At 45.3% G+C, this 72,089-nt stretch overlaps 3 protein-coding genes across 5 annotated transcripts; 1 reads left to right on the top strand and 2 right to left on the bottom strand.

Moving 5' to 3' along the window:
- Positions 1-874: 874 nt before the first annotated feature.
- Positions 875-3,218, bottom strand: LOC127301778 (uncharacterized). 2 transcript variants are annotated; one of them, XM_051332052.2, is made up of 5 exons: positions 2,815-3,218; positions 2,596-2,705; positions 2,333-2,456; positions 1,535-1,792; positions 875-1,412 (listed from the first exon to the last, which is right to left on the bottom strand). In XM_051332052.2, the coding sequence occupies exons 1-5, from the start codon at positions 3,029-3,031 to the stop codon at positions 1,087-1,089; spliced, it is 1,035 nt and encodes a 344-aa protein (XP_051188012.1). In that variant the 5' UTR covers positions 3,032-3,218; the 3' UTR covers positions 875-1,086. The 2 variants fall into 2 exon arrangements, with proteins under 2 accessions (XP_051188012.1, XP_051188011.1); XM_051332051.2 differs by having other exon boundaries at positions 2,333-2,459; positions 2,815-3,212.
- A 19,746-nt stretch (positions 3,219-22,964) lies between these two features.
- On the bottom strand, positions 22,965-29,782 carry LOC127301777 (probable potassium transporter 17). 2 transcript variants are annotated; one of them, XM_051332048.2, is made up of 8 exons: positions 29,576-29,782; positions 26,131-26,353; positions 25,502-25,744; positions 25,370-25,420; positions 25,013-25,273; positions 24,870-24,922; positions 24,414-24,783; positions 22,965-24,324 (listed from the first exon to the last, which is right to left on the bottom strand). In XM_051332048.2, exons 1-8 carry the CDS (start codon positions 29,678-29,680, stop codon positions 23,474-23,476), a joined length of 2,157 nt encoding a protein of 718 aa, XP_051188008.1. In that variant the 5' UTR covers positions 29,681-29,782; the 3' UTR covers positions 22,965-23,473. The 2 variants fall into 2 exon arrangements, with proteins under 2 accessions (XP_051188008.1, XP_051188010.1); XM_051332050.2 differs by lacking the exon at positions 29,576-29,782 and adding an exon at positions 26,429-26,452.
- A 7,952-nt stretch (positions 29,783-37,734) lies between these two features.
- Positions 37,735-38,606, top strand: LOC127304058 (uncharacterized). The gene is made up of 2 exons (XM_051334772.1): positions 37,735-38,070; positions 38,151-38,606. The coding sequence occupies exons 1-2, from the start codon at positions 37,735-37,737 to the stop codon at positions 38,604-38,606; spliced, it is 792 nt and encodes a 263-aa protein (XP_051190732.1).
- The last annotated feature ends 33,483 nt before the right edge of the window (positions 38,607-72,089 follow it).

The following is a 72,089-nucleotide window of genomic DNA, read 5'->3' as shown; positions in this document are numbered from 1 at the left end:
GCTTTTGCGTGACCACAATGATGGAAGCCATTTTGCGCTTTGCTTTAGGTGCCTCCTCTGCTTTCATTTCCTCAAATCAAATCTTCTCGTCTTTAAATTTTTAATTCTTTGACCTTCCTCGTCTCCTTTGGGCTTTGGTGATTTTTATCTTGTCCTGCTCCGCCGTCTTTGCCCTTTCATATATTCTTTTTGCCGGACAGTATTTTAAGCGAAAGGAAAGCATTGAAGAGGAAGGATTTGCATTGCAATTTGCAACATGCTACAAACGCCTGATCTGCATGCACTTTCAACGTTCCATAATTTTTCTTATGATTTTAGATTAAATTTAAATTAAAACTATGGCAAGAAAAGGGAGTGATGTTTTGGCTATTGGGTATGCTCCCTTTATTCTGAAATACATCATTGATACATTTTGAAAGTTAAAAAATTCCAAACTAAACTTTCACGAATGTTAAGTGAATTTTATTTTGTTGAAATCTTTTGACAATTTAAAATATATTTTTGGGGTTGTGGGAGCATATACACCCAAGAGCCTAATTGAATTTTCGAAAAGAAATTATGAAACGAAGAAAGTAACATTGTACGTTCAGAATTTTTCAGATATACGGTGAACATGCAACTACTACTTGTTAAACTTTCTCTGCAGGAGCCATGTAGGCAGGTCGAATTATGCAGGAGGCTCTCACGGCCTCGCGATGCGCAGACAAAAGGAAAGCTAGTTGCTTTCAGCTTTTGGAGACCTGTTTTATTTCTAGGAGCACAGAAACAGGGGCACCACCGGCTTTGTCCGCTGCTACGGCAGACCGACGATCCAAGGAGATCTTTTCTCATCACCGCCTCTGAGCAAGAAATTATCTGGTGATCGCAGCTAAAAGAAAGAAAAAGGAAGAATTTTATTCATTCCTTACTTATGCTAATGGAGCATATAATTACATGGCGTTGGAACTTGATGATGCGTACTAGATAGAGAGCATCTAGCTAATTTACCGCATCGCGCGCCGGGCTAATCTACATCCTCCTCATCATCATCCATGGGCACAGTTACAACAGAGCTATTCAGCAATGATGCATGCATGCGTTAGCGAGCTATCCCCGCGTCCTCATGATGGTAATGGTGCCTCGTCCTGGTGTGTGCAGCCTGGCGAACCCCGAGACGGCCCTGCCGGAGATGCCCGGCACGTCGACGGCGAGCGCGCGCGGCGCGCATGCGAACTCGCCAACGGGGTGGCGCACGGGCCGCGCCGGCCGCATGAGGATGCGCGCGTTGATGTCCGCGAGCGTGGCGCCGCCGTCGAGCCCGTCGGGCTTCAGCACCGCGAACGGGCACAGGACTCGCGTCGTCGGCGTCGCCTTATGCCGCTTGCCGCCGCCGCCGCCGCTCTGGCTGCACTCCGCCTCCGTCGACTCCGACGCTGGAATGCAAGAGGTTGATCAAGGTTAATTAGTTGTGTGATTAATTGGGTAGAAGCTGTGTTGGTCGAGTGGGTGGACGCGACTGTGAAGAATGTCACGTCGGAGACGGACGGCAAAGCACCTTCCGGTGTCGCGCGTTTCAACGAGGAGGAGCAGGGAGGCGGGGCCGGCGCGCCACTTGGCCCGGAGTTGGTGGAGACGTCCTGCGTCGGGGCCCCGCCGACGTCGCTGGCGTGTGGGCCCGTGTCGCCGTGGCTGCTGGAGGACGAGGAACTGAGCTGCGGCTCCTCCGCCGGGGCCTGTTGCACGGGCACCGTTGGCAAGGTGGGCCTCTTGGGGAAGAAGATCGAGCCCAGAGGATCGTCGTCGTCATCATCGTCTGCAGCCAGCAATGATCAATTGATGATCGATTAATTACTTAATTATGCACTTGATGAGCAATAAAATAATCATCTAATCACCTAGTAGTAAAAGGTGCGACTTTGACAGGAATAGTAGTACTGCACAAGATTAGTAGAATCTCCAATCTAGTAGCGCTACCATCTAAGCATGTAACACCTAGATCTGTCTTTACTAGAAAAGAAGCGCGCGCCTGTCTGTGCACATTGCAGTATATTATACCACTGCAATCCTTATACTATGATCATGTTGAAATCATAGGGTCATGACAATTAGGCGCCGCTAATCTTCGGGTGGCCCCACCCACTTCCCACATGGCAATTTCGAAAGGACGGTAACACATGGCATTGACAAGCTTCTTTGTTTAAATGCGAGGTCTACGACTTTGTGTTTTGTCCTTGCCTCCTTGGGCGAGTTGGTGACTGAACGAAGGAGAAGGACGCCTACAATCACAGACCTAGCAAGCAAAAAAAGCTCAACTAGATTCAAAGAATCGAATCGATTCGGAGAGGCTTCTTACATAGGAATGGGTTGTTGTTAGTGGTGGCCGTGGCACCCTTCTCGTGCTCCAGCTGCAGGTCGACGCAGCTGGAGCTGATGGCGACCGGCTGTTCGTCGTAGGCGCCGGTGGCGTCCCAGAAATTCTGCTGCGAGAAATAATAAGAGAGAAAGCGACGGTTTTTAACGCGATCGATGGAGCAAATTTAATTTCGGAAGAAACTGACGACCGTGGTTAATACGATCGGGAGCGGGGGATAAGGATAGGTTTGCTTGCTTGCGTACCAGGAAGAAGTCGCCGAGCTCCCCGGTGGGCGTCGCCGCCGCGCCATGCGACGCCTCCGTCGGGTGGGCCGTCGACGTCGCGGCCGGCGTCACCGGCAGCGACTCCATGCCTGCAGTAAGTGCCAAAGAAACGTCAAATGGATGACCTTGATTACGTCATGGCCGGCCGGCGGGCATCAGCTGAGGAAAAAAGAACAGAGCACGAGAATTGGGACGTACAGAGGGGGAAGAGGTCGTGGAGCTGCGCGTCGGCGGCGACGAAGCACCCGAACGGAGGCTCCCATCCGAGCAGGAACCCGTCGCCGCCGACGCTGCTGTTGCTGCTGCCGCTGTAGGTGTAGCCGCTGCCGGCGTCGAAGCTGGCCGGCATGGCGTGGAAAGAAGGCCAGCCCTGCAGCTGCAGCTGCAGCAGCTCTCTTTCCTGGACTGTCTCCATGGCGATGATGAGCCCGTGCCACTCCCCTGTATGCCTATGAGAGTGTGCTGAGTGTGAGACACCGGCTGTGCGAGCGAGGCGTGCTTAATATAGGACGGCTTTTTCGAAAGCGCAAAGCGTGCAGCTCATGCCAAGTGAAGTCCACCTCTACCCCGTAATAACACACTTGTACACTGCTACTCTCCAGTCTTCAGTGGCGTCACCTGCGTTGTACGTATTTCTCTTGGGTGCGACCTTGAGCGAGTGCAGTGGTCGCGGCCAAAGTCAGTTTAAGATGACATGAGAGTGAGTAGTACCAAAGTCCAAACGAAGCAACGAAAGCAAAAGATAGGGGTGGTTGGGGCTTTTCCTCGTGATTCGTTGTGTTCGTCTACCGATACACTACCTTCATCGATTTGCTTTCTTTAACCTCCATCCTTCGTCCTGCTCCGATTGTAATCTTCTCTTTCGCTTTCTTTCCACGATCCTCACGCGCCAGCTTTTGTTTTTCGCGCTGATACCATCGGTTTGTTCCCAGGAATATCGACCCTGCTGCCCGCAGGTTGCGGCAATTCGAAATCTCTCTGTCGGCCGGCACGGCGAGCTTCAGAATCGACTACGCCCTTTTGCTTACTCAGCTTTAACACATTTCTTTAGGGGTATTTTAGTTTCATTTTCTTCGGCTCAAACTACACAAAATGTTACATTACTTTGTTTCGAATGGTGTCAAACTGCAGGTTTGCGTTTTGTAGTTGATATTCCGCATCTCTCCGAGTATATATACCCAGTTGCATCTCTCAAATTGTTTCATAAAATAATTTGGGGCATGCCAGATAATTCACCGCGCCCACCCACACGTCCCAAAGGCTATCTCTCTCGGTCCAACACGGTCTAATAGAGTGTCTGACGTCCTAAGCCAGTCCCCGCTACAAATAGGTCGTTGCAAGCGCAACGGACACAAGTAAAACTAACGCTGGTACCAACCTGAAAAGTTTTTGCCTCCCTTGCCGCCGCAGATTTCTAACGATTTCTTTTGCCTCGTAGGTAGGCCATGAATAGCGACGACGCGATGATCCAAAAAATTATGGAGGACGAAGACGCCTTCATGTCCGACGTCTTGGAGCGCCTATCGATCACCAGTTGCCTTAAAAAAATGCTTGTTGACGCCGAGTAGAAGAAGGGGCCACACCGTGGAGGTTCAAAGCCTGGAAGACGGAACTCGATGCCCCGACAGACGTTGGAGGGTCATACCATGCTCTACACTGACTACTTCACCGATGGGGCAATACAAGACGATAATTCCTCATGGCATGAGATATTACAACGACTATTTCAAGCCAAAGCACGACACCGGTGGCACGATTGGTTTCTCGTCGATCCAGAATTGCACCGCTGCTATGAGGAAGCTTCAAATGGATCCCATACCGATTCACATGATGACTAACTTTGCATGAGTGAGTCCACTACTATCGAATGCATGTATAGATTCTGCAGAGCTGTGGTGGAAAAGTTTGCCAAACAATATTTGAGAGAGCCAGATGACACAAAATGCAGCGAGAAGATTTCCTGCGATGCTTGAAGTATCGATTGCATGCACTATTGATGAAAGAATTGTCTGCTTGCTTGAAAGGTTTGTACAAAGGGCATCGCGGATCATGACCTATTGATTTCTCATTCTTTATTTGGCATGGTTAAATCACACAATGACATCAATTGTTGCGGCGTTGTCCAGTGTTTACGAAACTTGTAGAAGGTCATGCTTCACCATGCAACTATGAGATCAATGTCATCTCATGTACCAAGGGTACGATTGAGCCGATGTTATCTTTCTAAAATGAGCGATATTTGTCAATACAATACCCGCGCCTCTAGTTCAGAAGAGTTTCCACTTACTGAGTGCTAGGAGAGTTGCAGGAAGAATGTCGAACGGACATTTGGTGTGCTCTAATATCGATTTGTTATTGTTTGGTATCCTACTCTTGCCTGGTATCAAGACCAAATAAGATCGGTGATGCATGCTTGCGTGATCATGCACAACATGATCATTGAGAGTGACCGGAAGACTCGACCCTGACATGTTGGTCCCTATGAGTGTGAGGGACCTTTTGCGGATGTTGATCATCAGGTGCATGCAGATTTTGTTGAGTTCGTTGCCATGTATGCTGAAATCTATGACTCAATTTTTTATGCTAACAAAATTATCTCGTAGAGAACCTATGTAGGCTCAAATAAGGATCATTATTGTAGATATACTTCATGGGTATGCCAATGACGTAGATTTATTTCGGCAAGCTCAAGTGGTAAAAATGATCGCGAAGCTTTATTACCGTTTACGAATCTAAAGCCTAATTTGGCCGACCGGGTATTTCTCCCCAAATTCCGGGTAGGTTCACGACATGGCATATTCAAGATTACGAAACAACCGTGGAGGAATCCTTGGAAATAATATATTCTAAAGGATTCTGCCGTTGGACATCACCTAGAAGAAGATGGAGAATTTTTTATAAGATCAGTTTGGCGGAAATGGCTTTGCAATTTGAGTCCTCCAAGATTCAGGAATTTTCCGTGTTGAAGATGCAACCCGGAGGATTGATGCGGTTCAGGCTAGGCGGGAGAATGTCTGAATCTTGAAAAACTCTAGGGCTACTGTTGTGGATATACTTTATGGGTATGCCAACGACGTAGACTTGTTCCGGCAAGTCCGGGTGATCCAAAGATGATGGATGGGCCTATGGCATAACCAGGTGCCCCAGGTTGCTGATTAACCAAGATGGATGGTCCAAGATCAGAAGCTCTAGCCGGATCCAGAACCGCACTAGTTAGCCGGATCCGTACCGACATAGGTTAGCCGGATCTATGAATATACGACAAGTTATACTAATTAGGTTAATGCTAGTAGAGTCCAACCTGAACTACTCCTTCTAAACCCTAGATTCTGGTGCCTTTATAAGCCGAATCCTGGGAGCCCTTATGGTAGAACAACACAAATCATTGTAATCATGCAGTTGTTGCCTTATAGTGAATTATACCAGCACGTAGGATCTCGTCGTTGTTGCGAGGTCTGAAGATGGGTCACTTGTGTGGCCCTGTCCTGGAGACTCGTCGCTCTATGTCTCCCCCTCTCTCTCTCCTCTGTGAGGCTCCCCTCACCGGAGACTCGTCGAATACGCAACGACAATCATCAACTGTGTAGACGGCTTGATCAAGATAAACTTTAATTTATCTTATTTGTTGTTTGTACCATTTTCTTTTACAAACAATGTTACTAAACATATTTATTTGTGCGTTTAAATTAATTATGTGTTCAATTAGTTGAAATATTTAGAGGTCGCGTTTTAGAGACGCGACGGGGACACAGACAAGTCCTGAAAACGGCACCACCAAAACAACGTCCTTTATTCAGCCGATCTAATATTTTTGCTGAACGTTCGTTTGGGGACATGGCTTCTCTTATGCTAGCAAGGAGGTCAAAGCTACGAGGGTAGCTGCTGGCTGCCTTAGGGATGTACGTCACTGGTCAGAGGGTAACAACTAACAACAACGTGCATGAGTGCATCACCTAGCCCTGGTCGCTTGGACGCAGAAGACACGAGACAGGAATACTTTCACCCGAAAACGATACTGCTCGGTAGCTATCATGAGATCTGTTCGGAGTGGAGATTTCTGACAAGCTCTAGTAATCCTGTCATTTTATACAACTCAAAAATATTTATGAGTACCAAGAAAATCTGAAAACAAATCTGGTTATAGCCCATGTTGTTTCCCACAAACATACTAAATATCTATATGAAATACTTTGTATTTTTTACCTACACAAAAATAACAAAAGTCTATCCGAGTATACTACCTCCGTTTCAATGAATAAGACGCACGTGTATTCGAAGATAAACCTTGACTGAAAAAATGGAGCAACAAATTTTTAATTATATTATATGTAATTAGTATTGATTCGTATTGAAAAACACTTTCTAACGATGCTAATTGTATAGAAACAATCTTTATAAATTTGGAGCAATTTTAGATCAAAGAAAACACGAAAAATAAGGACGCCTTATTCATTGAAAATTCCAAAAATTATCAGATTTTGTCATTTTCATGTTACCCATATCACAAAGTTAATTTCAAATTTGTATTCACCAAGTTAGTGGGATAAATCATTGGCTATAACTAGATTTTCTTGGACATAGCATCCTAATGAGCGAACCATTTTAACCTTGTTCCTACACGGCCTATTCAAATCAATCAAGCACTTGCCATCTATCTTAATTGTTCAAGTCTTTGATGAAAAGATGAAAAAACCAACAAAAATGCTCCCTTTCCATCTCGTTGATAGATAGAGAGGAAGGGAAGTGACCTTTGGTGTTCCGTTCAATATTATTTTTGATCTTTTTTTTATAATTACGGGATATCCGGTGCAAAAGAGAATTTCCCATCTACTTGCAAGTATATCTATAAATTCACTCCTTCATCATAAATTTTAAGAAAAATCTTTACTAGAAGATGGTGTCAAGTTTTACATCTTGGTTGTGACTATGTGACTCCTTTTACATTATTATAATATGTTTCGTAAACTGACAATCATATTCCCTAGCAAGTGTGATCAAATATGTTATGTGTGCCATGCCTACATTTGCAAGTGTGCTATGAAAGTTCATCCCAGCATTATGGATCATATTTAAAAAAATACTAGAAGTTTTGTATTGAGAAGGGGAAAAACTTTGCCCTAACCTATTAATTATGAAGCAGAGAATTGTCTGATTAACTTACTGAAATCGAGCAAAAATCGGTACAATTAGGCCAAAGGGAAGTACTCAGAAAGCAAGAAAGCCCCATGCCGAGCAGCCCGGTAAACTCCCTACACACGACAACTACAGTCCTAGACATGTTTAACAAAACAACAAATCCCTCGATGAAAATACCTCAACAAAGTGTATATAATTGGTTTATTGAACATGTAAAGAGTAAAGACATTGAAATGACAATTATTTTTTTCCAATTTTATGGATTGACAACAAAGTAGGTTATCTAGATTTGCATCTAGATGGATTCTATATGACAATCAAACACAAATCATGTAAACAAGATACACGAAGTGAAGGATAGAAATAACTGCAATGGAGACATAAAGGCACACATACTTCCTTCCTTTTAACCACAAGTGTGTCTACGTTGGAAAGGTGTGGCAACAAGAAACCCACCAACGCCACAAAGGCACACCTTATTCTCTCTAGTGGTCAAGCCACAAAGGCTAGCCCACACTCCACTAAGCAGTGACCTTAAAGGCGTCGACCGAAACCTTTACACCAATATTAGTGCAAAGCTACACAACCGAATTGGAGGCTCCCAACTTGACCACGAAACGTTACAACACAAAGCACGAGCTCAGGGATGACCTCCTCCGTCTAGGGTTCCATGCAAAAAAAAAAACCCGAGTGTAACTAGTTCCACAAAGGAGAGTAGGGAGAAATCAAATTATTTGGTGAGATGGTTGATCTAGGTCTCCTCCGCCAAATCCTTGAAGGGCATGGAGTAATCATGGCTAGAGAGGGAGATCTAGGTTAAATAGAGCTTGCTATAATGATGGAGAGGGAGTCGTTGGTAGTGAACTCCTCTTGGGGAAGAAGGGCGTATTTTATAGGTCCCCTCAAAATATGACTATTGCAATGATTGCATCCCGCAATACCCGATGAAATCTTTGGGAAAATCTCTAGCACTTGTAATGTGAGTCGTACCAGTTGGACTCAACTAATTCCAGAAAACACTGCAGAATCTCATCCAAATATTGGGGGGGGGGGGGGGTGCACACCGGAAATTCATGTGTGGCCACCCCGTAATATTTTGCACTAAAATCATAGCAGCGACAAATTTCAAGGGCTTCCTTATTTAAAATTTTGGAAGATGTTTGTGTACGTGATTGATTATACCGATTCCCTCCATGGTGAAATGCAACCCCTCCTGATTAGTACGGTTTCTTCGAATCAAAGAACTAGAAAAACTAAAGATTTTTAGTTTTGAGGTATCCATAGCCGTCTTGTGGTTTTCAATGAATTAACCTAAAACACTTGGCATCCAGTTAAAATATGATTATGTTGTCATTAAACATTCAAAACCACTTAGGAAAGTACATCTCTTTCAACATCAAAAAAGAGTAGTAAGTTCCAAGACAACCTATCTGAATAGGCACAAAACGTATCTGCAAAAGAAAAAAAAAAACATGAGAACCAGCCGCTGCCTTCTAAACCCTAGCCACCACACTTCTTGCAAAATGGAGTCTCCTCAGGCTTAAGACGACAATCGGCGGATCTCTGCCTCATCTACTTGTTGTTTCAGCAGCCGAATGGGTTAGGGACCTTGGGCATGCACTCAACACTGTAGTTAGGTCCCTAAGCTTAGGGTTTGGTCAACCAGTAGGGGCTAGCAATTAAGGGTCTTCCATGGATGTGGAGTTAAAAATCTGATCTGCATTATGCCTGTGCTAATGGTCAACAAAGGAAACGGGCGAATTCCATCACCGCTATGCCCTTTAATCCCATTTCACGAAGCAATATTAGTATTCAAGTCCACGAGGAAAATATTATGTTGTCAACGTTCTTATAATATCATGGAGAAACACACTCTATAGTACTCCCTCCATTCCTAGATATAAGCCATACAATTTTCGGCAAAAAAAAAATTAAGGAATGCACATTGAGAAAAATTGCACCATGTTTGGGCGGGGATTAACCCTAAACAATTGGCATGACCTAATAGAGGACTAAATACATCCTCTCATACAATTCATGTAAATAATATAGTTCATGCATACCCCGAATAAACTACTCGATCATGCGGGCACAAGACATCATGGGAGTAGTTATATAAATATGGAGGAATGATTAAAGTGATACACATACAAATCTACAATAGAGTTTGACATTACAAGGAGTCAATGATAAGGGTGCAGATGATGACGTCGTTGATGTAGATGATGTGGTGGCCTCCTTTCCCCAAGACTTCTCTTTCTCTTCATTGGATGGTGTGGTGGTGTTGAAGCTATGAATATGGAGGTGGTATGGCGGAAGAGCTTCGACATGATGGATATGGAGGGGATGCTCTCCCGCCTGCCTCTCCTTTATATAGGATCACATGCGTCTCTTTAGGGTTTACGGTGCCTTGTGCACCGAATAGGTCGGTGGTATATTCATGAAATATGTTATGTTTGATGTCAGAGAGCTCGGAACGGTGGTTTGGCCATCCAGTACAGCCGTAGGCAGCCGTACCAGTGCTCGTTAAGTTTTCATGTAGCTTATATTGGACATCATCTCCTCATACGAACTCTGATTGCGGCGTTCTCGGGCTCGTTGGTTCCATATGGACGAGGACCACAATCTGTTGGCGTCCGAAACCCACCGGCGAGCTACGGCTGGCAACACGAAGAGCCGGGAACAACCTTAGGGCTGCGGCTGGCCCTGGTCCCTCCGAGCGACGGCCCGCAAAGCTCCTGGTACGCACGTCCCGATGCTGGTGCAAGGGCGTGCCACCTGACCTATACCTGGTCAGGAAGGTGATGGATTTGCTTCGCTTAGGTTTCCTGCATGGCATACACGTAAACATTAAATACGAGCCTCGATCGGCTCTCAGGTTTTCCCGTGAATCGGCTCAAGGAGCCGATCCACCCATGACTCGTAAAGGGTTTACGATAGCATGGTGGTCCTGCTTGATCAACATGTAGCTAAAACGATCTACAACGATTTAGGGTTTTCACCGCATAATCGGAACATCCTACTCGTGATTGAGCCTAGCAGCCACGCACGGTGACAGTAAACCAACCCTAGATAAGGCCTAAAAACCAACATGAAGTTGATCCCCGGAACATCTTATCTAGGGCTAGCAAACTACACCCTACGTGCCACCGGATCCTTCAACCCGTTTGCAAGGCCTAACTATGCAGATATTAAACTAATCCTTGAAGAACAAGGAGCAATCATAACGGATCGGATCTACTAAATAATGATCAAGCAAGGTGCCGCCCTTACACCTAAGAAAGGTGTAAGGACGGCTAGACGTCTAAGGGTTGCATGGACGAAAGCATGTAGCAAGGTAAAACAATGCTAACCCTAACACATCTATGATAACTACGTTGCTCGCCATCAACAAGGCTTCAGCACGAGCAACGCTTGGATAACGAATAAACGTACGCTGCCTAGATCGCAAGATGCGATCTAGGCAGCATGATGCTTACCCGGAAGAAACCCTCGAAACAAGGGGTCGGCGATGCGCCAAGATTGGTTTGTGATGAACGTGATTGTTGTTTTTCTTGATAACCCTAGATACATATTTATAGTCCGTAGACTTTCTAACGTGGGAATAATCCCAACCGTGCACGAGCCAAACTCCAACTAACCGACACGTATCCTACTATATTTACAGATACAAGGGCAAACTAGCCCAAACTTCGTGTACAAGGCCGGTTCACGTATTCTTCCATGTGTATTTCTTCAAGCCCAATCTTGATCGCGGCCCACCTCTGACTTGGTCAAATTCTGGTGATAACACATGCCCCCCTGGTTTTGGAATTGATAATTCCAAAATCACTCTGCTTTTTTTTCGTCGGGTCATGTCGTGGCAGGGCAAAAACCGTCGCAGTATCCTTCATCATGATGCCTTGCCTTCTCAACTTCTCCGCGTGATTTGACCATTGTTTTTTTTTTCTTTGGGCACCACCTCCTCGGAAACTGCTGTGGCATTGAATCTCCACTATATCGCCTCTATTTTAACCGCAACCTGTAGTTCACTTCTTCATCCCCTTCGCATTAGCACTCCAAAAGCCCTCCTCTGCCACCATGTCTTCCTCCTCCTCTGCCTCGTCGGGTCTTTCCACCCAGTCCTCCCCCTCCCGCGAGCCGACGCCGGAGCGGGACCCAAAGGAGGCCCACGAGGCCCACATTCGCCGCGCCATAGAAGACGGGGACGAGTCCGATCCACGACTTCTGCATGCAGTCCGAGGACGACAAGTCCTCGACCGACGGGGAAAGTGACCTCCGCTTCCTTGCCGACGGGGAAACGGAGGAGGAGAGCGATGACGATCGCTTCTCCTGGGACGACTTCACCTCCTTCGAGGAGGAGGAGGAGGAGGAGGACGACACCTCCTCCGATGAACCGCCGGCCAAGCGCTTCTGCCCCTGGCCGGGGAACCTCAGCGACTTCGACAGCGACGACGACGCTGACGAGGAGGACGAGGACAACGAGGGCCCTGCCGGCGGCCGCGGCAGCAGCGACGACAAGTCAGCCGGGAGTAGCGCCGACAGCTGGCGGCAGACGACGGCAACGAGGGCAGCGACGGCCCATAGATAGGACCCTTAGTATAGGATCAGCAGTAGTAGATGGGGCAATGTATCCCCTGGTACTTCCTTTTGAGAGCAATCAGCTTTTTATGTAAGGAATCCCGTTATCAATGAAGAATTTCCTTTTTAATTTGATTTTGCCGATTGTCAACCTAACCAACGCTCAATGAACCGATGGTAACGCATCGGTCCCTCACAATCTATCCTTCATCTCTTCGACTGACGACTTTGAGATCTGGTGTATAATGTGGAAGACCCATGCCTTCAGGAGAGCCCTAGGACTGTTGCTGAAACAACTTGACGCTGAAACTGATATTTCTGCAGAACAGGTGCCACTTGCTCGCAAATCTCCCCGCGATAGTTTCCAGTGATGCTTTATAACCCTGCTCTGTTTCTTTGCAGCAACAAGATGGCCCAGAGCCTGTCAATGATGATGGATCCCCTTTCAGATTCTTTTCAACAGCTCTGGTGGTCTTCTCCTGCAACAATTCACCGCTTCTGAAGAAGGTTATGATGCAGGGCCAGCCGACGACACTCCAATCGGCTCCAAAAACAGAGTGTCTACCAGATCAGCTGCCCCCGAGCCTCAGTTAAGGCGAGAACAGCGGCGAGGACACACAGTTCAGTCGAAGGGCCTCGAACTCAGGCAATTCTGAGACAGTCACCACGCAGAGCCAGCCAGACTTGCCACCGTCGGCTTCCAAGAAAAGGTCAGCCCCTAAACCCGCCGTTTCCCAAACTCCCACCAAAAAAGGGCAGGGCAGCTCCATCCTCTCCTCGGCTCATGTTGCATGCTGACCCCTTGTCGTTCTTATCGGCTAACCTCTTCCTCTGCAAACTGATGACACCTCTAGTGGGGATGTCGAGGAGGCACCCACGCCATCCGCCACTCTGGCCTTAGCAACTTCTATGAATGCAGTTGAGAAGGTGGCCAACTTGGCCAAACCGACAGCAGAAACACCAGAGCCGATCACCTCTTCTTCCGTTGAAAGCCGATATTGCAGACGAAATGCCAATGGCTTGATGAGCACAAGGCTGCCTTGTACGCCCCAACTGACACCTCTAACAGCACTGCTGACCTGGCGACCTTGCACAAAGGGTTGGAGGTCCTCGAAGAGAAGGTTCGGGCAACAAAACAGCTCATTGAAGCTGAGGAAGCTCTCATCGTTCACTCCCTCGAGGAAGCCGAAGGCCCCGGGGCTGAACTGAAGACCGACTTGGTCGACAATCCGCGTCTTGAACACGCGGCTGGTAGATCCTGTGTAATTTGTACTAGAGTCGATGGCTATGCATCGGCTTTGTTTCTTAGTTCTAAAGTCGATGTCGGTGCATCGGCTGTTCATCATGAAATTTTTTTTTTACTGGCCGATTTTTCTATCGGCCCCTCACATTTCACTGCCCATGTATCTCACATGTTCCTCTGATTATGTGCCCCCCGAGCCGAATACGTCGAGTTATCGCAGATATCGGCTCTGCAGTTATCCAAAGAACTAGCCCTGAACATCGGCTCTGCAGACATAACCAATGCCGATTTCTTTGAGCTCACAAGCCGATGTAAACCCATACCCTAGCTTTCCGTCACCTGTTAGATCGACGCTGAACACAGGCAAAACGTATGGCATGGATAATATGGGCCGATTGCTGGAATCGGCCCCCATCTTGATTGCATTGCTCAAAAGAGGTTTACATCTTGTTCGTGCTTCACTATGACTACGTGACATGCTTGAGACAAGATCATTACTTTTCATTTTTTGGGGCCGATCACAAGGATCGGCCTTCCCATGTACGTTCATAGACTTTGTTCTTGTTACACGGTCAGGCCAGTGGATAAGACCAGCCTCACCCCGTTTTTTGACACGTCGATGTACTCGCAGTCGTCCAAAGTGATGCCTGAGAGTGGCTCTTGGCCTTCCGTCTCCCAAACGTTCATGCCAGCCATTGAAATCTCGGCTGTATTGTCTGCATGGACGACTTCTACTTCATCTCCATCCCACTGTATTAAGCATTGGTGCATCGTAGATGGAATGCAACAGTTGGCGTGGATCCAATCTCTCCCTAGCAGGACAGCGTAAGTGCTCTTGCTGTCGACAATGAAGAACGTCGTAGGGATGGTTTTCCTCCCTACGGTCAGATCCACGTTCAGAACACCTTGTGCATCAGATGCTTGGCCGTTGAAATCGCTCAGTGTCACGTTGGTCTTGATCAGATCCGAGCTAGAGCGTCCCAACCGACGTAACATGGAGTATGGCATGATGTTGACTGCCGCTCCGGTGTCCACCAGCATCCTATTGACAGGCTGCCCATTGATATAACCTCGTAAGTACAGGGCCTTCAGGTGTCTGTAACTTCTTTCACGTGGCTTCTCAAAGATAACCGGCCGTGGGCCGCGATCAAGTTGTGCCACGGGTGCTTCGTCTAATCTGGAGCACAAAACTCCGCTGGAAGGATGAACACCATGTTTGTACTAGCCGTTGTCTCATCATCGGCTTTCCTTTGCTTGGGGCGCCACTCCATCTTTTGTGGTCGACCCTCTTCGTCTAGGGTTCGTTGAATTTTCGCGGCCAGATCGGGCCGCGCCTTCCTTAGCGTGTGCAGGTATAACCTTTCGGCTTCCTCCAAGCCACGCAGTCGCTGAACCCTACGCTTTTGGGAACGACTGAGTCCATCAGGGCACCACCTTGGCCGGTGGTACTTGTCCTCTTCTTCTTCATAGTCATCTTCCAACTCCTCGAGGTCTTCTTCCCGAGAGGACTCAGTTCGCTTGTTCCTAGATGGGAGAGGCCCAAGACGTTTGAACACTGACACGTCTGTTGCACCCTTCTTCTTCTGTCTACATTCTGGGCAGTTGCCGATTGTAGGCAATCGGCTCATTCCTGAATCCCAGCAGTGTTTGAAGAAAGGACAGTCCCAGTGCTTGTCCACGTTGTCTTGTTCTCTTGACCTTTCCTTGGCACGGCGCTCGTATCTCTCCTCATCGCGATCATGCCGACGATGTCTCCTGGCGTCCCTGCTAGCTAGACGATCCCTTTCATCGTCGCTGTTGTACCGCCGGCGTTGGTCGTACTGACTCACGTATTTGTTGAGGAGATGATCAGAGAGAGGTCATTGATATCGCACATTCTTCACTTCTCCCTCTGTGATGTAGCGTATGCCATCGTGCCGGAGCCGATCGCGTGGAGCGGCTTCCTCTTTGTCCTTGCTACGAGAGCGGCTGCCCTCGCCTTTGTCCTTACCAGAGTGGTGCCCAGGCTCGACCATGTTGATGCTCAACGAGAAACCTGGCTGGCACCCTTCGGGGTAAGCGTACTCCACCGTGTTAACGGCGGGGAAGGGGTGTGTGTCGACTTTCATGGCGTACTGGTTGAAAATTATGCGTCCTTGTTCTATCGCCATTTGGATCTGCTGACGCCACACCCTGCAGTCGTTGGTGGTATGGTATGGGAGAACGAGTTATGCCATTTGCAGTATGGCTTTCCGTTCAGCTCCTGTACCGTGGGGATTTTGAGGCCGTCAGGTAACTTCAGCTGCTTCTCCTTAAGTAAGAGGTCAAAAATTTGCTCAGTTTTAGTTACGTCAAAATCAAACCCTCTGGGCGGACCTGGTGGCTTAACCCATTTGCAGGATACGGGGGTTGCCCCCCGAGTCCATTCAGCCACTGCTACCTCTTGATCTCCCGCAGACCCTTCATCTTCTTCTGTCTCAACCAGGACTACTGCACGCTTGAATTTGTCCTGGTACAGCTCTGGGTGGCGCTGCTCATATAATGACAGTTTCTGAACCATGTGCGCCAATGAAGGGTAGTATGCTTGGGAAGCCATATCCTTGATCGGTGATGCGAGACCCACCACCGCCAACTCGACTGCTTCCTTTTCGGTCAAACGAGCCGAATAACATCGGTTCCTCACGGTCCTGAAGCGCTGGATGTACTCTGACACTGTTTCTCCGCGCTTCTGACGTACTTGTGCTAGATCGGCAATGCCAGCCTCGGAAGCTTCTGAGTGATACTGCATGTGGAATTGCTCTTCCAACTGCTTCCAAGTCCGGATCGAATCTGGTGGCAGCGATGTGTACCACCCAAAAGCCGATCCTGTGAGGGACTGTGCAAAGAACCTCACGCGTAGTGCATCTGCAGCTGAGATCGTGCCCAGCTGTGCCAAATATCGGCTTATATGCTCGATAGAGCTGGAGCCATCTGACCCACTAAACTTGGAGAATTCAGGGAGCCGATACTTGGGTGGTAGTGGGATCAAATCGTAGTCGTTGGGATACGGCTTGGAATAGCCGATTGCCCTCCTTTTCGGCACCATGCCGAATTGGTCTCTCAAGATCGTGCTGATCTGATCCGCGGTGCTAGCTGCAGGAGTGGAGCTCTGAAGATTCGCTGGCGTGGCATATTTAGCTAGCCACGCTTGCTTCTCAAGATCTGAGCTAGCTATAGGAGTTGGGCTCTGGACGTTCGTCGGAGTGGCATACTTAGCTAGCCACGTCTGCTTCTCAAGATCTGATCCAGAAGCTCCTCCTGCTGTTCCGGAAGTCCCTGCTGCTGCAGTCTGGTTCGTGAGTGCCCAGTTACTGCTGTCCGGCACGTATGTGCACGTGTATCCGTGAGGGATCTCCTTAGGCGCCTCATACAAGAACTGGTAGTCGCTAGGATCGCCACCGATCTTGTAGACGACGAATGCCGGTGTACTCGGCACCTCCGTGTGCCGGCGCGAGAAGCAGCGGCGGTGGTCGGCTCTGGAGTGGTAGCTCTCCTTGGTGAGTCCCTAGAGCAGGTCCTGACGGAGAGTACTGATGCCTCAAGATTTCATGGAGCACCCGAAGGGCGACACGCTCCAAAGTGTTCACCAGGCTCTCAGAATGGCGGTGTAGCGAATGAGCTACCATGAAATTGATCTCCTGACGCAAGGACCTGGTGCGTTCTTCTGAAGGGGTGGACAGGTCAATTCCGTCGAGCGCGCCTTCAGGTGTGAACCCTCTCCACCTGATGCCATGCGAGCGAGTCCTGTGGAAAGAGCCGATGAGGTCGGCCTCGAGGATAGCTTTGACGTCGTCATACTTCTTCTTGAGCTCCTCGGGCAGATCCTCGTACGTGACTGGAGTACCTTCCGCCATCTCAGATGTAGATGGCGATGCAGTTGATGTCGAAGACGGTCCCACCGGGCGTGCCAGAATGTGTTGGCGTCCGAAACCCACCGGCGAGCTACGGCTGGCAACACGAAGAGCCGGGAACAACCTTAGGGCTGCGGCTGGCCCTGGTCCCTCCGAGCGATGGCCCGCAAAGCTCCTCGTACGCACGTCCCGATGCTGGTGCAAGGGCGTGCCACCTGACCTATACCTGGTCAGGAAGGTGATGGATTTGCTTCGCTTAGGTTTCCTGCATGGCATACACGTAAACATTAAATACGAGCCTCGATCGGCTCTCAGGTTTTCCCGTGAATCGGCTCAAGGAGCCGATCCACCCATGACTCGTAAAGGGTTTACGATAGCATGGTGGTCCTGCTTGATCAACATGTAGCTAAAACGATCTACAACGATTTAGGGTTTTCACCGCATAATCGGAACATCCTACTCGTGATTGAGCCTAGCAGCCACGCACGGTGACAGTAAACCAACCCTAGATAAGGCCTAAAAACCAACATGAAGTTGATCCCCGGAACATCTTATCTAGGGCTAGCAAACTACACCCTACGTGCCACCGGATCCTTCAACCCGTTTGCAAGGCCTAACTATGCAGATATTAAACTAATCCTTGAAGAACAAGGAGCAATCATAACGGATCGGATCTACTAAATAATGATCAAGCAAGGTGCCGCCCTTACACCTAAGAAAGGTGTAAGGACGGCTAGACGTCTAAGGGTTGCATGGACGAAAGCATGTAGCAAGGTAAAACAATGCTAACCCTAACACATCTATGATAACTACGTTGCTCGCCATCAACAAGGCTTCAGCACGAGCAACGCTTGGATAATGAATAAACGTACGCTGCCTAGATCGCAAGATGCGATCTAGGCAGCATGATGCTTACCCGGAAGAAACCCTCGAAACAAGGGGTCGGCGATGCGCCAAGATTGGTTTGTGATGAACGTGATTGTTGTTTTTCTTGATAACCCTAGATACATATTTATAGTCCGTAGACTTTCTAACGTGGGAATAATCCCAACCGTGCACGAGCCAAACTCCAACTAACCGACACGTATCCTACTATATTTACAGATACAAGGGCAAACTAGCCCAAACTTCGTGTACAAGGCCGGTTCACGTATTCTTCCATGTGTATTTCTTCAAGCCCAATCTTGATCGCGGCCCACCTCTGACTTGGTCAAATTCTGGTGATAACACAATCTCATGGTCTTGGATCTTAAATTTGGCCTTATGGAAAATATCATTTGTTGATCACTCCATATGCCTTGCATCTAATGCATGCGACTCCTCCAGGGTGAATCCACTTGCTCCTTTCATCGTGCAAGGTTCATAGAAATTCCACTTCACCTACACACACAAAACCATCGAAAATTAATAAAATCTTAACAAAATTTTAAGTTATTAAATGCTCAATTTAAAATGAGTGCAAACTATTAAACATGGATAACGGATTTAAAAGTGGCTAGATGGAGTATGAGATGAGGGAGTTTATATTAAGAAGTCGGTTTAAAACAATATATAAGTTCCGCTATTCAAGAAGCTATCACATGGTATATGTAAGATCTACACTATACACCTTTTAGCATCCTATGATTATCGAAGATACATTAACATGAATTTAACATAACTTGAAGTACCATCCGTAACAATACAATTTATAAATGAACTGAAATAACACACCGAGGTCTATATGCATGTGTTGGTATGCAAGAAGTTCGTAGGGATGTCGGGGAAACAAAAATCATTCTACATACCAAAACGAGCCCCCTAAGTTTTAAAAAAAAGTAATTTAGAACCTCCCATTTGTCCAGGGTGCCTTCGAACAAAACTACAGCACTTATAAACATGACATGAAACCATTTTCTGAGAATGCACACATTTTTTTTCTCTAGAAAAATGCAAGCCTTATAGAATGCGCATGTTACTAAGATATTTTTATTAAGAATAAACAATGAATAAAATTGGATTAACTTATGTACAAACGACAAATATTTTCCGAGAACGAGCACCCGGTACAGGGCATCTCTTTATTAAGAAGAGACACCAACAAACTAAGTTTACTACATTTATGTACAAGATGAGAAACTTTCTAGCGAGAGCATACGTTCAAGGTCCGACTGCACATAACCGAACTGAAACCGAAAACCAAACTGAAGAAAACCTAACCGAAACCGAATTTCAGTTTTTATGGTTTTATGGTTAGGTTACAGTTAGCAAAAGTGATAACCATACACAACTCAGTTAATTCGGTTTAAAACCGGAAATACCGCGGTTAACCGAAGAAAACCGAACAGCTAGCCCAACAACGAATTTTACTTTGCAGGCCATCCATAATTCATGTAAAACGTTTATATTTGTTTACAAGTGCATTTTACACAATAGAGGTGCCACAGCTTGGTGGTTTGTATGTGGTACTTTACGTGAAATGCTTGGAAGGTGTTATTTAAAAATTCGCGTCAACTTTGGTTAATTTGGTTATTACCGAAACCGAACCGAATTAATATGGTTATTACCGAAACCGAACTGTATTTTTGTACGAAACCGTATTTACCGAAGTATAAAAATTGTATTTACCGTAAAACCGTATTTACCGAACCGAATTAACCATATTAACCGAACGCGCAGCCGGAGTTCAAGGTGCCTCTTTATTATGAACAAACAACAACAACAACCAAATTTTACGATATTTATGTACAAGACGGTCAAACTTTTCTGAGAACACGCACAAGTTCAATGCTCCTCTTTATATGAGGAAGAAGCGGAGGACGCCACTTATATGTGTACAAGATTGGTTGCACTTGTCATCCACCCAAACAAATGTGGGCTTTGGTGTGGAACGAAAATTTATTGCATATATATTTGGTTCATATCCAACTATGGCAAAAAAACTGAAATAAGGGGATCCGTAAAATCATGGTGAAAATATTTATGGGAATAACTGTAGCAATATTTGGCAAAAGAATGAGCATATTACAAGCAGATCAGACCGCTGAAAAATATAGGGCACAATGTAACCGTGATGGTGGAACAACAACATCCATATATAGGTAGGTTTCCAAACTTGTCGCAAGGTTTGGTAGTAACAAAACATACACTAACTTTTTTGTTCAACAAATATTGTTCATAAAATGTGCAAGCTACATAATTTTTTCAAATGAAAAGCAAGTAGCTTAAAATTTGCAATTTGTGACTTCATTGATGCCAATGCTGATGTACATACTCCTTTTTCAGTTCACTCCCATCTGGTTATGCTAAAAGAAAGTGAACCCATTAAATTTTCATATAACCCAAAATCAACAGTCATGCACTCACACTCAAACAGGACCACAAGTTTGATTCCGGTACATCTATTTCTCTCTTCACACCACAGAAGCTCTTCCTTTTCCTAAAGCACCCAAAGTTACCCTGAGTATGAAAAGCTATGAAAACAGGTTAATTGTCTAGTTGGTCACTGTTGCTTTTTTAGGGGGTGGGCAAAATTATTGCAGCTGGTCATGTGACTAGGCGAGACAAATCCAAGGAAAAGGGCTCCACATAATAAAACCAAGGACGTGCCACTCCAAATTTTGGATGCCTAACCCAACCAACCAAAAGCAAGTTACCTACCGGGCCCAACCAAAGTCATTGGGTCAACGAAGAAGCAAAGATTCTCCGTGATAATTCGGCTAGGTGGATTGCTATACCATGCACGCATGCTATCATGCCTTGTTTTGCTTGTGCATATCTATGTTTCTATTTCTCGAAATCAAGCTTAATTCGCATATTCAAGCAAGAGACAGTTTTGAAAGCTAAAACACGTGACGTGTCTCCAAGACTAATAGAAAATTTCAAGCCTATTTTCTTTTGCCAAAAGTCCACTGATCTATTCATAATGTTCAACATCAGTATAAGGAATGATAATCCAAATCCTTGGACCACCTAACGACGACTACAAGCACTTGAGCGAGCCGAAGTTGCTGCCGTCATCGCCTCCCTCACTAGAGCCTGGCAAAATTTATCGTGATAGAGCTTGTTGTAGTAGACAAAAAAAAAACTCGTCGTGCTAAGACCCTAAGGACCAAAGCATGAAATCAGCAACCATTGCCGATGATGAGAAGCGCAGATCACAAAGAACACTGAACAGATCCAACAAGATTCGCATGAGACAAATCTCCACACGCTCTTCGACAACACTAGACATGTTGTCGGGACGAGGGCATGACCGGAAGACATTATTCCATCTTCAGGAGCCACCGCCGCCATGCCTTCCTAAATACGAGATAAATCCAAACTACGAAAAAAGTCTGAAAAGGAAAACCTCTTACTAACAAGAGCCAAGATCACCGCGCCTCCATGGACAGGAGGCGATGCCCTATCGCCTACTCGCCTAGTGAGTGAAGTGTATGTCTGTTACTGATAAGGTTTCCAGCGTAATTTCAACTAGTGTGTTTTGCCAAATCAGCTAGAAACATGGTAATTTCTCCTAAAATTGTTACACGAGCTATTAATTGACCCTTTGAAACAGAAAACAGATGTCACAGGAAAAAAGGATTAGCATGGTGGGCCCATTTCTGGAACTGCAGTTGTCTTGACCTGGGAGGTTCTGGAACTACACACTGCGCTAACGTCCCCGGTTAGGAACGATGGACCACGGTACCCGTCTGATCAGCCTGCTAACACCTGCATCGACCATCTACCGGCAGCTAATCAGTGAACTACTACTACAGTGCTTCTTTTATTATTATTGTTGTTTCTTCTTCTGAAAAAGCGCTACAGTAAGTTGAGTGTCGCAACATTCAAAAGGATGAGTAAATTGGAGACAGTATCTCCTACTTTTCTCGCTTTTACCGTCACTTTTGGAGCCTTGTTTTTTTCCACCAATCACGCCACCTACTATAACTATTGATAGTCTTCTCCATCAGTCTACCAAGACGGCTTCTTTTTCACTATCTATCATCTTCAGAAGAGACGGTCGTCTGATTAATTCCACTGCATTATGCAATGTTCTTGCGCTTGTTTAAACTTCATGATCAGGATTTAGCTACTACCAATCTCACGTACTTCCATGTCCACAAAAGCCTAGAGCCGCATAGCTACTCGCTGTTACAACCTTTTGAGTTTTATATTTTGAAATTATGTTACTGCGATTAGACGGCTGTCTAGGACCTATGGTAACTTACAGTGAGCCCTTCAGGAGGGCTGAATATGTGATGGGACGTGAATTGTCCCAGCATGGAAATACCTTTTGCACTCGACTGTTTTCAGTTTGAATCCAGAAAGAACTGCTACAAAATAGGGAAAGAAGGAACATGGATCCATACCATTAAAAAGAGCCTGATGCATCTCTCGAAATGCAGGAACATGTCAATTCAGACTACAGGGTAAAGTCCCAGCAATTTTCATCCTTCTTTTTCGTTCTGTCATCTCAGTTACAACCTACAAGGTCCCTGTATATCCTGGTGGTTCTACTGATCACGATACCACAACACTTTTTTGGAGAAAAAATATAATGCAAAGCTTGTGTCTCAATCAGTTATCCAGGGGACACGAACACGAAGGTTACAAGCTAAGAATGACCATACTACCAGTACCGCACTCACGCACCATGCGTCCCTGACCTTGTATTTCTCACCTTCGAGGCCCAAATTCAACAATGAACAACAGCAGGGAATAAGACATACAACAACAATAACCTAATCTCTCAATAGTGCGTCAAACCTTGCACATCATTCCAATCTCAGCTCTCTGCTGCAGACGCATCCAGAGAGCAGGCAGTGCCGACCTACAGATGCCATGCAAGAACTCGTAGAGTAGAAGACCTTGTCGAAACAACCTGTTCATCCCCCACATAAACCAGGGGACATGGACGCTACAAGCTAAGAATGACCATACTACCGCACTCACGCACCATGTGTCCATGACCTTGTATTTCTCACCTTTGAGCCCCAGTCTTAACAATGAACAACAACAGGTAATCAGACATACAACAACAATAACCTACTCGACCAATAGTGCGTCAAACCTTGTACAGCATGCCGATCTCAACTCGCTGCTGCACAGGCATCCCGAGAGCCGGCAGTGCCGACCTGCAGATGCCATGCAAGAACTCGTAGAGTAGGAGCATGACCTTGTCAAAGCAGCCCGCGTCGTCCCCCACATAGAACCTCATCTTGCCGCGGACATGAACGACACCTGCCAACCTCGCCGCCTTCAGGTTTGCAACCTCTTCCTCAGTGGAAATAGTAGACTGTCGGTCGGTGTTTGTCTCAATGTGCCGTTGTAGGCATCGCGTGACCTGTGCCACAAGGTCATCACCACCTTTGAGACTCAGGTTGTCGGCGTAGCCATACTGGATGGTGCACTGGTACACCCCGTCTGGGCCGAGCCTCTTGACCAGGATCCTTTCCCGTTCATCAACTTTGGAAACCAGCAGGTACCTAAGGGTCACAAAAATTGTGACTGTATGCAGTGAGCTCATGTTCTTGATGTAATGCCCAAGTATCGGAGTTAGCCCGTCCTGTATGTTGCTGTAGAAGAAGCACAAACCGGGGACCCTCTGTACCTCGGGAATTGCCAAGAGCTCACCAAGGCGCTCCAGGGTTACCTTGTTCACCATCTCGTACTCTATTTTCCTTTGCCTACCATAGTACCAGACGAACATGATCAATGCAAGGATCATGGAAACTGCAAAAGGAAGCCAGCCTCCTTCAAGGATCTTGGTGAAAACGGCACTGATATAGGACACTTCAATGATGACGAACGGAACGGCATACATGCCAACAAGATAAAGTGGCGTTCTCCATATGATGATCATCACAAGAGTGAGCATGATTGTAGTTATGAGCATGACCATGATGACAACAACACCTGAGGTAAACAATTATGCATTTGAGTCTTCAGGTATAAAGTAGCTGCATATTAACAACTCGAGCATTTATTCACAGAATTTTGCTTACCGAAAGCATTCCCTATCTCTTTTCCACCACCAAAGCCTAGGATAACACCAACACACAGTACCATCAGAATGTAATTAACTTCTGGGGAGTAAACCTCCCCTTCCTTTTGTTGCGATGTGTGCACCACCTTAACACGCGGAAAGTAGTCCAGAACAACTGACTGTTTGATGACAGAAAATGTTGCGGATATTAAGGATTGACTTGCAACAATTGCCGCTAGTGTTGCGATGACAAACATGGGCCAGTAAACCGGGTTAGGGACAAATTTGTAGAATCCATCACCGAAGTCATTGGCATTGTTAATGAGGTATGCTGTTTGCCCAGCATAAGTGAGGACCAGAGAAGGATATATGCTGGATAGAAATGCTATCTGAAAACAAATGAAGGGTAACTAACTATAAAATGGAAAACAATGTACAAGAATAATTCATGCTGGTACATCTGAATGATAATAACCTGAATAGCCTTTTTGCTGAAGTGGCCAAGATCCGCAAACATAGCTTCCGCACCTGTAGGCAGGAAATAGAACTTTAGGCTGCACGATAGTGATCAGAAAAAAATGCGCATCCTGATAACCCTGGCATGTAAATGTGATCTACCTGTGATACATAGAACAGTCCCACCAAGCAGCTGCCACCCTTGCCTTTTGTTTCTAAGGAAGAAAAGAGCGATATAATGTGGCGAAATGGCTTTGAAGATGCCAGGGTAGTAACGAACAATGCTGTATATTCCGATGATTGGAGTGGTGAAAGTCCATGCTGCCATGATTGGAGAAAACAGAAAGCTCACTTTTGAAGTCCCATACTTTTGCAGCAAGAATAAGCCAATAAGAATTGCTGCAGACAGGGCTTCCACAACAGCTGGAAGATTCAAAGAAGGATTCATGTCATCGAAATTATTTCCAGAGAGGTTGTTTCATTGGTCGTTAGATTAGATACATCTATTGAGCTACTTACGTCTACTAACAGAAGGGAATGGTCCTCGTAGTCCATCGATAGCTGACAGAACTGAAAAGAGATAAAGAACCTTAGTTATCTATATGATCACCACCAAGATTAAGATAGAAATATCATCTACAAATAACAAACCTGAAATAGCAGGAGTTAATATGCCATCACCAATGAGCATGCACATCCCAAGAATTGCCATGAATAACAATACCCTTCTTGCAGTTATGCTTCGCTCAAAGAACTTCCCAAGCTTACTAGGCCTTCTAGCTATTGTTGACTGATCGTGAAGCAGTGGTTCTTCTACAGAATATACTCTCTTGGAAGGAAGGATGCCTATATCAGCATGTCTACACAACAAAGAATACATGGCAAATGTACCACCTGCAAAAAGTAGACTAAGAAACACTTCAGGCCAATAACAATATAAAGTAAAACATTTGATCTGCTAGGAAAATAAAGCTTGTATTTAACAATATACTGATAAGTTCCACCACCTCTATCAGGCTTACACGTATTAATAGATCATAGCATGTACACTACGTAACTCTACTAAATAGTATTGCAAATAAAACTATACAGAGATAAAAAAAATCGACCTAAACTGATATGGAACGCACAGGTATATTTTTGTAATGAATTTGTGCTAGTTTTTAACATCAAATAATCAACTAATTTTATAAAAAGCTATTATAAATTCCCACAATCATAGATAGGAGCAATAACCGCTGAAAGAAAAGGAAAGACTGAAATTCAAAGGGGTTAGTTACCTTCACCATGATCATCAGCATTGAGAGCTATGCCTACATACTTCACCACACCAATTAAAGTAAGAGTCCAGAACATTATACTGTATATTCCCAGGTAGTCTCCTTCTGTGGGAGACGACAAGTTCATTGATGGATAAACATAGAGGGGAGAAGTAACAAGGCCACCAAAAACAACACCAAGAGTCTTGTATGCGAGGAATAGATTTGTGCGGACATTGCCAACCTGCTCACAGTTGAGAGAAAGCATTTGTAAGAACTACACAGATGAAATTCAGTATTCTAAAGAAGAGAGATGCACCAGACTAATCATATGAAGCAGTTGGTCACTTATATGCATAGTGAGTCAATGGAGTCAACCAAACGCAGAGTAGCACCATTTCTTTTTTCGAAATTAGAGAAGTGCCATCATTAATGCTTGAAATCAATTATTGTGAGAATCTCATTGGTCCCCAATCCCGAAAATTTAACCATGTGGAATTCTACGGGGCTAACGACAAATGTGAACATCAAGGACTTGCTCCCTTGAGTCCACTTTTCTCGTGGCAATTTCAGAGACCACATCACTTTGGAATTTAGGGGCCATGTGATGTAATCCATCATGACATCATCAAGGATTCTCTTGCCCTCAAATGGACGTATAGCTTAAGAAACTAAACAATTCAGTGAACAAAATGATGGAAAATGTCCAACCTCAAATGATGAAAAGAAATGACAGAAAATGGCCAGCTACATTGCAAATGAAATAAAGAGGGAATCTGGTCAAGTTGTTGCGTCTACTTCAATGCAAACTGATATCCTTATCAGTTCCTTCTGAGCATCTAGGCATCCACCTCAGCCACCATGTTTCATACCGAAGTCATCTAACTGAAAGATAGAAACTCCTAACTAAGAGATAGGATGCAGATGAATGAAAAATGTACTCCCTCCGTTTTTATTTACTTAGCGTTCTAGGTTTAGTCGAAGTCAAAATTTATCAAATTTGACTAAGAATATAGGGAAAAAATCAACATTCATAATACCAAATGCATATAGTATGAAAACATATATTTTATGATGATTTCAATAATATATGTTTTATATTATACATGTTGTTTTTTCCTACATATTTGATCAAACTTGGGAAAGTTTGACTTTGACTAAACCTAGAACGCAAACTAATTGTGAACGAAGGGAGTAATGATGCTCGCTAATACAATCAACATTTACTTATGTTAAACATCATCCACAAGTAGCAAAAGCAAGAATGAAAAATATTTCCATGGTTCTATGTTGGCCCAGACCAAGACAAACAACCTTCCGCAAGAAAGAAAGAAAAAAAAATAAGTTGTGCTGCCTAAGATGGCTCAGACTAATGCGTGATCACGAATCCCACTGACCAACGGCACCAGGAAGTAGAAGAAACAAAACAGAAATAAAAGCTGCTCGCTGCAAGGCGACAAAATTGATTCTACCTGAGCTGTCACCGGCAAAGTTTGGTGGGGAGGAGCAATAGAGAGTTTGCAAACTAAGGCATGCGCATTTGTGCAGGGCTATCAGCTGATAAAAGTTTGGCCCGCGGTGCCGCCGTTGTGGCAAGAATCAAACACGATCCGGGACTACGACAGCAGGTACCCATCTTTTTTTTTCCTCTTCCTTTTTGATATTAACTGAGACAAGCCTCCGATTTTCATTCAGAGAAAAGTTCGGAAGACAGAAGGGTCGCCGCCGCCACTTGGGGCACTAAACTATACTCGAACGTGCTTCATTACTGTACGCATGCAGATAACAATACAATAAAAGATTTATGTTGCCTCGTGGAATCGCCAACCACAAGGAACAGAGCAAAAATGCACCAACTGAAGTACAGGTGGAAAAATAAAGCTCTTGAAGCGCATACAAGTTATGAGACAAGCACTCGAGCGAACTACCATGATCGTCGCAAGGGGTTAGTTAGCTTCACCATGATCATCAGCATTGAGAGCTATGCCTACATATTTGATCACACCAATTAAAGTAAGAGTCCAGAACATTATGCTGTATATTCCCAGGTAGTCTGCTTCTATGCGAGATGACAAGTTCATTGAGGGATAAACATAGATAGGAAAAGTAACTAGGCCACCGAAAACAACACCAAGTCTTTTATGCAAGGAATAATTTTTTTGCAGACATTGCCTACCTGCTCACAGTTGAGGGAAGACATTTGTAAGAATCACCGATACGAAATTCAGTATTCTGAAGAAGATAGATGCATAGTGAATCAGTGCAGTCAAGCAAAAATAATGCCATTATTAATGCTTGAAATCAATTCTTGTGGGGATCTCATTGGTCCCCATTCCCGATAAGTTAACAATGTGGAATTTTCTGTTGTGGCTTAGACAAATGTGAACATCAAGAACTTGTTTCTTTCAGTCTACTTTTCTTGTGGCGCTTTCAGAGACTACACGAATATGGATTTTGGGGCCATGTGATGTAACCCATCATGACATCATCAAGAAAATCAGCCCCAATCAATACACCGACTTTTATGTTGCTCTTAAATGGACGTCTACTTCAAACTGATACCATTGCCATGTTTCAGTAACACTTGTCAGTCGGAGTATCAGATCATCTAACTGAAAGATATAAGCTGGTAACTACGAGATAGGATGCACATGGATGAAAAATGTACACTAACAATCATAGCTGCTCACTGCAAGGCGACGATCATGGTCTGGGCCAATATTGATTCTCTTGGTCTGGGCCAATATTAGTCAGTGAGCAGTGAGCTGAACATCATCCACAAGTATCAAAAGCAAGAAAGGAAAAAAATATTTCCCTGAATCAATATTGGCCCAGACCAAGAGAAACAAACTTGCCCCAAGAAAGAGACAAAAAACAGATAAGTTGCGCTGACTAAGATGGCGTAGACTAATGCGTGATCACGAATCTCACTGACCAACGGCAGCGGGAAGCAGAAGAAACAAAAGAGAAATCAAAGCTGCCCACTGCAAGGAGACAAAAATGATACTACCTGAGCTGTCGCCGGGCTAGAACAGTTTGGTGGGGAATAGCAATACAGAAGTTTGCAAACTGAAGCAGCAGCGCTATCAGCTGATGATAATCTAGCCCGCGAGAATCAAACACAATCTCCAGGACTACGACTGTAAGTAGCAAGTACCCATCGATTATTTTTTCTCGTTTCTGATAGTAACTGAGACAAGCACCCAGATTTTCATGGAGAGAAAAGTTGAGTAGACGAACGAGTCGGCGCCACTAAATTAATCTCGAACGTGCTCCAGTACTGTGCGCACGCATGCAGATATAATAATACAGTACTGTAAAAGATTCGTGTTCCCTCGTGCAATCGCCAACCAAAAGGAGGAACACAGCAGCAACAACTGAAGTAGAAGCGGAGAAATAAAGCTCTCGAGCGAAAGGAAGGGAAAACGCAAGAAACGGGACAGAAGTGTAGAACAAGGGCACTCACGTCGGTCTCTCTGCCAACCGGTGGCGGGGTGGCCGCCGCGCCGCCGCCACGGGGCCGGGGAGGCCCCGCCGCCTCGAGATCCAGGTGGGCCGCCGTCGATGGCATGGGTATGGGTAAAGGGGGGACGGGCACGGGCGGACGGGGAAGCTGTGGAGGCGGCGGGCGAGACGGCCGGGGTTTATAATCGCGAGCCGAACCTTCCGGCGCGACCCGATGGTGGTGGGGAAGAAAGGGAGTTTGGTCGGGTGACCGCCCGCACGTGCCCTGCCTGCGCCCGCTCCGGTGACGAGGTGCCGAGGCGCACTCAAGGGCTCTACTGGGCCGGCCCACCTGGAACACAACTAATCGGTCACTGATCATATGGATTTTTGCCCGGGTTGTAAACTTTGTGGGGAATTTGAAAACTCTTCGCTTCATTGGGCCGCGTTAGACCACCAACTTCCATGGCTGACTTTTTTTTATCTTGCTCTCAAAAATTCGGTTGTATGCATTGATTGTACGCATTGGTCATGGGAAAACTGCCATTTTCTCGGCAATGTTTGTACAAAGGGTGTCATGGATATTGCAGTGAGGTGCTTGAAGCTGTGGTGGACTATGATCTCTGGATTTGGTATTTTTTCTTTGGCATGGCGGGATTGCAAAATGACATCAACGTGCTGCAGCACTTTCCAGTGTTTTTAAAACTTGTGGAAGGTCATGCTCCACCATGCGAATATAAGATCAATGGCAACCAATATACCAAAGGCACTATCTAGCCGATGATATTCATCCAACATGGACGACATTTGTCAAGACAATCTCCGGGCCAATGGATCAAAAGAATTTCCACTTTGCTAGGTGTCGAGCAGGCATTTGGTGTGCTACAAGCTCAATTTTCTATTGTTCGGTATCCTGCTCTTTCCTGGTCTCACGACCAACTGTGAGAGGTGATGCAAGATTGTGTGATCATGCACAACACGAACATCAAGAATGACCGCAAGACTCAAGCCAGGCATGTTGGTCTCTAGGAGTATCGGGGACCTCTTACGGATGTTGGTCATGAGGTGCCTGCAGAGTTTGCTAATTTCCCCGCCATGCATACAGAAATCTGTGATAACACTGTTCATGCGCAGCTGCAATATGATCTCGTAGAGCATGTATGGAGGCTCAAAGGAGAGGCATCAACCGCGTGAATGCCTTGATCTAGCCCAACTTCTATTTGTTTGCTTCGTTGTTTGTTAACATTTAATTTTAAAAAAATCTGTAAAAATAATTTGGGAAACGACTTTGGAGGACACGGCTGGAAATAGATCCGACCAAAAACAGCAACTAGCGGCGGCATCCTCCAAACGCCTAATCCGGCGCTCAATCTAGACACGGCAACTAGCGGTGGCGTCCAATCCAACGCTTAATTCAAACATGGTTTGGGGACACGGCTAGAGACGCTTAATTCAAACATGGTTTGGGGACACGGCTAGAGATGCTCTTATATGAATAGTGAGTCATTGGAGTCAAACAAACATAAGAGTACCATTATTAATGCTTGAAATCAATTATTTTGGGAATCGGTAAGTTAAGAGTCATTGGAGTCAAACAAACATAAGAGTACCATTATAATGCTTGAAATCAATTGTTTTGGGAATTGGTAAGTTAAGAGTCATTGGAGTCAAACAAACATAAGAGTACCATTATTAATGCTTGAAATCAATTATTTTGGGAATCGGTAAGTTAACAATTTAGATTTTTCGCCATGTGATGTAACCCATCATGACATCACCAAGAAAATCAGCCCCAATTGAAGTCTGCTTCACACTCATATCGTTGCCAAGTTGCTTATGGGCACGCGGGCATCCACCTCAGTTACCATGTTTCAGTAACACTTGTCAGTCAAGAGACTCGGAGATGCTAAAGTCATATATTATTACCTATATCAAAGCCGGATGGCTTTGCTAAAACCATGTTTTTTTGGATATTTTTTTGGATAGTAATTTCCTTACCGATTTGTCACTGTAGATAACATCTTGATGCTGAAGATCTGGGCAGTTAATTAATTTTCCTTTTTTCTTGCATGCAAAACGCTTCTTAACCGGAAGTTTGCGGTTGCCTCTTCCAGTTATTCCTCCTCCTTCTCTACGTCTGTCTTTTTTTTTTCCAGCTTTTGGCTTCCTTTACCGGCTACCTCCCATCGGCTTCCTTAATTTCTTGGGCTTAGTTGGTCTTCCACTTTCTCTAGATAATTCAGTCAAAGCGGCGCCTGACAAGCGGTGCCTACTAGGCCAAACCGTCCGTTTCGCCCCCCACCTCTTTCTCTTCTTCCCTCTCATCAGCTCCCTCTTCCTCTTCCTCTCCCGTGCATGTCGCCCTTCTCCCTCGCCGCCAACAGGGAGGAGGTGGCTTTTGTTTCCTTTTTTTCTTCTTCTTTAAGACTCTTGAATTATATAATTTTACATGCAACAAATTTTTATCTTTAATTTTCAGGATGTACGTCTACCTCTCAAAAAAAATTACCTACATCTACAACAATATTTTTATGTCCCTTCTTTTAAAACTACTTGCCGGTATTTTTCCTTGGCCTTTATAACCATATTTTTTAGCTCCTTTAAAAAAAACTTGATGATAATCTTATGGCACAACTTTCCGACCTTGATATTTGATGCAACTCAATTTGATACATATTTTTAGCCATCACATTTTGACGTAGTTAGCCTACCTCTACGGTTATATTTTCCCAACTCCTTTTATTTACTTGATGCCTATTTTCCGACACAACTTTCCGTTTCAATCAGCATGCTCCATGTAGCATATGCTACAATATGTTTTTTTATTTTTATTTTTTCTCTTTTGGGAATTTTGATATTTCATTATTTCAGAGTGCATATTCCAGCGACGATAATTTCTCAACATAGTAATTTCAACCTCAAGTTTAGTTTCGGCAGTAATTTTTCGCGAGACGACATCTACCTATATTTTTATAGAAAGCAATTTCTCAGTAGACATCTTGAACATTGCCTATGTCAACTATGAAATATGTCGTTAACTACCTACTATTAATTATTTAATGTCGCGTATTTCTCTAGTTTATTTTGCAACGACGCACATGGGTAGTAATTTTTACACGAACCTTCAAGCTCAACCGTGGTTCTGGACAATAATTACCTGCCAATATTTTTTAGTATTGCATAATTCTTCAACGGTGATTCAAAAAGAAAAATCCAACATCCGTCCCATCTTTTACACGGGGAAAATAATATTGTGTTCTTCTACGGTAACTTCGAAAAATATACTTACTCCACCATCCGTCACATTTTCACCTAGGATGACCTTCTTCTACGATAACTTTAGAAGATAGATTTACTCCATCACCCGTTACCTCTTTCGGCCGGAGAAATACTACCATTTCCTTTTGTAGCAACACCGAAAATAAAAGCACTCCACCATCTGTCGCCTATTTCATCGGCACTTCCGCGGTACTTCAGCAACCCAGATATTGTTTTATTTATACAATATTTTAACCAACGATTTAGAAACAAAAGCACTCCACCATCCGCCACCTATTTTACAGGCACTTCCGCGGTACTTCAACAACCTAGATATTTTTATTATTTCTACAAAATTGTAACAAACGATCTTGATACCAAGGGCGCGGTCGAGTTTTAGATGTTTCTTCAGCTATTTTTGAAAAGGAATCTCGCATTCTTAAACCTAAAAAATGTTTTTTTTAAAGAATGCCGCACTGTAAACAACACGGGCGAGGCGTGCGCCGCGCCGCAAACTTCCTAGTCTAACTGAAAGATATAAATTGCTAACTAAGAGATAGGGTACGGTGCACATGGATGAAAAATCATACGACCTGAGCTGCCTAAGATTGCGTAGGCTATTGCGTGATCAAGAATCTCACTGACCAACGGCACCGGGAAGCAGGAAAAAAACAAAAGAGAAATCAAAACTGCCCACTGCAAGGCGTCAAAAATGATACAGAGCTTTCACCGGCCTAGAACAGTTTGCTGAGGAAGAGCAATACAGACTTTGCAAACTGACGCATGCGCACCTGCGCAGCGCTATCAGCTGATGATAGTTTGTCCCGGAGCGCCGCCGTCGCAGCCAGAATCAAGCGCAATTTCCACGACCACGACCCATCGTGGTTTCCCCTTTCGACAGTACTAGTAATTGAGAGAAGCCCCCGACTTTCATCGAGATAAAAAAGTTCAGTAGACGAACGTGCTTGACTAATGAATACAGTACGCATGCAGATATAATACAGTATTATGCCCCGTTTGGTTGCACAGAATTGGCCTTGGAATTAAGGAATCTAGAATTGGGCCTCAAATTCCCCTGTTTGGATGTGCCCAGAATCAGGGTCTGGAAACGGAGCTCCAATTCCACGCGACCCACCCGCGCGAGCGAACCGAGCGTCCCCAGTTTCCGAGCTCGTGACCTCGGAAACTCGCTGAATTCGCGAAGCGGTAGCAGAGCCCTTCTTCCCGACCGCAGTCATCGAGCGACGGAGAGGCTCCCCTCCCGGCGGCGACAGGTACCTCCTCCCGCCCTCCCTCTTCCCTGCGTCTCCCTCCGCCCGCCGTCTTCTTTTCCGGGGCCTCCCTCTTTCCCGTCCTCCCCTTCCCTCCTTCACCCCTTCCCCCTGGCCGCCCCTCCCTGCCATGACCCAACCCTAACCCTAGAACCGCGGCTCGGGAGATGGTTTAACGGCGGCGGGAGGTGGTTCAACAGCGGCGGAAGGTGGGCGAACGACGGGACTAGGGGAGCCCGGTGCCCTCCCCTCTCCTCTGGTTCCGCCACAACTTGTCATATTCATCTGGTTTGTAATTTTGGATTGGAAAAAGCTCCACTTCCCCCGGGGGATTCGCGTCGAGCCATCCTCCCCCTCGAGCGTCTGCCACGTGCCCCTCTGTAGTAGCCAAAAAAAAAGGTCACGGCAGATGGTAGGCCCACCACTCCCTCCGCTTCTTCTTTTCTTCCTTGTCAAGATAAATCGTCACGGTAGCCTGGTTGGGGATATCCGCTCCGCTCGTCTTCCTCCTGCTCGAGTGAATCTGCCCGAGCTGTACCCACGCCGCTATGTCGTTGCCCCCATCCCAGAACGCACCACCGCCCAAATCTCCTCCCACCGGAGGGGCGTTGCTTTCCTCTCTCTCCCTCCCTCTTTTTTCGGCGACACTCATGAGCTCGTCCACCCGGGCGAAATCAAGTACCGCGCCGCCGCATGCAGCACCGCCGCAAGCAGCGACCGCCGTCGCATGACGCGGATGCTGAGGCCAGCGGAGGTGTAGCCATGCGCGATGCAGCGACGGTGTTTGTTATAGCTGTTGGCCGGGAGCCGATGCTGCGAGCCGCGGCGGCGTCTGCTACCAAGGTCGGCGGATATTGCTACTTTCGGCGTCAACGGTTGCTGCAAACGGCGGCGGCGTCTGCTACTATGGTCGGCGACTTCTGCTACAAGCGGCGGCAGATATTGCTACTTTCGCCGTCGGCGGTTGCTGCAAACGGCGGCGGCGTCTGCTACCAAGGTTGGTGACGTTTGCCACAAGTGGCCGCAGATATTGCTACTTCCGCCGTCGGCGGTTGCTGCAAACGGCGGCGGCGACGTCTGCTACCAAAGTCGTCGACCTCTGCTACACGCGGTGGCGGATATTGCTACTTTCGCCGTTGGTGGTTGCTGCAAATGGCGGCAGGGTTGCTACAAACTAGGCACTGTTGTGATGATACAAGGAGGCCGACGGCGAAGCTACGTGCATCGCTGGTTGCTGTAAACGGCGGAGGCGGTGTTGCCACAGGCCGACGGCGAGCTTTGTGCGGCGTCAAGGTGTTGTTGCAAACAGCGCCGACGTGCAGCAAGAAGGCCGGCAAGGAAGACGGAGGGGGTACCACATGCCGGCGGAGATGCTACGTGCACGGGACGGGCGGCGCTACGGGCGGCGCTGCTGCAATCCGTACTTGACAACGTCCGCGTCAATGGATGCCTGGATGGTTGTGGGTGGGGACAGCGAGAAGCCGAGGAGATAACTTAACGGGTGTGCTTTTCCTTTTTTTTTCACGCTGGGTAGCGTTGACCGGATCTGACGGTAAATACTACTCTGATCCAAGGGCTGACGACCCGGGGGATCGGGCGTTTAATCCCCCGGGGGACGCTCAGTGCTCCCCTTTTGGATTTGCAGATTCTGTGGAGAATAAGAAGTTGTGAGTCCAATTGAAGGTTTGAAATTCGTTTTATATACTGTATATACTCAGATATGTACTTGGGCAATATGCAAATGTGTTGTTCATCATGTAAATGCTTACATGTTAATATGATATGCAATTATGATGAATGTTTGATTTAAAGTAGTGTATGCTATGCATAATTAGATTTCGAATTTTGTGTGCAATGAAGCATCATCATGTCTCACCAAGAGTTGGTTGACTACATTACCGAAGAGAATAAAAGAAGAAAAAGAAAAAGGATAGTATTTACGAAGATGTATTTCGAGGTTTCTATGGTTGCTTTAGCTTATGCTAGTACTCTAAGGGCACCGAGGGACCTCGGAGCCTTCAATGACTATGAGCAGAAGGTTGCATATAAGAAAAGCTGATGATCAGCGATGGAGCCGCGTCGAGCTCAAGTGAAGAGGTGATCTGTCCATTTTTTCCGTGGTCGCTGCTACGGTGGTGCCAAAGAAGATGGATAGGCGTTGGTTTGTCACATAGGTTTATCCTATCTTTCCAGATCTGTAAGATCGGTGTATACGTACTTTGTATCTCGTCTTTTATTTATCAATGAGAATCGTATTACCATGCAAAAAAAAAAAATATATAGGAAGTATGTATTGGGAAGAACATACAATGGGTCGGAGACAAGATGCTATGATGAGCTACGGTTAACCAAAAGAAATTTTCATAATATTTGTGCTATGTTGCGTGAGAAGTGTGGTCTCAAAGATACCACATTTGTCACAGTAGAAGAAAATGTTGCTATGTTCTTACAAGTTGTTGGCCATGGAACTAAAATGAGAATGATTGGTTATGAGCGGTCTTTAGAGACCACCAGTAGGCACTTCGAATCTGTGTTAGCTGCCATCTTATCTCTAACCGGGGAGTTCATCAAGCTCCCTGAGCCTTCCGTGACCCCTCCGGATGATTACAAATGGAAGTGGTTTCCCGATGCACTTGGCGCTCTAGATGGGTGTCATATTGATGTGTTTGTTAGGGCGGCTGACAAAGGGAGGTATAGGGACCGGAAAAAAGACATCAGTACTAACATGTTAGGTGTGGTTGATTGGAACATGAAATTTCTCTATGTTCTACCCGGTTGGGAGGGTTCGGCATCAGACTCGCGAGTGTTGAAGGATGCTATGAGAGTTGATCGCCAATATGCATTTGTTGTACCACAGGGTACCACTCTTTCTCTTGGCTTTCTTTTTCTCATGTTTAATTGATAGCTAAATTTTTTTACTTACATATAGGAAAGTATTACCTAGTTGATGCTGGCTATACAAATGGACCTGGATTTCTATCTCCATTTCGATCCACTAGGTACCACTTGAAAGAGTGGGCTGCAAGTCAACTACGGCCCCAAACTGAAAAAGAGTTGTACAACTTGCGGCATTCTCGTGCTAGAAACGTAGTGGAGAGATGTTTTGGGTTGTTGAAGAAAAAATGGGCCATCCTACGTTCTTGTTCTTTCTTTGGCATAGATGACCAGGTAATACAAAGTGGGTGTTCAAATAAGTAATGTAAGGTATGAAACATCAAATGCTAACTATGAACTAAATGCTTGTTGTGTGTTATAGATTCGAATTATTAATGCTTGTTGTGTGTTACACAACTATGCAAGGGATAGACAACATATGAGGGATAATCTATTGTTGCGGGAGGTCGATGCTGAACTAGCAGCTATGGCCCCTGAACCTACAGATGATGCAACTTTAATTAGAAGTGTCCAACCAAGCGATGCATGGACCGCTTTTAGGCAGGACTTTGCTGATGAGATGTTTGCTGACTACCTTGTGACGCATGCAGAACTAGCAATGGAGTAGCTAATTAGTGTTCTTTTGTAGAAAGCTGATGGTGCCCCTTTTGTGTGATATTATGTACATCCGTCATATCCAAAGTAATATATATATGTTTTAACTATCTACAACTCGCTCTCTGTCCTTACTTGTATTATGCATGTAACTTGTAGAACCATGGCTGAAACTAAATCTAAGAAAGTCAATAGGGCTTACCTTCAATGGACTCCTGAGATGGACTCTGCATTATTGGCCATGCTTGTTGAGCATCACAACAGGGGTGACCATGCACAAAATGGTTGGAAGCCACATGTGTACAATGCTTGCATAAGGCATGTGAAGGAGACATGTGACGTTGTCATCAACAAGGATAAAATAGTAGCAAGAATTAAAACATTTGACAAGCATTATGATATCATAAGCAAGATGCTTGCTCAGAGTGGCTTTGGATGGGATTGGGACAATAACATGGTGAGTGTTGAAAGTGATGAAGTGTGGGCTCGATATGTGGAGGTATGTAACACTTAAATTTTATGATACTGGTTTCCTTTGTATTTTTTGCATCGTCTCTAATATATGTATGTCTTATGTAGGCAAACAAGGATGCAGCTCCCTACAGGAACAAGGAAGTGAAGAATTGGCAAGCTATCTCTACTATATATTCAAAAGACCATGCCACAGGTGCAGGTGCAAAGACGGGAGGTGAGTGTGCTCAGGTTGGATCCTCATCAGTTGCTCAAGTTGAGGAGGATGATGAAGAAACTCCCGAGGCGCCTAAGAAGAGGCCACGTACTGCTGATGCTATCATGAGCATGGTGGGAGAGCTGCGATGTACTTTTGAAGATGCGTTGAAGACAACTGTTGCACTTCCGCCACCAAAGGTGACTCCTCCATCTGAAATCCTTGCTGAACTAAAGAAGATACCAACTATGGAAGGTACTGATCTGTTGGTAGCTTATGGGAAGCTCACCGCCAATGAGCGCACGTTTGAATCACTCATGGCACTACCCATGGAGATGAGGAAGCCATGGCTCTTGACCTTGCCTTGATGATTGCTACCGTGTGTGGTTGTTCTTATGTACTGCTCCATGATCTTGTGGTGAATTTTGTTGTTTATGGATTGTCCACTCGTTCTCCTATTTGTAAGATATATAATCTACTTACTTTGTGCTATTTGTAAGACATAAACTACCACTTTGTGCTATGTCAGACATATTTATCATCCATGTTTTACAAATTGTTGCAAGTACTTGACACTCTTTTCTATCAAATGGAAGTATTTTCTGGATTATTTAATTCTTATTATGTGCAAAATAATATTTGAAGCGTTCTGATATATACATGTCTATTTTAAGTCATATTACATAGTTAATATTGTTCAAAGTCAAAAAAACTGCCAATTCCACACAATGTACAACCAAACAGGATTTAGAATTCCATTGTAACCTTGATTCTACATGTGAATACCACACACTTTCAAACAGCCAATATGGTATTCCATTGAAATGGTTGATTTGGTATTCCATTGCCAATTCAATTCGGAGGCGAATTCTGTGCAACCAAATAGAGCGTAAACGATTCATGTTCCCTCGTGCAATAGCCAACAAAAAAGAAAACAGAGCAAAAAATGCAAGCTGAAGTACAAGCGGGAAAATAAAGCTCTGGAGCGAACTACCATACGGAAGGGAAAACGGAAGAAACGAAACATAAGGATCTCCGCTGAGTCGTTTGGCTTCACGCGGACCAAAAATACGTCTAGGATCAGGCCTAGCGGCCCGACGCATAGTATTCAGACTGTCCGTGCTGACGCAAATCTGACCAAATATGCGTCGAGTTTGCGTCTCGGCGGACGCTGCACGGACGCGCTGAGTGACCGTCGAAACTTACGTAAGACCCACGCGTTAGTGGCAGGGAGGCCGATAACATTCCAGCCAGTGACCATTCCCCGCGTGAAAAATTAAAGTAAACTGGCGCCAGCAGTCCAAGCCATAGCGATGGACGTCCTCGTCGCCGCAGCCACCACAGATTCCGAGGGAACCCTTGCAGCCGCCGCCGCCCCGGACTCCCCCATAGCCACCACCATAGCCCCAATGGAGGCCGCATCTCCGGCGGAAGCAAACCGTGCCACCACCGGCGGCCGGGAGGCTAAGCCGAATGCGGCAAAAAAAGGTGTTGTCCAAGGAGGAGAAAGACGTCGAGACCGCGAAGTGTCACGGCCTGCGCAAGAATCTGAATGAGAGAAATGCAATGGCCACCGACCTAGAGGCCACCCAACACATGGTGTGGCAGATACAGATGAAAGCCGGCACCGGCAAGTAGGCCTCCATTCAGAGCATAGCGGAGGCCATGCTCCTCGTCAAGCGAGAGGGGATCGTTGGCGTTGCTCCCCCGGCCTTGTCTGTGAGCTCAGTACGTTCCCAGCTGCGTCCTGGAACGCCTGCTCCTTTGCAGATCCACGCGATGTCGCGGTGTCGCGGTTCGCCACCGGCGTCGCGCGGGTGTAGTTCAATTTGATTGTTTAGTGTAGTTCAATTTGATTGTTTAACCTGTTTTCGGAAATTTCTGAACAAAAAATGTCCCGCGTCCGAAATACGTCGGGCCGCTGGAGCCACCCGATGCAAACGGACGCACGACCATTTTCGCGTCCGTGTGCCAACGCAAACTGACCCGCGTGGATATTTTGAACGTCCAAAATGCGTCGGCCCGCTGGAGATTCCCTAAATGTAGAGGGTTTGCCCTGTGCACTCACGTTGGTCTCTCTGCCAGCCGGTGGTGAGGTGGCTGCCGGGCCATCGCCACAGGTCTGGTAGGCCCTGCCGCCTCGGGATCCAGGTGGAGGTGGGTCCCTATTGATGACATGGCCGAAGCTGTGGAGGCGGGCGAGACATGCTTTATAATCACGAGGTGAACTTTTCGTCGTGCGGTGACCGCGACCGATGGTGGTGGGGAAGAACGGGAGTCCGATCGGGGTGACCACACGTGCCCTGGCTAGTCCGTCACCGCGGGCCGGCCTTTGTCTGCCTGCTCTGGGTTTTTTGTTTGCGAAAAGTCTGCCTGCTCTGGTGGCGAGCTGCTTTAACAGAAGGACATGTGCGGTGGTTATTGATGATTGTAGTTCAAGTTGTCCTCGATCCTTCGGAGTTCAGAGGCAGTAGTGCGGTGGTTATTGATGATTGTAGGCACCTTTTGACGGTGCTTGGCAAGGCAACGATACGGCATTGCCCGCGAGAAGCTAATGAGGCCGCACATAAGCTTGCTTGCCATGGTTCTTTGGAGAGGGTTAAAGTTTTCTGGTTTTTGGACCCTCCTGCGTTTATTATTCCTGTAATTGTTAAGGACCGTGTGTTGATTGAGTAATAAAGTTGTCGAAATTTCAAAAAAAAACAGAGGGACATGCCCTCTCGATGTGATCGATGCGGACATGTGGCCGCCTCTCTACGCGCTGGCTGAGGAGGACTCAAGGGCTCTACTAGCCCAGCTCATCTGGAAGACAACCAATTGGTCGCTGATCATATGAAAATGTTCAGGGAACCCTAAAATAAATTAAGCTGGCCAGGGGTATAAGGTGTGAGAATCCTTAACATGTAAGAAAACAGAAGACAACCGCTGCCCTGTGAACAAACTCTAGCCGCCTTCACTTCAACCTCCTTTATAGATTGGTTTTCCCTCTTTTGGTCGGCTTCGCCGACATCGGGAGGATTGGGGAACCCGATCTATGCATGGAGTTTTCAATAAAATTAGTGTTTTCAGTAGATTATGTTAGGATTTTGGTAGTTGTTTTCTTGTTGGTTTCCCCTTAATGTAGATGCCATCGTCTACAATAAGTGATCTTCGCCTTTTTATTTGACGAAAAGATGTTCGCGGTGTCAATGGTGGTGTTGAAAGATTACAATTTTCTATTATGGGCCTTTAGATCTTGCTTCGTCAGATCGATTTTGAATCTTTTCTCGTGGTTGCCGCGAGGAGGATTATCATCGCAGTTTTTTTCCCGGCTGCTACGTCCTCGACAATAGTGATACTCTCGGCAGTGACGTCGATAAGGCTGGTTGGTTGTTATTCTCTGATATACTGGTGTTGATATTGTTGCCGATGTTTATTGACTACTTTAATGGTTGCAGGTGTGCACACAACTTGGGCATTGCTGCTTAAATTCAAATTATGGGAGAAACTTCGTTGATATTTATCTATGGTTTTTTATCTATCTTTGGCTACTTTCAGGAAAATAGAAGATTATGTTTGAAAGAAGAAAGAGTTTGAAAACCTCAAAGCTTTGGTAGTATCTTTTAGATTTTATTTTGCAATCTTTGGAGAGAGCTCGTGTATCTCTACTATTTACTATTTATTTCTATAAATACTTGTGGTATTGATTGTGAAAAAAAATCCTTAACATGTGAAAGTCTAACAGGCCGTTGAAAATTAAGATTTTTGCCTGGGTGTGCATAAGGGACAGAATTCAAGTGACTGCAGGATTAAAAGACGGAATTGTTATTTTCCAATCGCCTTATCTCAGTCAGCTTTGCTACCATCGATCTGCGATGTAGTCGATTCGGTAGTTGCTCTAAGCGTTGATAAGTTGTGTGTATATAATCCATCCAGGTACATATGGTGATCTCGTTGGCAAATAGACTACGCATCGGAGTGCTGGTGGAGACAAAAACCAAACCGAGCCGAACTAGTAGGATAAACCATCTTCCTCCCTACACATCGTCATCCAAATCCACCGCATCCGCACCGAACCATAGCCTGCATCCGGAGCAGAATCCAGCGGCCCTCCTTCCCGCTGGTTTACTTGGGATGGCGGCCTGGGAGAGCCCGCAAGAAAACACTTGCACGCTGGAGGCTCCTCCGGCGTCGACCGAGTGGACGCTCCCGTCAGATCTCCTGCTCGAGATCGCCGCGCGTTCCGACATCTCCACAGTCGTCGCCTTCATGCTTGCCTGCAAGCTCCTACGCCGCGACATGCTCAGCCCCTCCTTCATTGGTCAGCTCACCCAACGAGGAGGAATTGTGCCCCCGTGCATCCTCGCCTATTTCCACACCCACAATGGCATGGATGATCCTCCGGCGCCACTCTCTTTGGTCCACCCGGTCACCCCTCAAGTGTCGGACTTTTTGAGTAATCATATATCCCCTTTTGTGTCTCGCTTCGCGGGCGATCTCCTCGCCGAGCACATTCCCCTGACCTCCCGCGGTGGCCTCGTCCTCTTCCAACGCCGCTACCTCAGCAACAACCTCTCTAACTTGTGTGTGTACAACATATTCACCGGCCAACGCACCTTCTTCTCTGACCCGCCAGGCGTCGGCCCAAAATATAGCACATGGCTTCCTAGGTACGTCTTGCTCACCGCCGAAGATTGCATCGACAACTCCTTCCTGATATTCTGCCTCCATCATGCCATCGACGAAAGATATAGAAGTACCATCAAAATCCACACCACCACTCCAACGAGTAGCAGCTGGGAACTTGCTATCATGAGCGAGAACAATAATGGATCCTTTCCACAGCATTGGCCAGCAATGCATGGAAAATTTGTCGTCCTCCATGGCGGTGTCATCCACTGGGTAGTGCGCAAACATGGTGAGATTGTTTCCTACAATGTCTGCACAATGAAGAAAGGGACGATAAAGCTCCCCGGCCCCGTCATCAACTTCAATGGAGAGCTCCACCTGGGGTCATACTACTCACACGATGGAAAGAAGCTACTAAGATTGTTCACCTATAAGTGGTTCGAGATTTCAGTGTGGCATCAGCTCTCAAATGGGGATTGGGCGTCAGAGGCTGTTAGGATCGATATAGAGAAGAATCTACAGTCAGTGGATCCTTACGGCCAGCCTTACTGGAATATGATTGTTAAGTTCGAGTGCTCTAGCGAAAATAACAACATTGTGTTATTACGTACATACACATATTCTGGTAATTCTACTCTTCTCATCATCCTTGATTTGGAGACGAAAGTGATACGTGAGAAACACCATTGCCCAACTTCCTCGTCCATGCTCATGGAGATCGATCTGTCGTCTCGACTACGAGCCATGGAAGTCTCTCATCCCTAAATAGCTACCGGTATATTCAGGCTACCACTCTTACTATGATTTACATGTCGAGCACCTTATGAAATGCAACTATGCAATTTCTATTAGACTACGTTTCTTTATATATACGAGTGTATATTTCTTTGTTTGGCACCACTTATTTTATAGTTGTGTTGATCAAATTCATCTAATAGTTAGTTAAGAAGTTGCAAGTGCATATTAAGATTTTACTTTACTAGTCATCAGCTCGTGTGTTGTTGCACGGCCAACAATTTTTAAAAAGGTGAAGTTGGTTTATAATGTATTTCAAATTACGAGGCATTAGATATATATAAAACGTCACAATTATTTTGATACGCAGGATATTATTATTGTTAGAATCACATCATGTTGAACTTTTTCTACATTGATCATTTACTGAACATACTCATGATGTTTTTTGCACTATCCTACAGAAAATAGAGAAGGACGGAATATCACAAAACTAGTTAAATGCCCAGCATGCACATTTCAAATCTACTGGCAAAAATATGATTTATACATCACACTTTTTTTGCTTGCACCTTAATTAATGAAGAGATTGAGACGTACTGTATGTCTAAAAAATTATACATATACAACAGCCTCAACATTGTTGTGAGATGCATCTAAATAAAATATTTGTGTTATCCAACGTACGCTGGTCAGACCAGGCTTCAATCAGCAATGACACATCTTCTTAGGATGAAAAAAATACATGTTACGACAATGCTATTTGAATTTCAGAATTACACCATGCCTCCTTCTCTCCTCCCTTAACATCAGAATTTTAATGTATGACATGTAGCGGTAGCACATCAGGTATAGCATGGATTGTCTTGGTCACATGTTGATTGTTAAACCATTTATATGCTATAAAACATGCGCCTTTCAAATATAAAATAGGGCTTTCTATTCTCGTGCCCTCAGGTACTTAGTTGTACTCAGTTTTCCCCAGCTGCTTAGTTTTTTCTCAGTTTTTTCTAAGCCCTTCCGCAGAAGAAACTTAGACGGGAGGATTTCCGTTTTTGTTGACCGTTCCGTGCTGACGTGTGGGGCCAGGTCGTGTGGGGCTGATAGAAAGGGACCGCGTGGGACAGGACGACACCGCGTTTGGTTGAGCAGGAGCTGTGTTCTGTCTCTCTCGGCCCAAATAGGCATTTTTAAGAGCACCTTTTTCCCCTCTTTCTCAATGTCTTTTTCACCAAATTAGTACCAAATCTAGAGAAGCTTGCATTTCTGTCTTTCTTCAAATATTTGTGCCTTTTAACCCTCGTTGTTTGCCCAATATGGCAGCAAATCTAGTACTCCCTCTGGTCCATATGTATCATCTAGAAGCAAATCTCCATGCTAATGTACGATAAATACGCAGTCATAGTAAATCAAAAAAACAAAGTAGGGCCAACAAAATATAGTAGAATAGGGATAGATAATAGGGATCCCTCCCTAGATAATAAGCTGCATACAACAGCCAACATAGTAACAGGTTCGAGGTTTTTCACAACACCAACATACTAACAACATAACAACAAGGGATCCCTAGCTAACAACAAAATAGAAGTTGCTTTGCAGCAGCAGCACATGTCCTGGACTCCGTCTACCCCATCTGGCTCTTCCTCCACTTCTTGCTCCCCTCTCCCTTGATCTTGGGCACTTTGGGCTTGATCGGACGCATGCGCCCGGCAGAGATCTCCACCCGCTGCAACTTGCGGAGGTGAATGTCGAGCGCCTTGTGCTTGGCGCGGAAGGAGTAGACGTTCACTGTCGCGCCGACCTTGGGGAAGGTCCTTCCGATGTCCTCGGCATGCGTGAGGAGGCAGTTGAAGTTGGTGACGTCGAGTCTCCTAGTGCAGAAGGGGCACCAGTAGACACCTTTGGCGAAATAGGAGGTGTACTGGCAGACCTGCAGCCTCTGCAGCACATGCTGAGTCTTGGTGTGCTGGTCCTCCTCGTCGCTGCCAGACACCTGATCCATATCAAATGGAAACTATGAGTGAATGAGTTGCAACGATGACTAACATGCATGATAACAAAGTTAGGAAAACAGAGGCAGCCTCAGTTAGAGTGGACACGATTATATATCTACAGGGACAGGGTTAGCGAACCAAAGCTCATACACAACAGATTTGTACACAGCAATGGTTCGCTGAACCCTCCCTGTAAAAATTTGTGCCCAACGATTCATCATAGGCAAAGGAGATTCCAGATCTGAATTTGAACACATTCCAGATTATTTGCAAAATTAAACGATTGATATCTTTTGATTCGTGCATAAAATAACTGATTGAGATCTCATGATTACTTGCATAAATTAACTGATTGAGATCCCATTATTACTTGCATAAATTAACCGAACGGCCGAACCCCAAATCTTAAACGAAATCAAGAAGGGATCAAAACAAAATGGAATAAAATCGGTGCAAATATTAACCCAATACTCATCCTACCTGCATATCGGCACTAATAGTTACTAGGGAACCAACAAAAATAGGGTTGAAAAAGGAATGGGGAACAAAAAAAAGGGAGCAAACCGTAGTTACCTCGTTCCAAGGGTCGTCCATGCAGGTGTCGTAGGGGTTCGAGGGGGAGATGTACGGCACCTCCTCATAGGGGTCCCATTCCGGCGGGATCTGGCCGCCACCGGCAGCAGCCTCCGATGCACCGGCGGCGGTGGCGACGGCCGTAGAGGGGACAACGTCGAAGAGGGAGGCGTCGCGCTTGGAGCCGACAGCGTCGTGGACGATGGGATTCGCATTCTCTTTGTCCATCGCCGGCAGAGGAGAGAGAGAGGGTTTTTTTGCTTTGGAGAAGATGATGGGACGTGAGAGGCGGCGTTGCGTGAGTGAGTGAGAGTGACAAAGATAGTGCGAGGAGGCAAACAGGGAGAGGCATCTATAAAGGCGAGGGGTGGTTAATGCGACCTGCGTCCTACGCGTCCACTATTGCACATCTGCACGTCTTGGATTTCTGCAACACGACACGCGTCCACGATTGCACGTCTTCGACTTCTACACCGCGACCCGCGTCTACGCGTCAACAATTGCACGTCTTCCACTTCAGCACCGCAACACACGTCCTCGAGTCTAACCCTGAAAATTTAGATATACTTAGGTATACCCTCGAGGCTTATACTAGTGTTTTTTGTGTGCTCAGTTTTCCCCTTGAGTGCTAATACTGGCTAGTGCAATATACTCAGTTTTACCCTCAAGTCGCTGGTCAACAGAGAGTCAACAAATGAGATTAACTAGTTAAATGAGTCATTTAATGTGCAAAAAATTCCAAAAAAGAGTGGCACTTACTCATGGAGTCTTCTTACGCGACCTGCCACGTTGGGAACCATAACAATCATAGATAAATTAAGTTTTACAAAAAATTGCCACTTCTCGAATCACCTAGTAGCTATGAAGGTGCATGGCTTTCCACAATAAGCCCTTCCCAAAACAGCTTTCCCCAAAACATACTCTGCCTGAATGAGGCCACAATTCTCACAGTCATGTATATTTGTATTGCAAATAGTTTGAGGTAGGCCAAGATGGGTTTCATTGTACAAAACAAGCATTTTCCATTTTTTAAATCTCATATTTGAATCCCTTAGTCTGTTTACTACTCACGTGCCCTAGGTTTCTTGATACTACTCAGTTTTGCCCTCTCCCTTCACAAATTCTCACAGACGCCCAACATTGCCCTGATTGGTATAGCCCATGTCACGCGGATCGTGCCTACCGATCGTTGATCGTATGATCTAACGGGCAGGATAACCCCTCTCTCTCTGCTCGGGGCCACCACCCTCTCTCTCTCTGTCGGCGGTTATCTTCCACCCTCTATGTATGCTAAAGGGCGGTTACCCAGTATGCTAAAGTTTGGTTTTATGTATTATTTTTCACGTGCTAAAAATTATAAACTCTGTTAGGCATTACTTTTCACGCAAAAAATGATAAACCATCACCGATTTGTTGTAGCCATTAATTTTCACGCAAAAAATGATAAACCATCACCGATTTGTTGTAGACATTACTTTTCACGCAAAAAATGATAAACCATCACCGATTTGTTGTAGCCGTTAATTTTCACGCAAAAATGATAAACCATCACCGATTTGTTGTAGCCATCCCTCCGGTCTTATTTAATTGACTAAGATTTAGTACAAAGTTGTACTGAATCCAAGTCAATTAAAAGAGACCGGAGGGAGTACTTTTCACGCTAAAAATGATAAACCATCACCGATTTCTTGTAGCCATTACTTTTCACGCTAAAAATTATAAACGAAGTCCAACAATCTATCTATCTCTGTATTTAAAGTTCGGGAGGGTTCACCATCTACTTATGTTAACTTTCGAGGTTTTGACCTAAAAATCAAATGGGTATTATAAAGGAAAATAAAAGTTCAAAAAAATGTAAAAACGAAACAATCTATCTATCTTTGTATAGAAGATCATCTGTATGATTTTTGAGGTTATTTAGAGAAGGTCGAAAAAATCTAACTTGTTACAAAATCTGGTTTCAGTGAGACCTAACCAAGTTTGGCATACATAATGCCATACCTATAACAACAAGGAATATCTAAAAGGGAAAGTTTCACAAAATTTGAAATTTAGGGTGAAAATGATGTTGTTTTTTGAGGTTTTGACCTAAAAATCAACTTGGTATTATAAAAGAAAATAAAAAGTTCGAAAATTGTAAAAACGAAACAATCTATCTATCTCTGTATAGAAGATCATCTGTATGAAATTTGAGGTCATTTAGAGAAGGTAGAAAAAAATCACCTTGTTAGAAAAGCTGGTTTCAGTGAGACGAAACGGCATGCGCTTAAGCAAAGTGATTTTTTCGAACATCTCCAAATGACCCCAAATTTGCCATATATGATGTCATACGTGTAACAACAAGGAATATCTAAAAAGTGTCAAAAACTTTTGCCGAACCATATAGCTCTATCAAAAAGAACCTCATCATGGTGCCAGTAAATTTTTTAGTTACAAACTTTCGTATTTTACCTAACCTTCAACAGGAAACTTGTTTCAAATTTATTTTGGTGTACAAGAAACAAATCCCACCTTGATTCGAGCACCACAGCCTCCAAATGATGCCGATGCCGATATCGGCATGGTCAGAACGGCTATGCTCGCCGCCACTGCTAGGTTACCGTCGGGATGCACCCTCAATCCCGTCCCCTCATTCGATCACTGACACACCAGAGATACCGCCGAGGCCAATGCCGAACGTACATGCTGATGTCAATGCCGAACATGCACGCCGCTGTGGGCACGACCACGCCGCCCCGCTATGCTGGACGCCACAGACCACCGCAAGGTCTTTCCCTTCGCCACCACACTCTCCTAGCACCCATCTATACACGCCAGAAAGGAGAGACACTAGTTTTCTCTATATTGCTCGCGTTCGTGTCCGACACCGTCAGTCAAAGTGTTGAGGTAGTCGTCGATGTCCTCGACCATTTCTTCTCTTGTTTGCATGGTTAAACGCGTCTAGTTTATATCTATCTAATGTGTCTGGTCTCGCCTCATGCAGTTCTTTGTGGACGTCGATCTCATCTCGGCACCCCGCAGGCCACCTCCTCTGTGCCATCGCTGTAGAGCTCCGTTTAAAAATCTAATCCTACCCGTGTATTGCCCCTTGTATCAGCGTCATGGTCCCACTTGTCATTCGATATACCGAAGCCCCACTCGTTCGCGTATTGGTCAGGGATACAACGATTCTTACGGTCAAACAAAGATGGATGGTCTTATGTGTCTTTGCGGGCTCTACGTGACCCCACTAGTTAGCAGATAACGGTCAACCGTCGGGCAACCGGCCGTTACAGCACGTGTGATGGTTTCAGACAAGGGCTTGGGGAAAACTGAGGAAAAACTAAGCGGCTGGGGAAAACTAAGCACGAATAAGGACCCGAGGGCACGAAAATAGAAATCCCTTTTATATAAGGTAGTACCAATTAGTCGTTATATTGCAGAATTTAAAGAGTTTTGAGAGATTCAACTCGTTGTTACTCCATAAGAATTGTCATGTCGACAAATTTGATGCCGTGTTGAACAAAGCCAGAAACATTTCTAAAACTGGAGCATGGAAGAGGCTAGGGGTAATTGCCCCAAGGCCAACCGAGCCGATCGTAGGTGTCGTGCCGAGGCCGATGTGCTCGTCGCTGGTGCGTATCTCCGCGTAATAGGTACCTTAATTTGGGGGGCGCGCGGACGCTGCGGTACCCCGAGCTGAGACGCCGCCGTACCGCTAGCTCGACTCGCGACGAGGCATGGCGGCGGCGGAAGCGGAGCGGCGGCGGCGGAAGGTAAAGCTCCTGCTGACAAACATATTAGGCACAAATGGGCAACCTTCGGCAACTCCATGTTCCATTTTTTTTTGTCAGGATAACCCAGTACCACCTTCCCAATAGAAAAAGTACTATTCAACCTTCCACTGTTGGGCCCAATATTTCACTTTTGGGTTGCCAACGACCATCTACATGGTAATTGTTATTGGCCTACTTGCTCCAGCCGTTGAAGCCCAATAACTACAAATGGGCCTTTCTGCTCATGCAATTTCGGCCCTTTTCTAATGAAACACAGATCTTATGATTGGCAAAAAAACACGGAGATTCTACATAAAAGTTGTTTTTATTTATTTTGAATTATTGGGTTCCAATTTTTGAAACTGTGCATGCCCAATATGAAAATCCTTGATCGCTCCATACCCACATGGATCACGGTATTTTTAAATATTCATAAAGTGGATTTGAAATTTAAAACATATCCTAATAATTCCATGATTTAATATATCAACTTGCAAGATCTTGGAGCGAAAGAACTTGTATTAGTCTACAAAAATAATACAGATAAACCTGTCGTTAACAAGAAACGAAGGTTTATCGTTCAGAGAGGATGCCATGTGGGACCCATGAGCCAGCGGCGTCCTCAACGTTTCAAAGAAAAAGGCAAGTAGCCTGGAAATAGGGGTCAAAAATAAATCCTAGAAAGGAAACATGTATAGTTCAGAGAGGCTGACATGTGGGACCGATCTGCCAGCAGCATCCTCATCATTTCAAAGTCGGCAGGGGATCAAAAGAAGAAGGAAAATAGCCAGAAATTAGGGTTCAAAAATAAATTCAACAAAGGAAACTTTTATTCTTCATAGAGGATGACAGGTGGACCGACTTGCCAGCAGCGTCATCATCATTTCAAAGGCCGGGGGATCAAAAGAAAAATGAAAATAACCAGAAATTAGGGGTAAAAAATAAATCTAACAAAGGAAAAGTTTATTGTTCATAGAGGCTGACATGTGGGACCCATGAGCCAGCAGCGTCCTCAATTTCAAAGGCGGCACATGATCGAAAGAAAAAGGCAAGTGACCAAAAATCAGGGGGTAAAAAAAATCCAAGAAAAGAAACTTTATTGTACATAGAGGATGACATGCGGGTCCCATGAGCCAGCAGCTTACTCAACGTTTGAGAGGCGGCATGAGATTGAAAGAAAAAGGCAAGTGACCAAATATCAGGAGCAAAAAATAATCCAAGAAAAGAAACTTTATTGTACATAGAGGATGACATGCGGGTCCCATTTTGCAGCAGCGGTCTCAACGTTTCAAAGGCTGCATGAGATCGAAAGAAAAAGTCAAGTGACCAAATATTAGGAGCCAAAAATAATCTAAGAAAACAAACTTTATTGTACATAGAGTATGACATGCGGGTCCCATTTTGCAGCAGCGGTCTCAACGTTTTCAAGGCGGCATGGGATCAAAAGAAAAAGGAAGTAGCCATAAGTTAGGGGTAAAAAATATCTCCAAGAAAGGAAACTTTTATTATATATAGAGGATGACTTGCGGGACCCACGAGCCAGCAGCTACCTCAAAGTTTATGAGGCGGCATGAGATCGAAAGAAAAAGGCAAGTGAATAAATATCAGGTGCCAAAAATAATCCAAGAAAAGAAATTTTTATTGTACATAGAGGATGACATGCGGGTCCTATTTTGCAGCAGCGGTCTCAACGTTTCAATGTCGGCATTAGATCGAAAGAAAAACGCAAGTGACAAATATGAGGAGCCAAAAATAATCCAAGAAAAACAACTTTTATTGTACATACAGGATGACATGCGGGTCCCATTTTGCAGCAGCGGTCTCAACGTTTCCAAGGCGGCACAGGACCAAAAGAAAAAGGAAGTAGCCAGAAATCAGAGGGTCAAAAAAATCCAAGAAAAGAAAGATTTCAATTGGGTTGCATTTGGCTATCTGGGTCTTCGAACTATCCTGCTGCATGCCTTTTGACTCGTACAATTTTAGCCCACTCCAAAACAGGAAAGTCCTATGCTTCGCAAAAACAAAAAAAAAGGAGATTCAACATATAAATTTGTTTATTTAAAAATAAAGATTTAATTTATCCATTTGCAATAGCTCAGAGCGAAATACATTGTTTATTGTCTGCAAAATAATGAAGATGTCACATGTTTCTTGTACGGGGAGGCTGACATCGAGGACCCATGAGCCATCAGCATCGTCAACGTTTTAAAGGCAGGAAGGGATTGAAAGAAAAATAAACCGAAAATCAGTTGGTAAAAAATCCAAGAAAAGAAACATTCATCGTTTGGACAGGATGACATGCGGGACCCATGAGGCAAACAAAGATCCTCAACGTTTATTGTTCATAGAGGCTGACATTGATGGGGTTCGTTGCATAGAAAACAAAAAAATTTCTACCGCAAGACGAATAAAACCAACAGATCTAATCTATGGAACACCCAAGATCTAATCTACAAGATCGAAGCAACGAGATGGAGATGAGACTAACCCTCGAAGATTCCAAAGTCTACGAGATTAATCTCGTTGTTGGTGTAGACGATCGTCCCCGGTGCTGCAATCCGGCAGCACTTCCGTACTCGATCGCGCGTACGGTGTCGATGAAGCTCCTTCCTCTCCCGTTCCAGCGGGCAGCAGAGGTGTGGTAGATCTCCTCCAAGTTCCAGCAGTACGACGGCGTGGTGGTGGTAGTGGAGGAAGAAAACTGCAGGGCTTCGCCTAAGCCGGAGCAGCGTATGGTGGAGGGAGAGGCGGCCAGAGGAGGAGGCAATGATGGGGTGTGGTGGCCGGCCACCCCCTCCCCTCTTTATATAGGGGGCCAGCCGGCCAGGGTGCCCCCCCTTCCCATCTAGGGTTAGGGGGGCGGCGGCCAAAGGGGGGAGAGGGCTTTCCCCTCCCCCAAGTTGATCCCCCCCAGGGAAACCCTAAGGGGTTGGCCGGCCTGGGCCTTGGGGGGCATGTGCCCCTGGCCCATTAGGCCAGGGAGCATCCCCTCGGCCCATGCTAGGACTCCTAGGTCGTGGGCCCCATGGTGGATCCCTACGGAACCTTCTAGAACCTTCCAGTCAACCACCGGAAAAATCCCGAACATTTCCGAAACCCAGAAATCAACTTCCCTTATATGAATCTTATTCTCCGGACTATTCCGGACCTCCTCGTGACATCCTGGATCACATCCGAGACTCCGAACAAACTTCGTCTCCATACCATATTCAAATCTACTTATGCGACATCGAACCTTAAGCGCGTCACCCTACGGTTCGCGAACTATGCAGACATGGTCGAGACTCCTCTCCGAGCAATAACCAATAGCGGGATCTGGAGATCCATAATGGCTCCCACATATTCAACGATGACTTAGTGATCGATTGAACCATTTACATACGATGCCAATTCCCTTTGTCACACGATATTTTACTTGTCCGATGTTTGATCATCGGTATCTCCATACCTTGTTCAACCTCGTTACCGACATGTACTCTTTACTCGTACCGTGGTATGTGATCTCTTATGAACTATTCATATGCTTGCAAGCTAATCAGATGACATTCCACCGAGAGGGCCCAGAGTATATCTATCTGTCATCCGGATGGACAAATCCCACTATTGATCCATATGCCTCAACTCACACTTTCCAAATACTTAATCTCATCTTTATAACCACCCATTTACGCAATGGTGTTTGATGTAATCAAAGTACCCTTCCGGTGTAAGTGATTTACATGATCTCATGGTCGAAGGACTAAGGCAACTATGTATCGAAAGCTTATAGCAAATTGAACTTAATGACTTGATCTTATGCTACGCTCATTTCGGTGTGTGTCCATTATATCATTCAACTAATGACATAACCTTGTTATTAATAACATCCAATGTTCATGATCACGAAACCATGATCATCCATTAATCAACAAGCTAGTTATACAAGAGGCTTACTAGGGACTCCTTGTTGTTTACATAACACACATGTATCAATGTTTCGGTTAATACAATTATAGGATGGTATGCAAACATTTATCATTTACTGAACATACTCATGATGTTTTTTGCACTATCCTACAGAAAATAGAGAAGGACGGAATATCACAAAACTAGTTAAATGCCCAGCATGCACATTTCAAATCTACTGGCAAAAATATGATTTATACATCACACTTTTTTTGCTTGCACCTTAATTAATGAAGAGATTGAGACGTACTGTATGTCTAAAAAATTATACATATACAACAGCCTCAACATTGTTGTGAGATGCATCTAAATAAAATATTTGTGTTATCCAACGTACGCTGGTCAGACCAGGCTTCAATCAGCAATGACACATCTTCTTAGGATGAAAAAAATACATGTTACGACAATGCTATTTGAATTTCAGAATTACACCATGCCTCCTTCTCTCCTCCCTTAACATCAGAATTTTAATGTATGACATGTAGCGGTAGCACATCAGGTATAGCATGGATTGTCTTGGTCACATGTTGATTGTTAAACCATTTATATGCTATAAAACATGCGCCTTTCAAATATAAAATAGGGCTTTCTATTCTCGTGCCCTCAGGTACTTAGTTGTACTCAGTTTTCCCCAGCTCCTTAGTTTTTTCTCAGTTTTTTCTAAGCCCTTCCGCAGAAGAAACTTAGACGGGAGGATTTCCGTTTTTGTTGACCGTTCCGTGCTGACGTGTGGGGCCAGGTCGTGTGGGGCTGATAGAAAGGGACCGCGTGGGACAGGACGACACCGCGTTTGGTTGAGCAGGAGCTGTGTTCTGTCTCTCTCGGCCCAAATAGGCATTTTTAAGAGCACCTTTTTCCCCTCTTTCTCAATGTCTTTTTTCACCAAATTAGTACCAAATCTAGAGAAGCTTGCATTTCTGTCTTTCTTCAAATATTTGTGCCTTTTAACCCTCGTTGTTTGCCCAATATGGCAGCAAATCTAGTACTCCCTCTGGTCCATATGTATCATCTAGAAGCAAATCTCCATGCTAATGTACGATAAATACGCAGTCATAGTAAATCAAAAAAACAAAGTAGGGCCAACAAAATATAGTAGAATAGGGATAGATAATAGGGATCCCTCCCTAGATAATAAGCTGCATACAACAGCCAACATAGTAACAGGTTCGAGGTTTTTCACAACACCAACATACTAACAACATAACAACAAGGGATCCCTAGCTAACAACAAAATAGAAGTTGCTTTGCAGCAGCAGCACATGTCCTGGACTCCGCCTACCCCATCTGGCTCTTCCTCCACTTCTTGCTCCCCTCTCCCTTGATCTTGGGCACTTTGGGCTTGATCGGACGCATGCGCCCGGCAGAGATCTCCACCCGCTGCAACTTGCGGAGGTGAATGTCGAGCGCCTTGTGCTTGGCGCGGAAGGAGTAGACGTTCACTGTCGCGCCGACCTTGGGGAAGGTCCTTCCGATGTCCTCGGCATGCGTGAGGAGGCAGTTGAAGTTGGTGACGTCGAGTCTCCTAGTGCAGAAGGGGCACCAGTAGACACCTTTGGCGAAATAGGAGGTGTACTAGCAGACCTGCAGCCTCTGCAGCACATGCTGAGTCTTGGTGTGCTGGTCCTCCTCGTCGCTGCCAGACACCTGATCCATATCAAATGGAAACTATGAGTGAATGAGTTGCAACGATGACTAACATGCATGATAACAAAGTTAGGAAAACAGAGGCAGCCTCAGTTAGAGTGGACACGATTATATATCTACAGGGACAGGGTTAGCGAACCAAAGCTCATACACAACAGATTTGTACACAGCAATGGTTCGCTGAACCCTCCCTGTAAAAATTTGTGCCCAACGATTCATCATAGGCAAAGGAGATTCCAGATCTGAATTTGAACACATTCCAGATTATTTGCAAAATTAAACGATTGATATCTTTTGATTCGTGCATAAAATAACTGATTGAGATCTCATGATTACTTGCATAAATTAACTGATTGAGATCCCATTATTACTTGCATAAATTAACCGAACGGCCGAACCCCAAATCTTAAACGAAATCAAGAAGGGATCAAAACAAAATGGAATAAAATCGGCGCAAATATTAACCCAATACTCATCCTACCTGCATATCGGCACTAATAGTTACTAGGGAACCAACAAAAATAGGGTTGAAAAAGGAATGGGGAACAAAAAAAAGGGAGCAAACCGTAGTTACCTCGTTCCAAGGGTCGTCCATGCAGGTGTCGTAGGGGTTCGAGGGGGAGATGTACGGCACCTCCTCATAGGGGTCCCATTCCGGCGGGATCTGGCCGCCACCGGCAGCAGCCTCCGATGCACCGGCGGCGGTGGCAACGGCCGTAGAGGGGACAACGTCGAAGAGGGAGGCATCGCGCTTGGAGCCGACATCGTCGTGGACGATGGGATTCGCATTCTCTTTGTCCATCGCCGGCAGAGGAGAGAGAGAGGGTTTTTTTGCTTTGGAGAAGATGATGGGACGTGAGAGGCGGCGTTGCGTGAGTGAGTGAGAGTGACAAAGATAGTGCGAGGAGGCAAACAGGGAGAGGCATCTATAAAGGCGAGGGGTGGTTAATGCGACCTGCGTCCTACGCGTCCACTATTGCACATCTGCACGTCTTGGATTTCTGCAACACGACACGCGTCCACGATTGCACGTCTTCGACTTCTACACCGCGACCCGCGTCTACGCGTCAACAATTGCACGTCTTCCACTTCAGCACCGCAACACGCGTCCTCGAGTCTAACCCTGAAAATTTAGATATACTTAGGTATACCCTCGAGTCTTATACTAGTGTTTTTTGTGTGCTCAGTTTTCCCCTTGAGTGCTAATACTGGCTAGTGCAATATACTCAGTTTTACCCTCAAGTCGCTGGTCAACAGAGAGTCAACAAATGAGATTAACTAGTTAAATGAGTCATTTAATGTGCAAAAAATTCCAAAAAAGAGTGGCACTTACTCATGGAGTCTTCTTACGCGACCTGCCACGTTGGGAACCATAACAATCATAGATAAATTAAGTTTTACAAAAAATTGCCACTTCTCGAATCACCTAGTAGCTATGAAGGTGCATGGCTTTCCACAATAAGCCCTTCCCAAAACAGCTTTCCCCAAAACATACTCTGCCTGAATGAGGCCACAATTCTCACAGTCATGTATATTTGTATTGCAAATAGTTTGAGGTAGGCCAAGATGGGTTTCATTGTACAAAACACGCATTTTCCATTTTTTAAATCTCATATTTGAATCCCTTAGTCTGTTTACTACTCACGTGCCCTAGGTTTCTTGATACTACTCAGTTTTGCCCTCTCCCTTCACAAATTCTCACAGACGCCCAACATTGCCCTGATTGGTATAGCCCATGTCACGCGGATCGTGCCTACCGATCGTTGATCGTATGATCTAACGGGCAGGATAACCCCTCTCTCTCTGCTCGGGGCCACCACCCTCTCTCTCTCTGTCGGCGGTTATCTTCCACCCTCTATGTATGCTAAAGGGAGGTTACCCAGTATGCTAAAGTTTGGTTTTATGTATTATTTTTCACGTGCTAAAAATTATAAACTCTGTTAGGCATTACTTTTCACGCAAAAAATGATAAACCATCACCGATTTGTTGTAGCCATTAATTTTCACGCAAAAAATGATAAACCATCACCGATTTGTTGTAGACATTACTTTTCACGCAAAAAATGATAAACCATCACCGATTTGTTGTAGCCGTTAATTTTCACGCAAAAATGATAAACCATCACCGATTTGTTGTAGCCATCCCTCCGGTCTTATTTAATTGACTAAGATTTAGTACAAAGTTGTACTGAATCCAAGTCAATTAAAAGAGACCGGAGGGAGTACTTTTCACGCTAAAAATGATAAACCATCACCGATTTCTTGTAGCCATTACTTTTCACGCTAAAAATTATAAATGAAGTCCAACAATCTATCTATCTCTGTATTTAAAGTTCGGGAGGGTTCACCATCTACTTATGTTAACTTTCGAGGTTTTGACCTAAAAATCAAATGGGTATTATAAAGGAAAATAAAAGTTCAAAAAAATGTAAAAACGAAACAATCTATCTATCTTTGTATAGAAGATCATCTGTATGATTTTTGAGGTTATTTAGAGAAGGTCGAAAAAATCTAACTTGTTACAAAATCTGGTTTCAGTGAGACCTAACCAAGTTTGGCATACATAATGCCATACCTATAACAACAAGGAATATCTAAAAGGGAAAGTTTCACAAAATTTGAAATTTAGGGTGAAAATGATGTTGTTTTTTGAGGTTTTGACCTAAAAATCAACTTGGTATTATAAAAGAAAATAAAAAGTTCGAAAATTGTAAAAACGAAACAATCTATCTATCTCTGTATAGAAGATCATCTGTATGAAATTTGAGGTCATTTAGAGAAGGTAGAAAAAAATCACCTTGTTAGAAAAGCTGGTTTCAGTGAGACGAAACGGCATGCGCTTAAGCAAAGTGATTTTTTCGAACATCTCCAAATGACCCCAAATTTGCCATATATGATGTCATACGTGTAACAACAAGGAATATCTAAAAAGTGTCAAAAACTTTTGCCGAACCATATAGCTCTATCAAAAAGAACCTCATCATGGTGCCAGTAAATTTTTTAGTTACAAACTTTCGTATTTTACCTAACCTTCAACAGGAAACTTGTTTCAAATTTATTTTGGTGTACAAGAAACAAATCCCACCTTGATTCGAGCACCACAGCCTCCAAACGATGCCGATGCCGATATCGGCATGGTCAGAACGGCTATGCTCGCCGCCACTGCTAGGTTACCGTCGGGATGCACCCTCAATCCCGTCCCCTCATTCGATCACTGACACACCAGAGATACCGCCGAGGCCAATGCCGAACGTACATGCTGATGTCAATGCCGAACATGCACGCCGCTGTGGGCACGACCACGCCGCCCCGCTATGCTGGACGCCACAGACCACCGCGAGGTCTTTCCCTTCGCCACCACACTCTCCTAGCACCCATCTATACACGCCAGAAAGGAGAGACACTAGTTTTCTCTATATTGCTCGCGTTCGTGTCTGACACCGTCAGTCAAAGTGTTGAGGTAGTCGTCGATGTCCTCGACCATTTCTTCTCTTGTTTGCATGGTTAAACGCGTCTAGTTTATATCTATCTAATGTGTCTGGTCTCGCCTCATGCAGTTCTTTGTGGACGTCGATCTCATCTCGGCACCCCGCAGGCCACCTCCTCTGTGCCATCGCTGTAGAGCTCCGTTTAAAAATCTAATCCTACCCGTGTATTGCCCCTTGTATCAGCGTCATGGTCCCACTTGTCATTCGATATACCGAAGCCCCACTCGTTCGCGTATTGGTCAGGGATACAACGATTCTTACGGTCAAACAAAGATGGATGGTCTGATGTGTCTTTGCGGGCTCTACGTGACCCCACTAGTTAGCAGATAACAGTCAACCGTCGGGCAACCGGCCGTTACAGCACGTGTGATGGTTTCAGACAAGGGCTTGGGGAAAACTGAGGAAAAACTAAGCGGCTGGGGAAAACTAAGCACGAATAAGGACCCGAGGGCACGAAAATAGAAATCCCTTTTATATAAGGTAGTACCAATTAGTCGTTATATTGCAGAATTTAAAGAGTTTTGAGAGATTCAACTCGTTGTTACTCCATAAGAATTGTCATGTCGACAAATTTGATGCCGTGTTGAACAAAGCCAGAAACATTTCTAAAACTGGAGCATGGAAGAGGCTAGGGGTAATTGCCCCAAGGCCAGCCGAGCCGATCGTAGGTGTCGTGCCGAGGCCGATGTGCTCGTCGCTGGTGCGTATCTCCGCGTAATAGGTACCTTAATTTGGGGGGGGCGCGGACGCTGCGGTACCCCGAGCTGAGACGCCGCCGTACCGCTAGCTCGACTCGCGACGAGGCATGGCGGCGGCGGAAGCGGAGCGGCGGCGGCGGAAGGTAAAGCTCCTGCTGACAAACATATTAGGCACAAATGGGCAACCTTCAGTAACCCATGTTCCATTTTTTTTTGTCAGGATAACCCAGTACCACCTTCCCAATAGAAAAAGTACTATTCAACCTTCCACTGTTGGGCCCAATATTTCACTTTTGGGTTGCCAACGACCATCTACATGGTAATTGTTATTGGCCTACTTGCTCCAGCCGTCGAAGCCCAATAACTACAAATGGGCCTTTCTGCTCATGCAATTTCGGCCCTTTTCTAATGAAACACAGATCTTATGATTGGCAAAAAAACACGGAGATTCTACATAAAAGTTGTTTTTATTTATTTTGAATTATTGGGTTCCAATTTTTGAAACTGTGCATGCCCAATATGAAAATCCTTGATCGCTCCATACCCACATGGATCACGGTATTTTTAAATATTCATAAAGTGGATTTGAAATTTAAAACATATCCTAATAATTCCATGATTTAATATATCAACTTGCAAGATCTTGGAGCGAAAGAACTTGTATTAGTCTACAAAAATAATACAGATGAACCTGTCGTTAACAAGAAACGAAGGTTTATCGTTCAGAGAGGATGCCATGTGGGACCCATGAGCCAGCGGCGTCCTCAACGTTTCAAAGAAAAAGGCAAGTAGCCTGGAAATAGGGGTCAAAAATAAATCCTAGAAAGGAAACATGTATAGTTCAGAGAGGCTGACATGTGGGACCGATCTGCCAGCAGCATCCTTATCATTTCAAAGTCGGCAGGGGATCAAAAGAAGAAGGAAAATAGCCAGAAATTAGGGTTCAAAAATAAATTCAACAAAGGAAACTTTTATTCTTCATAGAGGATGACAGGTGGACCGACTTGCCAGCAGCGTCATCATCATTTCAAAGGCCGCGGGGGATCAAAAGAAAAATGAAAATAACCAGAAATTAGGGGTAAAAAATAAATCTAACAAAGGAAAAGTTTATTGTTCATAGAGGCTGACATGTGGGACCCATGAGCCAGCAGCGTCCTCAATTTCAAAGGCGGCACATGATCGAAAGAAAAAGGCAAGTGACCAAAAATCAGGGGGTAAAAAAATCCAAGAAAAGAAACTTTATTGTACATAGAGGATGACATGCGGGTCCCATGAGCCAGCAGCTTACTCAACGTTTGAGAGGCGGCATGAGATTGAAAGAAAAAGGCAAGTGACCAAATATCAGGAGCAAAAAATAATCCAAGAAAAGAAACTTTATTGTACATAGAGGATGACATGCGGGTCCCATTTTGCAGCAGCGGTCTCAACGTTTCAAAGGCTGCATGAGATCGAAAGAAAAAGTCAAGTGACCAAATATTAGGAGCCAAAAATAATCTAAGAAAACAAACTTTATTGTACATAGAGTATGACATGCGGGTCCCATTTTGCAGCAGCGGTCTCAACGTTTTCAAGGCGGCATGGGATCAAAAGAAAAAGGAAGTAGCCATAAGTTAGGGGTAAAAAATATCTCCAAGAAAGGAAACTTTTATTATATATAGAGGATGACTTGCGGGACCCACGAGCCAGCAGCTACCTCAAAGTTTATGAGGCGGCATGAGATCGAAAGAAAAAGGCAAGTGAATAAATATCAGGTGCCAAAAATAATCCAAGAAAAGAAATTTTTATTGTACATAGAGGATGACATGCGGGTCCTATTTTGCAGCAGCGGTCTCAACGTTTCAATGTCGGCATTAGATCGAAAGAAAAAGGCAAGTGACAAATATGAGGAGCCAAAAATAATCCAAGAAAAACAACTTTTATTGTACATACAGGATGACATGCGGGTCCCATTTTGCAGCAGCGGTCTCAACGTTTCCAAGGCGGCACAGGACCAAAAGAAAAAGGAAGTAGCCAGAAATCAGAGGGTCAAAAAAATCCAAGAAAAGAAAGATTTCAATTGGGTTGCATTTGGCTATCTGGGTCTTCGAACTATCCTGCTGCATGCCTTTTGACTCGTACAATTTTAGCCCACTCCAAAACAGGAAAGTCCTATGCTTCGCAAAAACAAAAAAAAAGGAGATTCAACATATAAATTTGTTTATTTAAAAATAAAGATTTAATTTATCCATTTGCAATAGCTCAGAGCGAAATACATTGTTTATTGTCTGCAAAATAATGAAGATGTCACATGTTTCTTGTACGGGGAGGCTGACATCGAGGACCCATGAGCCATCAGCATCGTCAACGTTTTAAAGGCAGGAAGGGATTGAAAGAAAAATAAACCGAAAATCAGTTGGTAAAAAATCCAAGAAAAGAAACATTCATCGTTTGGACAGGATGACATGCGGGACCCATGAGGCAGCAGCATCCTCAACGTTTATTGTTCATAGAGGCTGACATTGATGGGGTTCGTTGCATAGAAAACAAAAAAATTTCTACCGCAAGACGAATAAAACCAACAGATCTAATATATGGAACACCCAAGATCTAATCTACAAGATCGAAGCAACGAGATGGAGATGAGACTAACCCTCGAAGATTCCAAAGTCTACGAGATTAATCTCGTTGTTGGTGTAGACAATCGTCCCCGGTGCTGCAATCCGGCAGCACTTCCGTACTCGATCGCGCGTATGGTGTCGATGAAGCTCCTTCCTCTCCCGTTCCAGCGGGCAGCAGAGGTGTGGTAGATCTCCTCCAAGTTCCAGCAGTACGACGGCGTGGTGGTGGTAGTGGAGGAAGAAAACTGCAGGGCTTCGCCTAAGCCGGAGCAGCGTATGGTGGAGGGAGAGGCGGCCAGAGGAGGAGGCAATGATGGGGTGTGGTGGCCGGCCACCCCCTCCCCTCTTTATATAGGGGGCCAGCCGGCCAGGGTGCCCCCCCTTCCCATCTAGGGTTAGGGGGGCAGCGGCCAAAGGGGGGAGAGGGCTTTCCCCTCCCCCAAGTTGATCCCCCCCAGGGAAACCCTAAGGGGTTGGCCGGCCTGGGCCTTGGGGGGCATGTGCCCCTGGCCCATTAGGCCAGGGAGCATCCCCTCGGCCCATGCTAGGACTCCTAGGTCGTGGGCCCCATGGTGGATCCCTACGGAACCTTCTAGAACCTTCCAGTCAACCACCGGAAAAATCCCGAACATTTCCGAAACCCAGAAATCAACTTCCCTTATATGAATCTTATTCTCCGGACTATTCCGGACCTCCTCGTGACATCCTGGATCACATCCGAGACTCCGAACAAACTTCGTCTCCATACCATATTCAAATCTACTTATGCGACATCGAACCTTAAGCGCGTCACCCTACGGTTCGCGAACTATGCAGACATGGTCGAGACTCCTCTCCGAGCAATAACCAATAGCGGGATCTGGAGATCCATATTGGCTCCCACATATTCAACGATGACTTAGTGATCGATTGAACCATTTACATACGATGCCAATTCCCTTTGTCACACGATATTTTACTTGTCCGAGGTTTGATCATCGGTATCTCCATACCTTGTTCAACCTCGTTACCGACATGTACTCTTTACTCGTACCGTGGTATGTGATCTCTTATGAACTATTCATATGCTTGCAAGCTAATCAGATGACATTCCACCGAGAGGGCCCAGAGTATATCTATCTGTCATCCGGATGGACAAATCCCACTATTGATCCATATGCCTCAACTCACACTTTCCAAATACTTAATCTCATCTTTATAACCACCCATTTACGCAATGGTGTTTGATGTAATCAAAGTACCCTTCCGGTGTAAGTGATTTACATGATCTCATGGTCGAAGGACTAAGGCAACTATGTATCGAAAGCTTATAGCAAATTGAACTTAATGACTTGATCTTATGCTACGCTCATTTCGGTGTGTGTCCATTATATCATTCAACTAATGACATAACCTTGTTATTAATAACATCCAATGTTCATGATCACGAAACCATGATCATCCATTAATCAACAAGCTAGTTATACAAGAGGCTTACTAGGGACTCCTTGTTGTTTACATAACACACATGTATCAATGTTTCGGTTAATACAATTATAGCATGGTATGCAAACATTTATCATAAACACAAAGATATTATAATAACCACTTTATTATTGCCTCTTGGGCATATCTCCAACAGTCTCCCACTTGCACTAGAGTCAATAATCTTGATTACATTGTAAGGTACCTAACACCCATGGCATTCTGGTGTTGGTCATGCTTTTCCCTTGGGAGAGCTTTAGTCAACGGATCTGCAACATTCAGATCTGTGTGTACTTTGCAAATCTCTACTTCACCATCTTTGATGTACTCGCGAATCGAATGAAAATGCAGCTTGATATGCTTCAGCTTCTTGTGTGACCTTGGTTCCTTTGCATTGGCGATGGCACCCGTGTTGTCACAATAAATGACTAACGGGTCCAATGCACTAGGAACCACACCAAGCTCAACAATGAACCTCTTCATCCATACCGCTTCCGATGAAGCCTCTGAAGCCGCTATATATTCAGATTCTGTTGAAGATTTCGCCACCGTGCACTGCTTGGAACTGCTCCAGCTTACTGCCGCACCATTCAATATAAACACGTACCCAGACTGAGACTTAGAGTCATCAGGATCGGTGTTCCAAGTTGCATCGGTGTAACTGGTTACAACGAGCTCTTGGTCACCGCCATAACAAAGAAACATATCCTTAGTCCTTTTCAAGTACTTCAGGACATTCTTGACCGCTGTCCAGTGTTCCATTCCTGGATCACTTTGATATCTGCTGGTCAAACTAACAGCATGTGCGATATCCGGTCTAGTACACAGCATGGCATACATGAGAGAGCCTACTGCCGAAGCATAGGGGATCTTGCTCATCCTCTCTCTTTCATCTGCTGTAGCCGGACCTTGAGTCTTACTCAAGACCTTACCTGGCAACATAGGCAAGAATCCTTTCTTGCTTTCATCCATTCTAAACTTCTTTAGAATCTTGTCCAGGTATGTACTTTGTGAAAGGCCTATTAGGCGTCTTGATCTATCTCTATAAATCTTGATGCCTAAAATGTACGCTGCTTCACCAAGGTCTTTCATTGAAAAAGACTTATTCAAATAACCTTTAATGCTGCTTAATAGTTCTATATCATTCCCAATCAATAATATGTCATCTACATATAATATCAGGAATGCTACAGAGCTCCCACTCACTTTCTTGTAAATACAGGCCTCACGATGAGTCCGTATAAAACCGAAGTCTTTGATCACTCTATCAAAGCGTAGGTTCCAACTCCGGGATGCTTGCTTCAGTCCATAAATGGAACGCTGAAGTTTGCATACCTTGTCAGCATTTTTAGGATCGACAAAACCTTTGGGTTGTACCATATACAACTCTTCCTCAATATCACCATTAAGGAACACCGTTTTGACATCCATCTGCCAAATCTCATAATCGAAAAATGCAGCTATTGCTAACAAAATCCTCACAGACTTTAGCTTCGCTACATGTGAGAAAGTCTCATCGTAGTCAACTCCTTGAATTTGTCGGAACCCCTTCGCGACAAGTCGAGCTTTATAGACAGTAATATTACCATCAGCATCTGTTTTTCTTTTGAAGATCCATTTATTCTCGACAGCCTTGCGGCTATCAGGTAAGTCTACCAAAGTCCACACTTTGTTATCATACATGGATCCCATTTCGGATTTCATGGCTTCTTGCCATTTGTTGGAATCTGGGCTCATCATCGCTTCTTCATACGTCGCAGGGTCCTCATCATTGTTGTCCACAATCATGACATTTAAAAAAAGGGATGGTACGTTCCCTCGTCGATCTGCGAGGTTCAGTAGCTTCCTCGTTCGAAGTTTCATGATCATCATCATTCGCTTCCTCTCCTATCGGTGTAGGTTGCGTAGGAACTTCTTCCGGCACTGCGCTACTCTGATCTATGAGAGAAGGTTCATTAACCTCGTCGAGTTCTACTTTTCTTCCAGTCACTTCTTTAGTGAGAAACTCCTTCTCAAGAAAGGATCCGTTCTTGGCAACAAAGATTTTGCCTTCGGATCTGTGATAGAAAGTGTACCCAATTGTTTCTTTAGGGTATCCTATGAAGACACATTTCTCCGCTTTGGGTTCTAGCTTGTCAGGTTGTAACTTCTTTACATAAGCTTCGCAAGCCCAAACTTTAAGGAACGATAGCTTAGGTTTCTTCCCAAACCATAATTCATACGGTGTCGTTTCAGCGGATTTAGATGGTGCCCTATTTAAAGTGAATGCGGCTGTCTCTAATGCATAACCCCAAAACGATAACGACAAATCAGTAAGAGACATCATAGACCGAACCATATCTAAGAGAGTTCGATTACGACGTTCGGACACACCATTGCGTTGTGGTGTTCCCGGCTGACATAGGCATCCCCAATGGGCCTGCCGAAGATGGTACCCGGGGTTTACTGAAGGCCCACAACCCGAAGGATAAGAATATTCGGAAGCCGAAGATACTATTAAGGAAAGCTAGAGTTGTATTAGGAAAGGATACTTGTAATCTTGCGGGACGGGTTAGAAACCCTCCCGGACTCTATAAACTTGTGTATTACGAAACCCTCGGCTCCACCTCCTATATAAGGGGGAGTCGAGGGACAAAGAAAGGATCGAATTTACTGTCAACACAACCCTAGTTTCATATTCGTCGAGTACTTTCGGCTGAAACCTTCGAGATCTACTTGCCCTCTACATCAAACTAAACCCTAGTCTACAATCTGTAGACATTGACAAGTTAATACCTTGTCAATTGGCGCCGTCTGTGGGATTTAGAGGCGACAAGGAGCTGATCTCGATGGCACGTTCAAGATCGTCGACTTCGTCGGTAGCAAGCAACATCATGGACAGAGGTAAACAGATCGAAACTGGTCTCGTTGATTTTGTTCCTCACCCGCCCTCCCGTTTGGATGCATATGCGTATCTGGAGGAGCCCATGGAGATGACGTTTGGAGAGTTCCACTTCTGCGTCAAGAAGGAAGGATCATATCGTCTCGAAATTCCGATCTCATCGGGATTATCGGCGGTCGATCCCAATATTTCGGACTCAACATCGTCAACAGAATCAAGCGATGAAGAAATTTCGTCGCCACGCTTCATCAGCACCAGGGCAAGTGAAAAGCTCGCCAAGCTCTTCAGTGACATATCCTTCGAGTCATCCGTGGACTCAGATATAAGCGATGACTCGAGTAGCATCGACAGCTTCAACTTCATCAACAGATCCACATCTGTAGGCAAGGTCTTCACCAATCTATATGATGGTGTCACCAAACCCAACAAAGTGAAAAATCTAAAATATCATCAAGTTTATGCCATTGGAGAAGCAAGTCGCGATCAGGAGGAAACATCAGAGGCTTTCGACGATTTGGGAAATCCATATGTCGACCCCTCGGACCTAAGGCGAGGCTTGGGCACTAAATATGTCGGGCCAACACCACGTATCAGAGTTCAACTCCCACAAGCAGCATGGGACAGAGCTGCGAGAGCTATGGATGGTTCTGAACAAATGGAGACAACCGCTACGGCGGAAGAACTGCAAGCATACCAATATACACTACAAGAAAAGTTCTGATAGACAACGTCTCAAAATCGTCCGCTAAGGGGTATTTTTTGTCGCCTATGGGCCTAACCCGACGATATGGGTTCTGTTGTCGAAACTGCGTCAGGCAAAGTCCTACGACGATTTTTTCGGTCCGTCGCGCTTGGGCGCCCTTCCGCCACGGAAAATCGGACCGTTGCCCAAGTGTTTCCGGGAGCCCGTTGACTGCTGACGTCATGCAAGCGACACGTGGCGTACGCAGTTAATCGCGATTAACGGCGTTAACCGGCTGAAACCCCATGGTAAATGGTAGGCCCACACGTGGCCTGCCACGTCTTAAGCGGGCCGGCCCATTAAGTTTGCGGGCCGGGCCAGCTGACTTAGTTTGACCGGTCAACTATATAGCTGGGCTGGTCCATTAGTTACGTGGGCCGGGCCTAACCTCTAAGGTTGACTGGTCAAAACTTTAATAGGCCGGCCCACTAAGCATGTGGGCCGGGCCGAATGCACTCGTTTGACCGGTCAACAGGCAAAAGGGCCGGCCCACAAGACATGTGGGACCCACTTTCCTGTTATCGGGCCGGCCCATTTAACTAGTGGGGTCCACCTTAAAGCAACTGGGCCGGCCCAAGAAGTTATTGGGCCGACCCAATTAGCAAGTGGGTCCCACTTTCCTGCTATCGGGCCGGCCTATTTAGTACGTGGGGTCCACAATAGATCAAATGGGCTGGCCCAACAAGAAAGTGGGCCGGGCCAAAAACACAGGTGGTTCCCACTTTCCTGTTAAAGGGCCGGCCCATTTAGTATGTGGGGTCCACCATATAGCAAGTGGGCCAGCCCAACAAGATAGTGGGCCGGGCCAAAAACACAGGTGGGTCCCACTTTCCAGTTAAAGGGCCGGCCCATTTAGTATGTGGGGTCCACCATATAGCAATTGGGCTGGCCCAACAAGATAGTTGGCCGGGCCAAAAACACAGGTGGGTCCCACTTTCCTGTTAAAGGGCCGGCCCATTTAGTATGTGGGGTCCACCATATAGCAAGTGGGCCGGGCCAACAAGATAGTGGGCTGGGCCAAAAACACATGTGGGTCCCACTTTCCTGTTAAAGGGCCGGCCCATTTAGTATGTGGGGTCCACCATATAGCAAGTGGGCTGGCCCAACAAGATAGTGGGCCGGCCCAATAAGCAGGTGGGGCCCACTTTCCTGTTAACGGGCCGACCCAATAAGTAGGTGGCCGACCCAAAATGAAAGTGGGTCCCACACGACTGTAAGTGGGCCGGCCCAATCTGTTGTAGGGCCCTGGTTGTTTGACTAGTCAACTTGCATTAAATTTCATGAGCCTAAAATCTGGTATCAATGATACACACAATTACATACACAAATAAAATAACTAGGAAAATTACAAGGCAATTAACGTGCCCAAATAAAAAAATTACATAGAATCATTGAGGACTTCTATTAGCATCATCAATAACACGTTGACATTTGGCAATCGCCTTGATTGAATCTTGTGTACTCTTGGTCAACATATCAGCTACAGATCTTAAAGCAGCAATACCATGTCTTTTATAAAGTACAGCCTTGAGATATTTACTGCTTGATGAAAGGAATGGTCTAGGTTGACGGCTATGAGAGGATGCATCAGAAGAAAGATCAGAACTTTTTGTGGGCCTCTCTTCTGATGAAGATTGCTTCATCACAATTGCATTCTGATAATAATGCAAAAAAGAGTTAAACGATGAACTCTGCAAACATGTATTAAGCATTGTCGATATGAGATAGTCACAAGTACTAAGCACAGACTTACATTATATCGTTGCATAGGCTCACCCCGGAACCTTTTTTGCGCTCTATCTTCTACTAAGGACTTCTTCATTACACCTGCATTCTAGTAATATGCAACATAGTTACAACAGCGAACTATTCAAACATTTATTATGCAATGTAGATATAAGATAATAACAAGTTCCATAAATAAGACAATGTATGGAACTTGTACTAAGCACAGACTTACATCATAATGTTGCACAGGGTCGCTTTGGCGACTATCTTCTAATGATGACTGCTTCATTAAAACTGCATTCTGGTAATATTGCAAACATAGTTACAACAATTAACTATTCAAACATGTATTACGCAATGTAGAGATCAGATAACAGCATGTAGCAGAAATAAGCACAAGATAAGATAAGATGCATGTACTGAGCACATACTTGGCTCATTGCAGGTCCTTCTCTTGCGTGCACTAGTCGTGGTCGACATGCCTATCATTTTAGGTTCAGCCATCAAGTGAAATGCTAATCCTCCTGCTCCATTGTCCTTAATCTGTGTTTAGATATCACATTTAAGACCAAATCAGCTGGTTTCAAATAACAAAAAACTTGAGCTGCCAAATGAATAAGCCAATATTTACCAGATATCAGATTAAAACCAACTAGATGTTGCTTTTCATGAGATACGAATTTCAGACATTCAGATTTAGAGTAGGGTAATGCCAAGGTTTTGCACATAAAGTAAACTGGCATTAAGAATGACCAAATGTCAGGTTCAAATCACCTTCGCAGTTGCTCCAAGACAAGCATATCAAATAGGCAGAAACATAGTAAAGCATCAATGGCATTGCTATGGCAGGGTTCCAAGTGTTAATCTCTTGCATAAGGAACAATGCATATAGGTTATAGATAATAACGGAAGTAAACTGCCAAAATTACCAACCAAGAACTCAGATTCCAACCTTCCCTAGCGTCCCATTGTTAATGTTGGATATTCTAATAAGTGGTTCGCATGATCAATCCCTAGGAAAAATAACATTGACAAGTTAGTCTACGATAATACAAAGACCAGACATGCACGCAGCAATAACTATACAAGCTGTGCGACAGGAGCATTCATGGAAAAATAGCTATAAGCTAAAGACGACGTATAAGAGCAAGCAGATTGGAAATGCACATAGCATGATTATAAAAGCAGTGTGAGAATAGCAGGCACGAGAAAACAGCTAGCGGCTAGCGGTGAGCTAATGACGTGGTATAAGAACAACCAGATTGGAAATGCCCATAGCATGACTATAAAAGGAATAGCATGCAGTACAAAAATAGTTGGCAGCAAATGAATGGGTATAAGGCTATAAGTATGTGGATGCACACAGGTGTCAGTAGAATGAACAGGATGGTAGCGACCGGATAATGCTTTTGTACTGTACAATATTTAAACGAACTTCATGCAAAGTAACACATCAAGAAAGTTAATGGCATATGAGATCTGCAAATAACTACACAAAACATGGCTAAAGAAACACCACGATCTAACGGGCCAGCGTACTAACCAAGCTGCGGCGGGGTGGACGGGGGCGGCAACTTGCATTCCAGCGGCGGCGAACGCAGGAGACGATGAGTCAACCCTGTTTCAGTAGAAGCGGGCGTTAGTGAAGCAGATCTGGTTGGCTGGCAAGGGATTCGGTGAAGTTGATACAGCCGGTGCGCCGAGCTAGTCGGTGGAATAGATCGGCTTCTGTGGAGGGGGGGCCGCGGTGAAGTAGACCCGGTTCCGTTGGAGAGGATCCGGTGCGTCAACAGGAAAGGCGTTGATTGCTATGCTGTGGATGAGGTCGACGGTGAAGCAGATCCGTCGGTGGCGAGGTCGGCATTGAAGCAGATCCGTCGGTGGCGAGGTCGGCGGTGAAGCAGATCCGTCGGTGGCGAGGGCGGCGGGGGAGCGGATCAGGTGGGTGGACAGCCAACACGATAAGGCTACGCTGTGGAGGAGTATGCCGGCGGCGAAGTAGATCTAGTACTGTAGAGAGTCAGAGCTTTGGTGTGTGAGAGTATTTTTGAGCTAATGGAGCGAATGGTTGGTGGGTGGGTGTGGGCCTGTGGGGAGGGTTCGGGATCTAGGCAAGATATTTCATTGTTACCGAATGAGCGCTCCATGGTCGGTGGGTTGTAGCTTCCGGACCAGGGTTAAAAGGGTAAAACTGGTCACGGGATTTTCGAATGGATTCGGCGGGATGATTTGGCGCGGGGCCGAAATTTTCAGTTTCAAGCTACGAGCAGAACGACAAAAATAATGTTCTTCCCCAGGGAGCTCTCCTCTTCTCTTTCTCTCTCGAGTCTCTCTCACTCCCCCGGCTCTTCTCCCCCTTCTCTCCGGCGGCCTCGCCGGCCGGAGACGAGGCCGACTTCTCTCTGTATATCGTACACCCTCCGAACTAAATTAATTGATTCAACTTTCCTTAGACGTGTATGTATCTAGAGTAAAAACATGTGTGGATACATCCATATTTAGATAAGCAAAGTTGAGTCAGCTAATTTGGATCCGAGGGAGTTAGTGTTGTTGTAAGCTTAGATCCAGTGTTTCCCATGAGCAGAATGGCGCAATGGAGTCGGGGATCTCATCATCGGCTTCAGATCTGGCCTATGGTGAATCTGGCGGATCAGATCTGGCGGATCTTGCCGGCCAAACCCCGATCTGGTGCCATCAAGGTGATGGCGCTAACGGTGAGGCTTGCTTTGGTCAGTGCTTCAGATCTGGCCAACGGGGAAGTCAAGCTGCTAACGTTCACAAGCTCGGGGCATACGACGGCGTCATCCGTCTTGCCCGTGAACATCTTGGCCTTTCAGCGGCCCTTCTCAGAGCCAATATGCCGTTGCTGAGGCCATTCTTCTCCTTCGTCCTGGCGACTACCAGCGACACCGTCCCAAGTGGTGCGTCCCCGGCGACGGAGTTGCTGGAAAGGATGCGGAGCAGAGATCTGATGTGCGGTCCAGAAGGACTCGATTGAT

Source organism: Lolium perenne, chromosome 5, assembly GCF_019359855.2.
Source record: "Lolium perenne isolate Kyuss_39 chromosome 5, Kyuss_2.0, whole genome shotgun sequence".
NCBI classification, from domain to species: Eukaryota; Viridiplantae; Streptophyta; class Magnoliopsida; order Poales; family Poaceae; genus Lolium; species Lolium perenne.
This window is presented reverse-complemented; position numbering and strand designations above follow the sequence as displayed.

Excerpts from the sequence above, each read along its gene's own strand:
- LOC127301777 (XM_051332048.2), bottom strand. The coding sequence starts at position 29,680 with ATGCCATCGACGGCGGCCCACCTGGATCTCGAGGCGGCGGGGCCTCCC. Across the intron at positions 26,354-29,575 it reads CGGTTGGCAGAGAGACCGAC|GTTGGCAATGTCCGCACAAA; the intron begins GTGAGTGCCCTT and ends AACTGTGAGCAG. Across the intron at positions 24,923-25,012 it reads GACTGTTCTATGTATCACAG|GTGCGGAAGCTATGTTTGCG; the intron begins GTAGATCACATT and ends TCCTGCCTACAG.
- LOC127301778 (XM_051332051.2), bottom strand. The coding sequence starts at position 3,031 with ATGGAGACAGTCCAGGAAAGAGAGCTGCTGCAGCTGCAGCTGCAGGGC. Across the intron at positions 2,460-2,595 it reads AGCTCGGCGACTTCTTCCTG|CAGAATTTCTGGGACGCCAC; the intron begins GTACGCAAGCAA and ends TATTTCTCGCAG. Across the intron at positions 1,413-1,534 it reads GAAACGCGCGACACCGGAAG|CGTCGGAGTCGACGGAGGCG; the intron begins GTGCTTTGCCGT and ends CTTGCATTCCAG.
- LOC127304058 (XM_051334772.1), top strand. The coding sequence starts at position 37,735 with ATGGCTGAAACTAAATCTAAGAAAGTCAATAGGGCTTACCTTCAATGG. Across the intron at positions 38,071-38,150 it reads TGTGGGCTCGATATGTGGAG|GCAAACAAGGATGCAGCTCC; the intron begins GTATGTAACACT and ends TGTCTTATGTAG.